General features: G+C 34.4%; 1 protein-coding gene across 10 annotated transcripts; it reads left to right on the top strand.

Annotated features, from left to right (window-relative positions):
• Positions 1-3645: 3645 nt before the first annotated feature.
• Positions 3646-42798, top strand: LOC142353617 (lysosomal dipeptide transporter MFSD1-like). Of its 10 annotated transcripts, none has more exons than XM_075405907.1 (7): positions 3646-3874; positions 4773-4998; positions 35940-36128; positions 36857-37093; positions 40472-40916; positions 41430-41770; positions 42227-42798. In XM_075405907.1, the coding sequence occupies exons 2-7, from the start codon at positions 4947-4949 to the stop codon at positions 42655-42657; spliced, it is 1695 nt and encodes a 564-aa protein (XP_075262022.1). In that variant the 5' UTR covers positions 3646-3874; positions 4773-4946; the 3' UTR covers positions 42658-42798. The 10 variants fall into 10 exon arrangements, with proteins under 10 accessions (XP_075262022.1, XP_075262021.1, XP_075262020.1 ...); XM_075405906.1 differs by having other exon boundaries at positions 4766-4998; XM_075405905.1 differs by lacking the exon at positions 3646-3874 and adding an exon at positions 4145-4232 and having other exon boundaries at positions 4639-4998.
• The last annotated feature ends 12206 nt before the right edge of the window (positions 42799-55004 follow it).

Below are 55004 nucleotides of genomic sequence, written 5' to 3'. Positions count from 1 at the left end.
TCTATATGGTTTTTAGAACATGAGCAAATTATACAAATATTTCCTTATATTGACTCAATTATAGACCTTAAAAAAGTGCCGAAGTTGTTATATTTTGTTACTGTTTCTTGTTTTCAATTATACCCTTTCATTATCTTTGAAAAGTGTATGCTGTGTCTCAGGAGAAAAAAAATGGGCTTTCAATACAATTTTCCAAGAAACATGTCTGAAGGCTTCCATGAATTTTTTCCAAGAAGTTTGCTCAGTTCATTGCTCATTTTATATCATTTTGTAAGGTTGAACTCTTCGAGACAAGTGTGAAAAGTGAGCGAAAAACTAATTAAGTTCAAAATTTAGCGTGATACGAAACTTGACATCTTTAAAAAAGTGGGATGCTTGAAAAAGTATCATATAATGAGTTCTTGCTTGATCGTCTTTCAAAACTAGTGATCGAGCCTAACTTTATTGTTGATTTTCTTTAACAGCAAATTTGATGTCTAAAAGTAAACTAAAGCAAGTGACTTGTATTCTACCAGAAAAGATATGGAAACTTTCCCTATTGAGAATAAATATAAACTAAGAAGTAGACAAAATGGGCAAAGAAAGAAAATACGTCCAAACTTTGTGTAAGCAATTAAATTCAGTCATGAAAGCATCTAGCGATAAACTAAGAACAACTGAAATTCATCGGCTTCGTTAAAAACCTTCATACAAAACCTTTGAGACCCGCCTGCATTCAGAAGGTCGTACTACAAAAAAGTGCAAATACAAGCAAAAATCAAAAACTCACTTCAATATTGCGAGGAAACGATGTCCATGCTTCTAAGATCGAAATCTGACAAAAAAAGAAAAATAATTAAATTTTTGAATTCTGTTAATTGCATTTTTTTCCAGCTTCATTTTTGTGATATGCAGATTGTCATTAATGTGCCATTAATGTGATTGTCGGAAAAGATAGCAAAAGAGAACGTCAAAACTTTCAAAATGTCAAAAAGAATTATTTAATTTTATGAAAGCTTGTATCAACGCCAGCAATTCATTATTTCACAAAAACAGCAATGGAGGCTACATTATGATTAAATTAAACAAGTGCGACTTCTGTGTTTGCTGAGACTAGGCTGAAAAGTTGCAGAAAAAAAGATGTTATTTGGCGAATCTCAAATTACCACTTTTTCTCAAAAGAACTTTTTTTTAAAACGCAAGGCAGAATAACAGTAAGCATTCAACACAAAACTAGTAAATAGTTCATTTTCATAAGGCTTAGTAGGCCAAATGTACATTCGATTAGTGAGACTAAGTCAAAAGACTATGAATTAAAATCGAAAAAAGGCAGCATTCAAAATTTCATGAACACTTTTATGCAAATGCTGTTGAACCCAAAAAACCATATGCTTTCCACTCTTTTTTTTTGCTCACTGGCCTCCCTTAGCACATAAAATTGGTTGTTCAATAAATGAGGTTTGAAGTGAAATCTTTCTGGTCTGTTTGAAAGCTTGTCTGACAAAAAGATTATCAAATGCAGGTCAATACTCAAGAATTATGTGAAAATTTTTGAAACGTTTTTTGTAGCCAAAGATGCCGTGAATTTAACTAAAAGAACACAATCTCACCTCACTGGAGCTTATTAGAACATAAAAAGACATCTTATAAATTGAATTTTAAAATTAAATATATATGCTTTTGGTTGGAATGATAAAAAGCAAAAAAAATCCAAAGGGACAGTCCCAAAATACACTCAGAATCCTTTGGTCATGGCAGGAAACAACGATGAGACCAAAACTGGACTTGCTATCGCTGCGTGGCTGTTAAAAAACTCATTTGCTCTTTAAACTTATGTAATGGTTTTTTTGGTGAACGAAAATCTTAATATATGGAAAATAAACTGTACACTTTTTGAAATTATCGGTTTAAATTGCGGAAAACCGCAAAAATTTTGTTCTCAGAAAAAATTCACAAGAACTGGAGGTGTAATTAGCCCATTTCTGAATAAAATAAGATTGTGCCGGCAGCATCGGTCAAACTGGACATGCTTTTTTACAAAAAAATGTGAAAAATGCTGATCTTTCAAAAATTTAGCTAAAAACTTCACCAAAACAATTGGTTCAAACTATTAATAAACTCTCTTTTATCTTTAATTGTAAAACTAATGACATTTTCGTTAAGAAATTAAATATATTTTAGCTAAAAATGATCAAAATTAATGCAAAAACTACGGAAAATGTGAACAGAACAACGGAAGTGAGCCTAAAGCATAAAATTTTGAACCGCTGTAACTTTTCGGAAAAAAAACAAAAAAAAAGTTCGACAAATCTTTTTAATTTGAAATTATACGTGTGACAAGCTTTCTTTTGATACCACTCAGAATCCTGTACGTTGGATGTATCGATCGGCGAAAATTGAGTGAACAAACAAACCCAGTTGAGTATACAGTTCCTTCACCCGCTAAAGTTGGTCGGAACAAAAAATTTCTGCTACTTGAATTTCGGTACTTTTAGTGCGAATTTATTCAAAACATTTTCTGAAGGTTGATTTTCTAAAATCCACTGAATTATCTCATTTTGAAAAACCTGCCAATTTTATTAATATTCATACGTTGAATAATTTTTTTCATTCAGAAGTTGGTGAATGAGATGGGTCGGAAGATTATGTGCATCATAACAAATTATTGAGCCTCCTTGTTTTTGTCTTGCGAGTCATTTTTCTAGTATATTGAATCACTATGTGAAACTGAATTCCGCCTTAACAAATAATATCTACAGCCGTAATTTGTTTATAGACCAAATATTTGAGCGCCATTTTTGTTATTTTTGAAATACTCCGTTTATTTTAATACGCCAGTTTACTGTCATTTTTCTGAAATATCTATTTTCAATTTTTTATTTTAATTGAAAACGACATTTGTGTGGTTTTTCAGAAATATTTAATTCGATTGAAAAAGCCATTTGTGTGATTTTTTTCAAAATTATTGAATTTCATTGAAAACAATTGTGTGATTTTTCAGAAATATTTAAATCCTTTTAAAACTCCATTCTTCTGTCAGAGAAAGTTATTGGCAACTGATAAAACTACAAACTCAAGGTGAACAAAGTGAACAAATTTTCATATATTGATTCTGTAATTTTGGTAATCTCTGTTCAGATGGTATGTCGCAGCTCTTACATGAATGACTGAATTTTCAGCAGTTGGCAAGTCTTTGAAGAGTGGCTAACGGCGAATAAGCAAACAGGCATGAAGTTTGCTATCTCTGCTTCGAAGGTTAATTTGTTGCGAAAAATCTTAGTCAAATACAAGACTCGAGTTTAAATTGCTGCTAGCATTATTAATCCTATGAAAGAATGTTAGCTATATTGAACAATTCTATGTAAGGAAACAGTTTGTTTTAGATTAATAAAGTGATTTAATAAGCTTAAAAAATTAAAATGGTGCGTTGGTAGTATTAAGCTTAATAATTTCGACCACTAAATCTGAAATGATCTTTTCACTTTGACATTTTATGATATTGATTCTATTTATCTTACTCGATACAAGATTTCACGCAAAATCTTAACATTTTGCATTCTTTCGTAGATTTTTAATTAAAGCTAAGTTAACGCAAGTTTTGAAACAATTTTACAAAATCTGCATTTTAAGCAATTCGGCCATTTTAGTGCATCAGTTAAAATTACAGTTTTAAATAATTTAGATTTTTATTGGATCACAAAATCTTTGAATTTTAAGCATAAAACGTAATCAGCTTATTCAATTTTTATTCTGTAGTTATCATTAGTACATCGCGTTTGAATTTATTCAAAGGTTCATATCTCTTCGTTTTCTGAACTATCGGTCACACCTGTTTGTTATACACCTTGTGATTGGCATTCCACTGTTTATAATTACTGACTATTTTCAATTTTTTGTACTTGCAAAACTAGTTCAAAATCCATTGATAATTTCAATCTGCTTAATTGAGAAAAATATCGATTATCAGCTGATGATTTATGTCGTAATTTAATCCATTCATCTCACGCTTTCTGTAAATAATGATTACACAAGTTGATATTGATAATTTTCAATTTTTAGATTGATTGTTCAATTTTTTTCAAGTTATAATTCTTGATGCTATTAATATAATTTTTGACTCTGCACGTGAATCAGTTCTTGTATCTTTTTTCAATAGCAATTTAGTTTTGTTCATAGCAATATTGTTCACTTATCAAATTGTGGTCCACTGATTAAGTGTATTAACTTCGGACTAAATTCGATAAGAATTTTTGGTGAGAATTTGTCGCTTGGTATGACAAATTGACTGTTTTATTCCCGACAACGTTTGGTATATATTCAACGGGGGGAATTTTTAGGAAAATGTATTTTAACACTCTTACATCCTTTTGGGCTGCACTAGGGGGCAGTATCAAATGAAAATGGGGCTCTGCCGGGGCGTAAAATTTTGTAGGAGTGGTCTGCAATGGGAGAACTTTTTAAGAATTCCTCACATTGCAGCCCTACTCTTGCATCTTTTTGCGCTAAAAAATTCGACCCTGACCTATTGACGGGAATTTGTTTCCTTAATCGGAGTAAACATATCAATCTATTTCATAATTCGAAACCTTTGAAATGGTTTAGTGCAAAATTGCCCGTTATTTTTCGTAACTCTTACGGAAACATTAAATTTTGTCACAGTGGGAAAAAGAATTCCAGATTGACTTTTGCTTAGTAAGTCTAAATTGTGAATGAATCGCAGCTAAAATGGTAAACTTACGCCTTCATAATCTGATATTGTTTAAATTTTGAACTAATTTTGGACCAGCTTATAGCTTACCTCGTCTGCTTTGACATTATTTATTAGCGAAGTTCTGTTCAGTGACCTGAAAATTCCTGGAAATTGGGTTAATATAATGAAAGTGAATCGCAATTTTGTTTGATATTATAACCCAAAAGAATACTAATTTACTATTCCTACGGGAGATCATAATATTGAAGAAACAAAGATGGCAATAATGTTGTCTCCAATTTCGACCCCAAATGGAACCCCAGCAAAACGTAAGTAAAAATAGTTCAATTGATTAAGGTTCATCACCAATCTTCATCAGAAGTACCCCAAAACTTAATTTGTTCAATCTGTTCAAAGTAATCAGATATGTCTATGTCGCGCTAAATATGGAACAATATGGAACAAAAATTGTAATAGTCTCTAGCCCCTCCCATTCCTCCTTGTGCTCCCGCCCAGCTTAGGGGGCGTAGAACTTTTACGCCACCTAGTATAAACACTATGTTTATTTACATAGTAGCCTGCTGTATAGCAACACATAATTTGTAAGTGGGGGGGGGACATAAGAATACTGGGGGGTCGGAACAGAATAGATCCAAACAGTCAACCACGTAAAGGATTGAGAGCCGCTGACTTCCAACTCTCAACATTTTTATATATCCAAAACGAGGTTTTAACGTGGCTCGTACTTTTGAGTATTGTTCACTAGCACCTCTAAGTGACCAATTTTCAGCCACCAATTTAGTCGTTGAGCTTTAGAGTATGAAAATTTTTTCGATCACGAATATTTGCATGAAACCAAAGAGGTAAACAATCTGCGATGACCGCATGGTAACATAAAAGTATTTAAAGCAGTGATGCACTTGATTAATGAAGTTTGATTATGGCACACATGTACCATGCTAGTTTTGCAAATAGTACATCATGATCGTTTATGTCTCTTGAGTTGATTTAATTGCTCTCAAACAAAGTTTGTAGCAATCATTAATGTCATGCTAAACTTTGAATGAGTTTTTCATTTAATTGCATTTGCGTCAGACTATTTAAATTTTTGAGCTATTTTTTCATGCTTGACTTCTTCATTTTTACATGTTCTAAATTGCTCTTATTCAGATTTTGAGCAGCTGAATTCAGTCGACGTCACAGTCCAAAAAACTGCGCCATATTTGTGTCTTTTTTGTAGACTATAAAAAGCTCAAATCACATGGTGGATTTGTAGCCGTTCATTTTAATACAGGTCGTTGGACTTCAGCTGCTTAATCCTAAAAAAACATAAGCTTGATAAAAATGAACATAGAGTCCTGTAAGTTCCTTTATAACAGCCTGTATGTTCCTTTATAATTTCTCTCCCCACCCCCACATTTCCACCCCCACATACATTTTCGTCCTCGAAAACCCTTTCAACTCCATGATTTCCATTTCCCCAACCTATTTCCATTGAAGCTCTTTATTTTTCTGGATTTAAATGGTAGCAAGAAATCAGAAGTGAAAAAATTTAAATGAAGAAATCAGAAGTGGTTGACATATAATTTCAATATTGTTTATAGTAAGGAATTTCCCGTTTTTGACCATAACTTGTGTACCTATCGCGAATTAAGATGTAAACATAGAGCTTGATTTGCTACCATGATCACGACTTTCAGAATTACAGATATTATTAAAAAGTTGTCTTGGTTTGCAAGACTTAGGCCGAAGAGCATAAACATTTCTGGCGTCTCCTAGGGTCAGAAATGGACCTTTGAAACTTGCTCGACTCAGACCGGGGAAATTTTGATTTTATATTGGGAAAACTTAGACATTTGACCCATTGTAAGCTCTGGTTTTGATAATTTCACATATTTTTTATTCAAAAACATCACAATCACGAAAGATCCAACTGATTTTTAATCTGTCCCCAGAAGTGAGACTGAGATGAGAGCTCTCCTGAGAAGGATGCTTGCGTGGGATGCCTAGCCACGACAGCTGGGTTTGCCTTACTTGGAGATTTGAATGACTCGAATGCTGGATTTTAATAGCCTTCTAGGTAACTTTGATCAATATAGTATGGTTCAATTCCGCATTAGTGTTGAAAGGAGTATGTTCTCCTCTAGGTGAAAGTTAAAGCACCACTATCACAAACACATTGCTTAGGATTAGTTGCAAGGCCTGGTATGCCCTTGCTAGATTAAAGTTTAGAGGAACGTGAAGTTATCCGCCCACCAGTTTCAATAGACACGCACATCAATCAAAAGTTAGCCACCACAGGTTAGGGTTCTTTCTGTTGCACTCGAAAAGCAAATAGGCAACCGGACAAACATCACAATTATCTAAGTTTGTACGAATTTCACTGATAAGTGATAGCGCAAAGCAAACATAGTCAAAAATCATTAAATAGAAGCATTAGCTAAACACAATAAGCAACAGCCTCATTTAAATAATAGGTTTAACATGAGAAAATCTAGAATAGGGCTGTAACAAAGAAACATAGTGAAATACCAGTGTAGTATAAACTTTGTAAGATAAAACAAGTCTTTTAACACAGTCAACATAACAAACAAGTCCAAAGCATCAACAGCAAAGAACAGCCTCAAGCAACAACTTCAGCTGAGTGATAGAGTGGAAGGCAGTAAAAGACCTCTTCGAACAACAAAGCAAAAGTAACGAAGGTCTAAGCATACTAGGTGAAACGATGGAACTCTTGAGGTTTCAGAAAGAGCAGTTAGACAGAAATTGTAGTAAACTCATAAAGTTACAGCTAACAAGTGGAGAGTTGAAAAAACTTGCTAATGAATCTGCCGAAAGAAACATAACCCTTCTGAGATGCAAACAGACAGCGAAAGCACACAAATTGAATGCAAGTGACACTGAATCTGCTTTTTACACATCGGCAGTGCCTTCACCTATTCTGCTGAGAAAAAAGTAGCCCTTACGCAATAGAGCTATGAAACATCATTATGCATTTCGCAAAAATCAGGAAACTAACACCGTTATCTCGTTCGACTCAGAAATACCCTATAGTTTCAAAACGCTCTGAACAATGAAGAGAAGGAAAGAGAGGAGAATTTATCTCAGGGGCATTAAGATCAGATGATGGCTGGCAAAAATCCAATCAATCGAGAGAAAGGAACCATGTTCGAGGACAGAGCCGACTTGAGAGTGAGGATAGCAGAGCAGGGCAATTCCAACAACCAGTTTCTTTTCATAACAATAGTCAACTTGATCCGACCATGAGACGTAGCTATACACCGCAAAATAATGAACAACCACTGAACAATTGTATCGGATGGACATTATAACAGCGACTATAAGAACAACCTATACAATGGCTTCACGATTTTCCCGAGTGCTCTATCAGACCGTATGCAAGAACAAGCACTGATTTTTCAGAACGCACTGGGTTTGCTTAAGATATCAATTGATAATTTCACAGGTGATCCTTTGAAATGACACCAGTGGTTCAGTTTCTTCAGAGCAACCATTCACAATGACAGTGGCCTCTCAGATGCCTAAAAATTGACCTACCTCCAGTACCTCCAACTAATAACCTACCTCCTACTCTGTAACTCATAAAGCAAAAGATTTCATATGTGTATACTCATACAATGGGAACTACTACCATGAAGCCATCGCTGAACTGACCAGAAAATTTGGCAAACCACGGCATATTAACACTGCATATCCGGATCGTTTGGAGAACTGGCCGAAACCCAGATTAGACGAACCAGACTCTTTTGTGAGCTTCTCCTCTCTCTCTCTCTCTATCTCTCTCTCTCTCTCTCTTGAAGGGAGTGGTACGAACCTTCAGGCTTCACTACTTTGCAGCTGATCTCAAGTTTTCAGCTGTCTTGAGAATAGTCATAGACAAACTGAACGCTACCATGATAATCAGATGGAATCAACACACAAGACGCAAAGCCTTGTTGCAACCTAACCTTGCCCACTTCGCTGATTCGATTGACTCCTACGCAGAGGCGTGCGAGGACATCTCCCCACAACAGAACCAGAGAACCAGAATGAACAATTCTCCTAGAGAAGAGGGCCAACGGATGTTTCATGTCAACTCTGCTCACAAAACCATAATCTTGGTCGATGTCCTGAATACTTGGAAAAGTCAGTGTATGACCGACAGGGTTGTGTGAGGAGGTTCAATCTCTGCCCTAACTGTCTAATAGCTCGCGAAAAGGGTCTCTGCCAATCAAAAACAAGGTGCCTCGTGGACAGATTCAATGGATTCTATCACCCAACCCTCCATAGGACAGATGCAAGGCAGCAGCAACAAAATACTAGTATACGTTATCATGTATCGCAGATCCAATGTTTTGTATTTACGCATATTTGCCAACATGGAACCCATATAGGAATGAACTTTTTTTCAACCTATTAGAGGGTGTTTCGGAAGAAAATTGTTCAGATGATAAATATTTGATTTTTAACGTAGTCGTTTCGAAGATATTCGTGTAAAGACGACTGGCTCCTGCAATATTTTACTTCCCCGAGGTGCTATATTACTGTTGTTTAGACTTGTACGTACTGGTGTACATGTGAAAACTGGGGTTTTGTACTTTTTACCGACATTAAGGAGAATGTAACATTTTTTTAATTACTGGTGAGGCTGCTGATGAAATACCGCGTGGTCTGTAACAAATTTATTGTCACTCGCAGTTTTTGCAAACTTTTGACCGGTTCTGAAAATCCTGGGCAGTTTCCTCTAATTTCAACTAATTTTGTTTATTTTCTATGTTAAGAAATCTTTTATCAGCTACAATCAACCTTGAATATTTTTTGGGTAGTTATCGCAATTTCAAATACACCAGTTCATCCTTTTTCTCCTGGAAACATATTTAGTAACCACTATCATATTTGAAGCATATTTGGGCATAAAATGACGATATAAGAGCCTTTAAGTTATGAGTCAGTTTGCAGATTTTGATAGCGCGGAGCCTGTGGTAACTTTGAATTACAGTTAACTGTCTGTAGCTTATTGTGATGTAGTCTTAAACAACCAAATTGATCTTACGACCTTGCTTGGTGACTCTTTAATACAGTACTCAAATTACTTGATAACTGATAAGAAACTGATTATCCAGATTTGTGAAGCCGACGAAATAAACAGTTATGAAAAACTTGCAGACAACATGAACATAAGTCAAATAATGAACAAGATATGAGCAATTTTGAACCTGAACTAAATTTAACGATGCGTCATCTGGAATAACTATTGAAGTAAATCATATCCTTTAAGCTTTTTGCACATATAAACTGTTGAACTTATATTTTGTGACCTCTTTTACAGGCGAATAAATATTTTTAAGAAAGCTCATTTGATTTGTGTTTTCAAGAGTCATGTTAGGACAATAGACCTTTCCGAATTCTTATCTTTGGAACCTCTTTGTTTGCACATGTTTTGCGGTTAAACTTGAAAATAATCTATTTAACAGAGATTTTTTGTTTCAAAAGATGAGACAAATTAGTTATCACAGTAAGGAGAAAATGTCGATTTTAATTAAAGAGTTTACTGTTTGAAGTCTTGAAGTCATTAACTAGGATTATAATGGGTGAGTGTGTATAGTACCTTAATTTGATTCCTTCTTTGAACGATAAAAACCAGAGTTGATAGGGAGGCAGGAACAATATAATCAAATGGGTTTTTTAATTTTTTGTTCGGACAATTTTGGCCGATCGATTTATTCATCGTAGAGTTGAGACTGGTATCATTAGAAAGTTTGTCCAGCGTAGAACATGGAACTAAAAAGACTTTTTTTGATTTTCGTTTTTTACAGGGAGCTATCGAGGTTTAAACTTTTGAGAAAATAGAGTGAATTCCGTTGATTTTTTTTACATTTTCCGGAATTTTTGACTTAAATTTCGCTAGTTTTGCTAAAAATTGTTATTTTTATTATAGAAAGTGTTGTTGATTTTATTTTTAAAGACAAACAAGAATTGTCGGCTATTTTTATTTAATTTTTTTGTCAAAAATTCTGGCTAAATATTTCAAAATTTAAGACTTTTTTATTAAAAACAGCAAAAAATAAATTTCGTCAGTCCACTTTGATTAAATTTGCAGGAAGTACACACCCAAAAATTTTTAGACTCAAAAGGGGGCTATTTCTACTTCAACTTCCGTTGCGAGTGCTCCATAATTACAACTTTGCCGTTTTTCGCTAACTTTACTCGTTGATTATCAACAACGCAGCATTTTAATTTTGATTTTCTAACATTAGCAGAGCTAGTTTTGGTCCAATCTTGGACTGTTACAATCCACAAACAATTCGGATTGTAATCAGTTGTTCTTGTTTTATAAAAAAAATTGATCTTTTCTATACTTTTTAAATAACAGAACAGCTAGCGATAGGTCCAATTCACTTCCTAATTAGCTCCAAACTTTTGTATCTAGTTTTTTGCTTGAAGGCTCATGGTCGTTTTGAACTTCAAAAATATTTGATTTTCAATCAAAGAATGGTTCATTGAAATTTGCCTACATTTTTCTCCGAACTTGAAGCTTAGTGTCAGCAATGAAAGAATGATGCTTCTTTCTAATGAATTCAAATTCAATGGTTATTGCCGTTTAACAAATTAAGTTATGATTTTCCGGCTTTGATGCTGCTATGTTTCACATTTTTTTTAATTTTCAGTCATTTGCCCATTTTTCACGTTTTCTAGTTTTGTCACATTATCAGGTTATTGACAGTTCATATATCACATTAATGGCGTTCAAAATCAAACACAATCGATAATATTAAATTCTTTAAAGATATAGTCTCTGGTTTTAACGGCTTCGACAATACTTTCTCGAAAAATTTGGTTGAATTTTTTAATTTTGTCTTTATCTGTCATTTTTGCTTTGTCTTTTTAGTCGTATGAAATTTCCCGTACAATGACCCAGTTCACTGGTTTCTGTGGTTTCTGATAGAAGAATAGATGGGCCATTATTCTGAAATCAGTAAATAGCTGATCGCTTTCATGACTTTAAAACAATTGCTTTCCTAAATAAAAAAAACACTTTTTAACTTTGCACTTTTGTTTCTTTTATTGTCTGTTTGTTACCTAGTCTCGTTAAACACAGGCCAAATATTAAATTATTGTTGTCAAAAGAAGGTGTCAAAGGGATTGGGTTCACAAAATCTAATGTTTTTAAAGAAATCGTTATGACATTACTGGCTGCGACATGGGTTTTTACAAAAACTAAATTATTTTTTTTTGTTTTTGTCATATTTTACGTTCCTTTAAAAGACGTAAGATATATTTTGGTTAGTAGCAGGTGGTCTCAAGGGCTTTTTTGGAAGAATAAACAAACTTATTCAATTATTTCATTTTGTAATTTATGGCTTTCATGTCTTTGTAAATAATTTTCTTTCAAAAAAAAACAAGTATTACTTAATTTTGGCTTTTTTTCGTTTTGTCTACTTGTTACATGGCTTCATTATTGAGAGGTCACATAATTTATTTTTAGTGTCAGAAAAGGTGCAATCGAACATATTTTGAGGGCCGAAGTATGGCTTTGTGGCCTTGAAAGCGTTTTCTGGCAAAAATTACCTGATTTTTTGTTTGTTGTCTGTTTGTTGTTCTTTTTATAACCGCATAAAAATTGAATACCGACAGTTCTTATTTACCATCTTTAGAAACACTTCGTAAACTTTTGGGATATTTTAGTTGATTTCTAATAGTTTTCTTTACTTTGAAATTAATTGTTTTTAAGAAAAGTCAATTTTTTCAAATTTACTGTTTTTGTTCTATCTGACGCTATTTTGACTTTGTTATTCACTTTTGTTTTTAAAACGGACATAAGTTTTTTGATGTAATTAATATTTGAAGTTGTTGTTTGATTTTGCTGTTCGTCTCGACTTGCTTTCCTAATATTGGCATATCTCATCAATCTAATGCATCTTTTTTTACTTCATTAAGTTATTTGCTTTGAAGGCTATCTTTTCGTTCAAACACCAATAATGATTGTTTGGGGTTTTTTTATCTGTTCCTCATTTGGTAGACAATTATGCCAAAATTGTGGACGAGCGGAGTCGGAACCTTATGTGCGATCGCACATTACGAGCTTCCTTGTCTCATTAATTTCCTCATTGACAGAATGTATTTTATTTCGTAAAAAATAATTCAGTGCTTAGCTTCGTTTAAAAAAGGCACTTGAAAACTGATCCAATTAAGATCTAAAAGTGTTTTTTATTTCATTTTGACTGTATTTTCTTCTCTACGCAACAATATGCACCAGAAAACAGAAAATGAACAATATATGACTATTATTAAAGCATTTTTTGCGTGGCATGTAAACTTGAGCGTAAAGTTTTTTTTACATTTTGTTTCTTTTTTTGAAGGTTTTTTGTCAAAAATTTTTCCTCAGAGGGAGTTCACTCATTTCGGAAGGAAAATTTTTGCACTTTTAAAAAAAATTTATCTGAAAATGTTTGGAATTTTGGGGGACTTTTTAATCGAGGCCACTGGCTACTGTCATATTTCAATTTGTTACGCCGACGTGCTATTACTGTTGTTTATGTTTAAAATTGTACTTTCCTGTGTACGTTTGCAAACGATAGTTATGTTCAATTTATGAAGTGCTGAGCCTGCGGTAACCTTATATTACAGTTACTGTCTTTTGAGTTTTTAACAAAAAATTTGATATTACGTTCCTGCTAGGTGACTCTTTAATACAAAACTAATATGACTTCATAACTGAAATGCAACCGATTGTTCATATTTTGCCTGCGGATTCAGTTTTTTAAATGATCAAGAATGAAGTCGGCTAAGTAGAGTGTTGTAAAGTAACTTGCAGGCAACTGCAGCCAAATTTATATTATGAACAAGATATGAGCACTTGTATACCGGAACAAAAATCAAGCATTGGCGTCGCAAGTACAATTGAGTTTAATTTTTTGTTATTCTTTTCTTTTTATAAGTTCACCTCTCAATTTTGATTATTTCGTTTTGTCCATCAGTTCTGTAAGTATCAACCGCCATAGTTAGAGAGGTAAATGAAAAAGAAAAGAGATAATACTAGCAATAAGTTGATTGCATCAATGCGGTCGTGTATTTTTGGATTATCTGTGCTCTTTCAAAATCGAAAGGAAAGGTTATATAAAGTTTTTGTTATTTTCTGTAAGTCTTATTATTTTCAAATTTTGTGTCTGTTATTTATTTTGGCATGGAAAATAAGTACATATCCTGTGAAATCAAATTTGATGCAACCGATAAGAAACGTATAAAAATGTGACCAATCTAACCAAGATCTAGTTATGGTACATGTCAAGTTAACATTACGGCAAACTCGATCTTGACGTATCTGTGCCTGGGTAATAAGAAACGAAACGATGGCAAGATAACGAAGAAAGAAGAACCATGATATGGCAAGACATACCAAGTTGTAAGAAGCAGAACAATCAAACAATATTTTGGCCTATGATGTGAACTGATTTTTTTTAAAAAAAAAAACGAAGTTTTTCTAGCTTTTAGAAATTTGTCACTTATCGTCACTTATCCAAACAGTTTTGTAATCATTTATGATCTTATGATCTTTTTTAGTCTTTCGCGGCAATGGCCATTCGTTTGGAAAAAATTATTTGATATATGTATTGGTCAGGCACTTGGCTTTTAGTTTTGATGACAATCATGCTGAGAATAATCAGATTTTTGAGGTCAGTAGAATGAGGCCAGTCAAAATTTTTGAGGTCAGTCAAACCATAGATCAGTAGAAGGTACTTAATCGTTTACAATAAGCAGCCAGCTTTGAACTTTACTTTTTTGGAGTCACATTGCGCGTTAATTACTCTTTTGGCATCAAATAAATGCGAATATGAAATTAGTTGTGGACTATGTTCCAAAAAGGTACGGAAGATATCAGTTTTGGTTTTAAGTGCTGAATTTTTTTCAACATTGAGGTGTCTTCATTCCTGCTGTGAATTATGTTTTGTACTGTGACAATAGTGTCATTTCACATGTCAAGTTAACATTGCTATACGCTCAATTTTGAAATATCAATGCAAATGTATCAAGAAACAAGATCATGGCAAGATAAAAATGAGAGAAGGACCATAGCATGGCAAGACATGCCAAGTTGCCAGAAAAAGTACAATCAAACAAGATTTTTTGGCATGTCTTATGAAGTTAAATTAGAAAAAAAATTAGCTTTTAGAAGTTTTTCTCTTAGCCTCAACTATTTAAATCATTTTTGGAATCATAGGAAAAAGTATTCGAAAAATATAACTAATCCAATGTCAAGAATTTCCAAGGTTGCGTAACAAAGAGGACGGGTATTTTGTGTTTGCACTTAAAGTTCCAGCTGGTCAAACACTAAAAAAATATTAAAATATTGAACTGCGAGCGCGTTTAAATTAGACTTTTAATCTTAAAAAATGTTTATAAAGTCTTTTGAGCTTGCTGCTATAGTGAAGTAAACAGTATATTTAATTTCTGAAAGATAGGTTTAGTCTTTTCTAAAAAGTAAGCAAGGTTATAAAAAAGTTGAAGACTGAAAATTTTTCCATATTTTTCCTGTTTTCTTTTTTAACGACTCACAAAATTTCACATACTAAAGACTAATGAGGCGGCAGGGATCTTAATTTTGAGAAAATACAGACAGCGATGAACAAAATATATCGTTCTAAACAGTTTTACCTATTTTATTTCTTTTCTCATTTTTTGCTGAAAACGAAAAAAATTTTTTCTGGCAGATCCAATTCAAAGCGCATGTCAAAGGAAGCAGAACTTCTGTGAAATAGTTATTCATTCCAAATAGAGAGTTTAACTAAGATGTGGATGTCTTTTCTCGGTTGTTTTGAATTTTTTTCGTTCACCTTCAAAAATACTCCTAAATTACCACAACACGATTTGAAGGTGACGGTTTTATTTTAACATATAACTTCTAAGCCGACGCACATGTTGCGTAAAAATCTAATTTGCACATGGGAAAATTTCGAAAAAATCTATTTTCATATTTTAGTTGAATAATTTACTTTTCAATCAATTAAAACAAAAATGAGTCCAAGTTCAGTTTTGTTATACTGTAACTGCGCAATGGAATCTTTCAAATGAATTTTTTTTATCCTCAAATACCAAATTCGTTTTTTGAATTTGCAAATCAACAATTTGCCCTATCTTTTCAAATATTGTAACGTCCAGTTAATATACACTTCAGATTTTTTATCTAATGTCTGATCTTACTTTTTAAATTATTTTTTATTTCGTGTTGGTTTGAAAAAAATCATATTTAAAATTTTCAGTCCGTTTTGTTGAATTTTCCTTATTAATTGAGATATTCCTATTTTAAAGCTATAAAAAAAGCACCTGCACGTTTAAAAATGTAGAAATTTTGCAGTGTTATAATTTAGATAACCAGACGTTACATAGCCGGAAATTCATTTTCATTGACATTCGTCAATTTATAAAGCGCAAGTTGTCTGTTTTAAGCAAGGTTACGTGCTGAAGTCATTTTGCAAATCTGACTAAACATTTCGAACCACTACGCAATTCTCTATAAACAAGAGATATTCAAATGTATCTTCGAACTAGCCTGCCTATTTCTTGCTAAAGCCTACTGAAAACTACCGGAACGAATAAAAATACACAAGAAGAATTAGGATTGTGCTTTCGCACATAATGTTCCTACCACTCAAATGATAATCTTGGTAACTTACCCTTAACGCTCGATGGCCATCTTAGTTAACTTCGAAAAAAATTGAATCATTTTACGTGGCGTTTTTTGTGATTGTCTGCATTAAACTTTTGTTAGCCTTTTTTTCCAAAACAATTGAAGCGGCTTGTTTAACAAGAACAGCAGCCACATGACATCTTCTCTTCACTAAAAAAGTAGATAAACTTCAATTGATTGCGGAAAACACATTTTGAAATTGCCATTTAAGCCGCGATTTCTCCCAAAATATATTACGCAATTGCTGATCGATCAAGCATTTGTTCAGTCTGCGCTCAAAGCATTGCCCTGATATCACCCTTATAGAACCTGTTTTGCCTAATAAAATTTCAGATAGAGTCAGTTTTGAAACAATGAATTCATTTTTGGTCTAAATTACTAAATTACAAAATTAGTAAACCATAACTAATTAGTTGACGCTGTTGCCAACAATAAATCAATTAAAATTTTTAATGAAACAATTTCTTCAGCTGAATAATACAATTTTTTGTACTTTTGTGTGGTTGTAACCTAAATACCTTTCACGCACTTTGAGCGTGTCCGCAATTCAAAACTGTGCACGCTTGTAATAAACCAAAAGTTTTCAGCCAAATATAAAATTTTCGATTATATATTATAATTTCTGAGGGAAATATTAAACTTTTGCATTTAGGTTTCTTCTGTTTTGCACCCTGTTGACAAAAAAAGTTAAATATGCAGGTACGTATCAAGAATTTGCGGAGACTTTTGAAATTCTCATTAGGAACCAACGAGTTTCTGAAGAAGACTTTCAGAACAACTAGTTTCAAAAACAGAACAACTAATATCATTACTTAAGATTAGTGCAGCAAAGAAACAGGACAAAAAAAGAACTACAAATTTGGACCATTTGTAAAAATTCATAAACTTTTCATAAATTAACGCATTATCTGGGGCATAGCAGCATATCAGTTAAGCAGCATCTAAGCTGCCCTCGAACAAATCAAAATGAACCCATTGAAAAGAAAAGTTAAAAAAAAGTTAACAAGAGTTATAAAAACAAAATAGCTCCAAAAAACTATTGCAATTGCAGTCATTAAAAATTTATAATGAAAAAACTTACACATATAGTTTTAAAATGTCACAAATGAGTCTTTGAGCCTAATTTTTCATAGAGAAAAAAAACAGTCACTTCGACAATCGATTTTGTTTTTCACGAGATTTTCAATAACACTACTTTTTCAAGGATAACGGTTGGCAAAAATTTGCCAAAGAAAACAGCAGGTATGTCATAGAGTTCCTAATCCCCTATTTATTTCCTTGGTTTTTGAATTAAATTAGCACCATTAAATTTGTTTTTCAGTAATTTTGTAAATTTATTGCACATTTTTTTATCGCGCAATTGTTTATCGCATATTTTTTCTTGAGCAGAAGCAGATCACTTTGAAAATCAGTCCATTGTTAATCCTGAGCCAATTAAAACACTAACTGTCTCTAGAAATGCTAGTAAAAAGTTTTCAAAAAGAAAAATTGTGAATTTTTTTTCAACTTTGGACGACATCTGAATTGATTACCTTTTCGTGTTTTCTGAAAAAAAAAAGTTGTTAGGCCGACATTACTTATGTCCCTAATTGGTTTTTGCATGTGACATAAAGTTTTCCAAATGTAAAGAAATGTCAATTTTACTGTTCTTTCTGTAGCTTTTTTAACATGCATAAGACGTCATTTAATGATCTGGAGTGTTACGCTCACATTAATGAAACTAGGTCTGTTTTGAGAAGAATGAAATTGCTTCAATATGTAATTTTTCTAGGCACGGTTTTACAATTTTGAGTTAAAGAAAATTAAATAAATTTTATTTTTTGTATAATTTGAGCACTTGCTATCTTTGGCTGTGATTTCGAGATAAAAAACTTTTTGATCTGTTAATCAATGCAATTTAGCATAAATATGGAGCAAATGTAGTGAATAATTTAAACAAGCTTTTCCGGTCATAGGTCATCTGATATGAAGAATGAACGCATATTTGCAGCTTGACAGCTCTTGTGTTTCATTTGTTCAATCTTAACACAGCAGCTGGTCACGCATTACTCAATTCGGTCATTTATTGCATATGTGTTTATAAACACAAGTGACACTGAAGTTCTTGCATTTAAAATTTTTTTGAAAAATTTAATTTAAAAAAAATTCAACATTTGACGTATATCGGGTCATTTTGACGTAGTAATCATTTATTCCGATGCCTCAATTTAATATTTTAATTGACAAAAGCTGGTTAAAAACATGGCTGCCGAAGTTAGTTGCATCATTAGCAATTAGGGGGGGGGGGGGAATTGAAATGGACGACACCGAATTTTTGTATTGAATGGACGACAATAATAATTAATATACGAGCAAAATCTCAATATGCGCTGATATTTTAGACCTAGTTGACGGGACGGTGTGATAACCGACCCGTTGTTTCCGGATTACATCCCACAGCGCATGAGAGGCATGGCCATGAACAGCGGTCCGCAATTGTCCGCATACTTTTTTCTTCCTTTCTCTTTTAAATTAGTCATTATGGATGCTTGTGACTAAATTATGGATAAAATAAACAAAATTTCAATTTTTAGCGAGGAATAACCTTGAGAATGCATGCATTTGTCGTCCATTTTAAACGTCGTCCAATTGAACGGCCCCAAAAATTGGGAACTGTTTCTATACGTCCCATAATTGATATTCGACATCTCTCCCCCCCCCCCCCCCATAATAGATATTTTTTCACCTTCATAATGGTATATTTAAATTCGGGAAGACAGTACCAAAATTTGGTATATTTCACATTCACACTCCGGAAATGAAAAACCAAATGAAAAAATCATGATAGGGGGTGGAACGGATCTTCTTTCTATCATAGCTCCCTCCCCTCTCTCTCATTTTGCACGCCCCCCCCCCCCCCCCCCTCTATACGCGTTTAAGCATACTAAAACATACACATATGAGCAATATTCATTTGATATATACTAACACAGCGAAGGCTTCAAACTAATGCATATTGGAGTTTTGCATAGCGAGCATGAATGAAAACTTCTGTTTTGCATGAATGAAAACTGATCACATTGATTTACTACTTATAACTGTTCTAAAAGTGCTTTCAACCTACTAGTCACTATAGGGTAATGATGAAATCTAAATAGGGCGTTGGTGTTGGGCTGCAAAACTATCAGTTGTTCGGGGCTGGGGTGGGGGTGGGGGGGGGGGGGGTCCTAGAGACTGGGGCGAAAAAGCGGTACTCGCCGGAAATATGACTAATTCGTAATTGAATATTTTAGTCAGAAACGGTATTGTTAGCAAACAAAACCCCACTAAACCTAAGATCACAAAACCAAGATTTTAGCACAAACTCACTGCAGCTGTTTCTTAACCACAAGGCTATACATTCCATTTCGAAAGCGGAATCTAAGTTAGTGACATCAAAATTAAGCCATGCCGATATATATATATAAGACAAAGAATATTATATAAGTTTATGTATATATATTAACACAATCCTTTGGCCATGCATACATCTTTTACTGTATATAGTTACATAATTGCTTACGTTACGTTTTGCTGTTATATGGTTTGCGAAGTTTTAAGATAACTGAGTTAACTTAAGTAATTTAATAAACGCTGGTATTTATTTTCGAGTCTCTGTTTGACGAACCGCCGAAAAAAATTGTGTTTATTTATATTTAAATCCAACAGTTACAGCTATATTCATTGAGCAACTATAATTAATTAATGGGCGTATTGAAAATTTCTATTGACAGATTGAGAAAAAAAACGTGTTGCCAAAAAAAATATTTGAAGGTTTGTGTCTAATTAATTTTGATGGATCTTTTCCGCCAAAATTTAGGCACCACCCCCCCGAATTTCAGCGAGCGATTTCGTAACCAATCAGAGACGACTAAACTTTCCGTGTGTGCTCATATTGTGTTAAACTGGATAGAATAAAGTGCGCCATGCTAGGGCAATTAGTCGAATTGGAATACAAAGCGAAAAGAATTTCCGACTGGCGGGTCGGTGGGCGCGCTTCGCGCGCGTCGCGGCTTCGCCGCGATAACCGACCAGCGATTTCCGGATTACATCCCACAGCGCGTGAGAGCCATGGCCATGAACAGCGGTCCGCAATTGCACTTAAACTGATATTCGGCTATCTAAACTGTAGGCCAACTAATATTGTGGTAAAGTATAGCACAAGAGGGGTGGCGATTCTCTACTAGGCACCAAAGGGGGGGGCAATTGTTGAAAAGATCCAAGCTTCCTTCTGAAAAGGGCGTTTATTTTAATAAGTGCGTGCAGGTACAATCCATCAAAAACCATATTTGCAACATTTTTCATGGAAATAGATTTTCTAGATACCATCGCAAAGCCCGTAACTCCAATAAAAGCAATAGGAACGCGTTTTTGACTGATATTTAAATTATATGCATTGTCTATTTACTCTGCACGTATTAATTTCAAACATCCGATCTATTAGTGTTTTCTTGATTTCTATTCACACGTTTTCATACGCAACAAATGCAAAAATTAAATTGTTCAAATTGCGTGATGGCCAATCAGATTAGAGCGCTCATTTATTATACAGCTTATAACATGTTCTATTGTGATGTTTTGTTTGGTTATGATTGTTTCATATCAATTCCCACCGGCCACTAAGGCATGGCCATGGGCGCTAGTGAAAATGGCAGACGTACCAAAATATAGAAAATTTACTGCTGGCCAATCACAATTGAGAAAATAGGAATACTGCTCTCCGATTGGCTGATTGCTCAACAAATTCTCCATGTTTCAAAATAGGAAATGCGTGTTAACGTAAAATTGCTCAGAAATCTGGATAAGTTGAAATAGAAAAATTATACTTTTTTTGGGGGAAACTGGTCTTATGTTGGATTGCGATAGATTCATATCAAGTCCCACGGGCTGCTGAGGCATGGTCATGGCCCGCGAGGCATGGCCAGATGGGATAAAAATTTATTATGTAGCATTAGGCTATGTCCAATAAAGGCTAATTGAACGCATAAAAGTACATTGTTTTAAATTTCTCGACCAATCACATTCCTTGAGATTTCTACATTTAGGTACGTCTATTTGCTATGACGTCACCATGGCCATGGCTCGGGAGGCATGGTCATAATGTGGTAATTATATTGCAGCTCGCAAATAATGCTGAATTTCAACCAATAAGAATAAAGTTTAATTTTCGATCTATTGTCCCAATTTTTTGGTTTTCGATCTGTTGTCCTTTTGACATAATGTCCGGTCACCTGTTTAAACATATATCAAAAAGGGAGCTCTAGCGGAAATGAATCATTTTGATTTAATTGCTTTAAATTTATTTTTCGCAGTCAATTCAATTGTTTTTCGGGGCATATTGGGTTTAGTCAAAAATAGCCGACGTTAAGAAGCGCCGACTCTGACCTGATTCAAAAAGAGCTGAAAACAGTCAGTTAAATTCAATTACATTAAAATGTTAGTTACTTATTTCGAAGGTTTTTGCTTGAGTAAAGTGGTGAACATGATATTAGCTGAAAGGAAAATTAGGGGATCAGAATATTAGGTGAAAAGGACACATAAAAAATCAGACTTGAGAACGCACGAATTTTATTGCGAGAATTTTATTTTTTGGCCGCGATAGGGTTTTTATCAAATGACAACGTCCGCTGAGGCATGACCCTTAAAATTGGCGTGAATACCAGCCAAAAGTAAAATTAGTCGAATGGAATATTAGCCGAAAGAGAAACGTTAACCAATCAGATTTGAGTTCTAATCGAATTAAATTGGTCTCTATCAGAAGATCTTTTCTATTATCCTTTTTATCCTAAAAATATTTTTGTTCCCCAATTGATTTCTCGAAGATAAAAATGGTATTTTTTCAAGAAATTTCTGACGCTTTTACATTCATTGACCTTTCTTTACTTTTTCTGTTTTAAATGCTAGTTCCCTCATTTAACCAAATTTTGTTATTTCATTACTTTGCCAATCCGACAACTTAAGTGTTGTCCGCGTTAGCGAAAACGAGTCACGACGTTTTTTCATTACTTACCGCGTAGAAGAAATATGGTTAAACTGTCGACAACAGCGACAATAAACGTTGCGGATAATCCTTACAAAAGTCCGTCACTGATCTCAAAATATTACTCTTTTGTGTCAACAATATCCGCAAATTGTGAGCAGGGCCATCTTCATCAATATCGGCAATTTTAATCATGTTTTTTCTGTTTGCTTTTTATGTTTTGCTCTAAATTTGGTTTGTGGCCATAGATTATTTTATGAATTACAAAACCAAGGACGAAAACTTGTCAGCTTTGTCCACAATTTTCATATTTAGATCAAAGCGTACCCAGAATGAGCCGCAATTAACAAACCACTACTTTTTCGTTATTTTAGCTAAGATGACAGTGAAATGGACTCAAAGGCTATTATTTTAATGGCGCCAAGCAATAATCAAAGCATAAAAAAACTAAGCATTATTATTATTGCGTCGGATTAATTTAATACAAAATCTTCATTGCTGTATCATTCAATTTGTTTATTGATTAATTTAAGAAAAAACCCTCTGCTGTTGCTTTAAAGTTGGTTTCCTGATTATTTTAATAAATATACCTCAGTACTGTTTCACGTTATAGATAAAATTTGTCTAATGAGTGTTTTAAAAGAAATGCCTCTGTTTTCTCTTTTCATTGGAAACAGATTGCTAAAATGATAAAGCGAATTTAAATTTAAAAGAAATCAAACCAATCTCTACTGCGATAAAGTCTGTTGAAGTTTTCTTTGCTGTAATAAAGCATCTAAATTGAAACACGCAAATTCGCAATAATTGTCATTGGGGCAATGCTTGATAATTGTTGACCTTATTGTTATTTTTAGCTGTTTTAAACCATAATTTTGAAATCCGAAAATATTTATCCTTCTAATGTAATTTCCTCATCTTTTGCATTTAAAAACTCCCGACTCTTTAGGGAGGATTTTTTTTTCTATTCATTTAAGGGTTCAAAATGCAACAGACCTAGTTTAATATCAATTGACCTGGTGTTATTTATTATCGCGTTCGTGATACTAATATTCGACAGAGTATAAAGATTTCAAGTGAGATCAACAAATCGGGGTGATAGGCCGACCAAACGAAAATTTTAATAAATAAAATAAAGTGAACATGTTCGTGTATGCAGTTCGGGTATGCATTTTAATACTTTTTGACCCCATAAATAATTGATCTTGTTTTGGAATAAGCAATAATGCTAGCGAGTGTGATGCAAGCTTAACAGAACGCGACAAACTGATTCATTGTCATTGCTTGAATTTGCGATAGTTATGAATATTGAATATTGACTAATTGAGAGGCGGCATTGGAAAGCGAATTTTGGCAGATAGATCGAATTTCAATCAATTTTTTTGTGACAGATAATTTTTTTTTTCGAATCTATGCAAATATTTTTTTTTCACTATTGGATAAATTTCTGCATAAATTAATATCAAATGTATGATGTCAGAAGATCCCCCAGCCATTGAAATTGTAAATTAGAGCTTCCATCTTAAGTTTGATATTCACGAGTTTCTTTTCCTCTTTTCTGAAAAAATGTTGTCCTTTATGATAAAAAATCTTCAGCAAAAAAGTGACAGATTGAAACATAACGGACATTACCGAGCCTCCGTGTCGTAATCTAGGCCAGTTTTTTCTGGATTTCGGACCTCTCTTGTAACCTTAGTGGATGACTCAGCTTAAAAGCGTTTGAGTTACGAACTATGTCTTAAAGATTAGTAATTGATTTTTTTACTGTCACGGGTTGAATTCGATCTAATAAATTAGACTGTTTTGCCGTATTTGTAAGTAACTAATTTTATGATATCTCATTATTGCGATACCTTAATTTTGCTTCGATTTTGAATAGTGTCTTTTTTTCAAATTTTGCGATTTTTATTGATAAAAATAATTCTCACTTAAAAAAAAGAACAAAATAAGTTCTTCTGCCTTCCAATTATGATCTTCATTTATTAAATGAAAATTCTCTGTGTCAACATTGAAACTACCGTTAGGAGTAATACGTCTATATGATAGATTTTTGGTGATAATTTCTAGTTACAAAAAAGTTGGTGACAATCCCTGTTTTTAATACGTTGGATCACAGTAATTAGAAATATCATATTGTAGGTTGTGGTAGCATGACCTCAATAAGTTCAAGAAAATTATTCACGAACGGGTTCTGAAGAAGAAAACGGCAGATCTCGTGAACATCTCAGCTGTGAAAGTCAAAATATCACCAAAATGAGTTCATGCGACTGAGTAATCGTTTTCCTTTAATCGTGAAGTTGGTCACGGAAGTGTATGTTTAATTTGAACAGAGAACTTCAAATGAAAACTTGCTGGTTATCTTATCACCGTTAGATGCTTTGAATAATTGTTCAGAACTTGCGATAAAACTCTGTTGATTTAAACAGCCATTAATTTCAAACAGGAATTGACCATTGTGTCAAAATATTTCGCTTTGCGTAGGTTGGATAAATAAAGAGTTATTTGATGTTCTGCTAATTAAGATAGTTTAAATTCTCCTGCTAATTAAGATTGAATAAATTGATATTCTTCAAATAAGTGGTGTGTGTGTGGATACACAAAATTCAATTCGCCCATTTAAGTTGACGATGTTTGATACCATTTTAACTTTGGCACCGTTTTAAATTTGATAACGTTTCAGTTGGAACCTAGTTTGATTGTTAGCGTTCCTTTGATGTCAGTTATTTGCTATTTATTAGAACGTGTGTGAACAAATACCAGATGTGACATCATTTAGTAAACAATTTGTTGACTTTGACAATCCTATTGTAATATGTGAGTTGTTTTAAGTTACCACCGAAAAGCCAAAGTTAGTTTGACATTCCGCGAAAGAGCAAGAAGGTTTCTTAGTTTGCGAATTCTTGAATTACAAATCTTGCAAATTTAACGTCTTGTTACATTGTTTTGGTTGTTCAGCAAAAATTGAAAACTTCAACAAAATACGAAAATGGATTTCAGATATCGAGAAATACAAGACGAAGTTCCAGGTATGAACTAACAGTGTATCAGAGATTTGTGACTTGGTGCAATAAATTTTTTCCAGATAATTTGGAACCATGTTCACTAAAGCTATGTAGCATTTAGTCATTAAAAAAGTGCATAATAGTAAATGCAGGTTTGCGTAAAGCTGAAAACCTGCATTACTAGAACTCGACTTATGAAAAGACTTTAAACGTATAATTTAGGAGTGTTCAACAAGACCATTTTTCACACCACCTTATAGTCGAGTGCGGTTTCCTCAAGTCTGGGACTCGACTCGTGAAGTGCACAATCTTTTTTTTTAAAAATCTGCCCATCCTCTCTCGTCTTTTCTTAGCTTTAAACCAACCCTTTTCTGCTTGTCTTGCGCGAGCCTCAACCTGTCTCTTTGTGAACTTTTTATTACTTTCGCACATTTTGCAGATATTTATTTGAGTGTGTGTGTGTGTGTGTGTGTGTGTGTGTGGCGCGCGCGGGGAGTATATATATATATATATATATATATATATATATATATATATATATATATATATATATGTGTGTGTGTGTGTGTGTGTGTGTGTGTGTGTGTGTGTTTTGTGTACGCTTATTTGCTTGCGATTTTTAGGGTCTCTTACTAGCCCTATTCTGGAATCTAAGCACCACGAAAAATTAATTGTTGAATAACTCGTCCCGAAAATTTTCTATTTCTGGTGCTCTAAAACTAGAGATCATGAAATTTTTTATAAAGCTAATAACATTTTTTTAATTATATCTATATGATAAGTCGCACAAAATTTCTCTGCAGACATTGATTTCAAACCTCCGCCATGTTAATATTCTCAAAATGCACATTCAATAGTACGCATCCAAATACGCATTTATCTGTTTACACTACAAGCATACTTTAGCATAAATATTCCCTGGATTTTTTATTAAAAAATTGTATATTCGTCAACTGTGTTTCTATTTTCAAAACGGAAGTGGTGTTATGTCTCGATTTGATAAGTTTTGGTAACTCAAACTGAGCATTTATTAGCATTGCTTAATTACGCTTGCCCTCGTTTTAATCACTCAAGAAAGATTTTTTTGAATAATTCAGTTTAATGCTAAAAAGATAATCGCTACATATACAGTATGACTACGAACCAATTTTTCAACGTATTTTTGATGATTTTTTTTATTTTCTCTGAAACTGATTTGTGACTTTTCTGAAATTTAGCTAAATGACCAAATTTCTATCAAATAAACTGACCAGCCGTTCAGGCAAGCCTGTTGCGACATTCGACTGGCTTATAATCCGTAGATGTACTTTATTTTTTACTCTTTCTACACTCTGTATTCAAAAAGAATGTCCTTTATAATTTTAATTTGTTGCATAATTGTTTTTGTTTTTAAGCTTTCTGCGCTGGCCCATCATTTTTATAAAAAGTTGTTCATCTCAAAAAAAATTCTATTACCTTGGCTTTATTTTTTAAATAGATGGCTTTGGTTATTGATAGTAAATTTTTATCCGTGAGGATTAGTTAACGTAAAAATGTTGACTTCTAAATGCATTAAATGAATTTTCTATAATTTTGAAAATTCTGTCTAGTATAATGTTTTGATCTTGTCTGCTGTATGTCCAACGTATGCTGCTCGTTTTTAATACTTTTTTTGCCTTGAAGTAATTAAATGCTCTATAAAAATTTTTTGGAAGATTGAACACCACCGTTGCTCTCACACAACAAACGTTCTTATGTACCCAGTCATGTTAACCTGCTAAAGCGTATACTCTTTTACCAAAACAAACATCTTGCAGTCGGTTGATAGCAATTCGAGAGAAGACAGTTGTTTATGGTTCACCTTTTGAAAAAATGGCAGAATAAAACTGCTAAAGTGTTAAAGTAACTAAAAATTTAATTTAATTCCTGGGTGTGGACATATCATTTTGGGTAATTCTAAATACTTCAGAACACCTGAATCCAGATCTTTTCTGCTAGCGCCCGCCAGCCCTATATAGCCGCAAATTTGCACCCCCAAAATCTAAGCCTTCGCGAATTGTAAGATCGATATTTGCATTTCATTGAAACAAGAGTTTCTAGGTAGATTGAAGGCACTTTTAGAATAGTTTCCTAGAAAAATCACGCCTTTATTGTAGCCGATAATGCCAAAAATGATCTAATGCAGAAATTTTTTTTGATGCTTACGTTATATGCAACAAATTTTGGCGGAATACGTAATATTTCAAAACCAAAGCTGTGCTAGCTTTTAGTAAATGCATTTTATTCATATATGTTCACGTATAAGATTCTTCAGCTTTAACAATATGCTTTCAAATTTATAAATGGGGTGCCTTACTCACCGTGGGGGGAGGTGCTAGCAGAAAAGATCCCTGAAACCATTGTGGAAGTTTTTGACTTACAAGTGAAGGCAATTTGTTTCATCATTATTCTGAAGTCGTCCTTCATAATTTCTCTAATACTCTGAAAACGTGCTTTTAGGAAAATTTTGTTGTAAGTATTGTCGTTTAAGGTTTTGGTTGAAAGTTTCTTTGTTAAATTCAGAAAGAATCATACCGTATGTTTTATTTTTTTTCCAAATTCAACGACTGAATCTGAGGAGCAACGACTCGATTAAACAGGAGCAGACAAATAACATCAATTTAAAACTACTTGAAAAATTACTGGCAATTGGGCTCATTGCACCTAGAAGCCCCAAAAAATATTTAGGCATGGAATTTTTTCGTTAATTTTTTAAAAGTGGTTTGAAATGCCATTATGATATTAAATGTCTAATTTTTTTTCACAAGACCTGCGAAAACAAATTATAGCTTCCAACTCAACCGTTAATTTTGGCGGTTTTGTCATACGGACTGGATATTTTTAAAAATATCCATTACCGTATTTAGTTTAAATCTATTTTCAAGGGCAGTAATTTAGTTAAATTTATCTTCATCTTAATTTCATTCACTAAATTTGATTCAATATCCATTTTGTTCATATTCTAGACAGGAAACTATCTATTCACAATGAAAACAAATGTCGGCTTCCTTTCTTATCGCGTGATCACCTTATGACCACTTTAACTTCCTTTTTGATTTAATTTGTACATTTAATTTCATTGTCTCATTTGTGTAGCTTAAAGTCAGTTGCAATTTAAAATTAGCAATTTGCTTTTCAAGGGCTATCTCAGAAATTCAACTAGTCCTTCGCACCGCGAATCGCCAATTCTGAAAGTAAATTTCAAAATCTAACTTAGAAAAGTTGCAATCCCGACGCAATTGCCTAATTTGACTAAGTGAGAGTCAAACGCGACACAATCGGTTCAAAATAAGCTTCAGCAATACAACATGGCGCAGTCAGCAACTGACTCACGAAAATATTTCGGGGTGGCCACTAAACTCATTACAACGATTATTAACCCATTGCACTTTGTTTGCGTTAATAACTACACAGAGAAAAATTGACTTAACGAACACTTTTCAGTTTTTAGATTTGGTGGCTTAGTAATTGTTAGGCTATATGAGCACAAAGATAAACTGCTGACAGAAATATATGCAGTGCTGTACATTAAACACCAGTGGTAATAAACTGCCACAATTTCCGCGAATTACTTCAGCTGAACCATTTATGGTATGAAAAAATGGCAATTTCTCCTTTGTCGTCATAAGGAAAAGCGCAAAGATATCAATTGCGCGCAATGAAAAACGTGATTTAACATTTAGCTTTTAATGTGACGTCATACCTTTTGTGGAGGATAAATTGTTCCCTTTTGAACACTTCATCATTTAGTCCGCATTTTATTTTTTATTCACAGAAGGTTTTTATAGCAGCAGTGAAAATGTTTCTTAAATTGTTAAATTGCTAAAAGAATTGTCATTTTTATTAGTAGTTTTTATTTAGTTCCTGTTGTCAATTTATATACTGACCAATTTTCTGAAAAGTGGGCATTATTACATATGAACGTTTTTCGATAACTTTTAACTGTCACGTGCTTAAGAACTTCAAATTGCCTCGTTCGTTTTTCCTGTTAAAATGTCAATGACCTATCTGTCTCCCTGTTAACTGGGAATAAACCCAAGTTGCTATTTTTAGCTCCAATTGAAACCTAAAGTTAACTGAATAATTTCTGTCGTATATGTTTTAACTCAGTTTAACTTCCTGATTTTGCAGCTGTTAACGTGCAAACAAAACTAACTATTGCTTTGTGTGAAACTTTACGGAAAATATTTTACGAAAACGATTCGATTATTTCTATAAACCTTACGTAAGACTACAGATCTTTAAAATTTCGCTGTGTTCCCGTTAATTTAGTTATGAGCTTGCTAGGACTAGAGTTACAGTTATAACTTGAATTGAAACCGGTTTGAAAATGACTTTCAAAGATGCATATTGTTCTTATCCCGCGGATTTTGAGCCCTTGTTGCCTAACTACGAAAAACAGTATTTCAAGATCAAAGGTGAGGTTCGTTTTAATTTTTAGTTTTTGTTTATTGTTTTCTGTGAATTTGTTATAATTTTTTAAATTACTGCAAAAAGGGATAATATAGCTGGCTGTCAATACCATAAATAATAGTTTTTTTCAAGACTTCACTGTTTCTGAGCAGCAATTTTATCGTTTATGTTACATTAATGTATAAGTAGTAATTTTAGTCTTTTTGGTTTTTGACGGTATTTGTCATTTTTCCCGTTTTTCCTATGAATGCTTATTCATAAAACAAAGCAGTCTAACTGATTGAAAAAAGAGTTAATTGAAGCGATTTCAGTTTTGCATTAAATTGTCAACTGACAAATAGTCGAAACGTTTAATCGGGTCTTCCCCATTATAGCCCCACCACGAAATTATACCCCCCCCCCCATTATGGTGTACTTATCATGATTGGAGGGGGGGGGGGGGGCTATAGGTTATATGACCACTAAGCTGGGGGGGGGGGCTATAACGGGAAAGACCCGTTAAATCTATAGGTCTAAAATAGTTTAAGATTAACCCCAAGTAGCGATTGGGCACCTTAGGACACTGATTCACCTTCAATAGAATCTGAGCGGTTTTATGTTAGATCTAAAAGTACAAAGTGTGTTGCAACTTCAAAGGCAGAAAGAATTCACCACTTTTGACCAAAGTATCAAAAGACGCCTTTTACTTGAAGGTTTTGAAGCGAGATTTAGTTATTGAAAACGGAAAAAAAACATGTGAGTACAGGTGACAATCAGAGTTTTCTTCCGCTAAATACGTAATTTATGCATTACTCGAAAAATGATACAGTTTTTACGAAATTTTATTTCACCGGAGAAGGTGTTGAAAACATGAAACATCAACCGATTTACATACGTCAGTTAAATTGCTCTGGAACGACAGGCGAGACCATTTAAATCAGACGGGGTCGTAGCTTAAATAAACTTTTGTGGGTGTAAGAAATTCCCGGTTAAGGAGGGTTGAAACCCGCAACCTCCCGAGTATGAAACTGAAACTTCAACCCCTCGGCTGTTGGGGACCTTGCAAAATACTATCGTAAAACTGCATTTGTTTAAAAAAAATCAACCGTGAAAAGTTCACTCGAGCAGTGAAATCGAAGGAATGTTTTAGAGCAGGAGAACAAAAACGGTCAAGCAAAAATTTTGCATAAAAAACATTGCCGGTAGAACACCAAAACCAACTTGAACAACCGCAAAATATAACCTCTAATTTAAGTTTATTTGAGACATCAAAAAGAAAGAGAACCAAAATAACAAAAAAGTGCCTAATAAAACTATGGAAAGCATTTTTAAAAAGGCAGAAAGAATGTTTCTTTTTAGGAGTGGGGGATCAGGGGTGGCAGTCTGTGATATGTAGATTTTTGTTTATAGAGGAGTCGATAGTCGGGAAGAGTTAGGCAGGTGGGGGGGGGGGATTTGAGCATGTGTGGAATGATGTGGAGGTAGACTAGGGTTAGGTAGGTAGGCCTAGGGGATAGGTTGAGGAGATATTTTTTGAGGGAGTGTCTATAGTTTGGATGGAGAGGAGAGACTGGTATCGGAAAAAAAATTCTCTAAACGACCTTTCGACCTTGACTAGCTACTCTTAAAATCCAATTTGCTGAAAAAAGGTTAATCTTGTAAAACAGAAGTCAGTGTTCGAAAGTAAATGTCAAAGTCCAGGTCAAGAATAAACATGCTTCAGCTAAAAAAAATCATTAGAATTCGATTACATCTCTTGTCAAGGAATTCAAATCAAATTAATTTGAGAAACCATTAAAGCTAACATCGAACTCCAACGAAGAAGAAAGAAATCTGGGTGGAAGAAATCGATGATTTTCAAGTGACTATTTTTTTATAAAGCTAATCATAGCTTTTGTCAAATGCAAAATTTAGTTGTCAAGAAACTAATACAAGAGTTTCCAGTGATGTTTTTCAAAATTTTCAGCTGAATACTTTTTTATGTTGTTATTAAAAGTTTTTTATTCTTGAAAATTGCCTAAAATCTTTTGTGTTGACTTTATTTATAATCATAATTTGTTCTTAAAAATTCCATGCACAGCTGCAAAATCGATGCAATATTTAGAGATAAAGAAACTAAAGTAGTTTGAGCAGATGTAGAAAAAAAGTAAGCTCTTGTAATAATATCGTTGAATCATCCAGATATTTTTTGTTGATAACTATTTCAGCATGAAGAACAGTTATTTAGATAGAGTGAAATAGATGTTAAAATTCAGTTGACCACATCAAAATTTTCCCCTCATGATAGCTACCTATGATTATGCATGTCATGCGCTATCTAATCTGCTACATTTATATAATCTGAAAAAAGAAAGGCACTTTTATTGGCGGAGTGTGTATACCAAACATCCAACGCTGAAATAAATTGAGGCTCATCATTTTTAGTACTGAAACTTGGACATTCTTTTCATTAATATCTTTTGGAGGGCTCTCTTGGCATTTTTTCCTACGACGTGCCCATAAATAATTTGTTGCCTTGATATGGCTCATAATTATATGAAATATTTAAACGACTCTTGAAGAGATCAGCAGAATGAATTGGTATCTGATTTTTTGATAAATTTTGATCAGCTGATATTTTTATTTTGACGCCAATCAGAAAAAAACTAGATAATTTTACACTTCAGTCTTATCAGTAAACTTTTTTTCAAATTTATACACTTTTTTTGATTAAAATTTTCTCAGTGAACCGCAATTTTGAGTCGGTTTGTTCGATTTTGAAACACTCGGGCCTCAAGAACTTAGAAGATGCTATTTATATCAAGATATTTTGCCGTGATCAAACAAAAAATTACCTGAAGGTAAACAATAAATAAAATGTTACCCATGCAAAAGGGGCAATAATAACTTCCTATGAAAAGGATAAAAACATAAATGCAACAAAAGGCTCACTTGTTCTGTGCGTAGCACATAATGTTCCCACATCCGCATTCGCAAGCATAAGATGTGTCATATCAATATATCTGAAATAATATTGCAGAAACATTTGTTTTAGCATCAAACAATATTTTTATCAAGCTGCTACGAGAAAAGATCCAAGGAACGAAAAAGCCTGAGTAACACTCAATTACGTGAGAATGATAAGTATCACTTAAGTTCTTGATTTAATCCTTAAGTTTTGTCGAAAGAGTTTTCCTCAAAAGTGTTTTTACTAAACTGAAACCATTTATGTTTCGTTTTTTAATCGTTGATTTTGATTTATTAATCTTTGTCGATTGCACATTGGGAAAATAAAGCTTTTTTCTTAAACAATTCTAAAGTCAAACATGGTTTCAAAGTTAACTATTTTTATAGTTGTTTCTTCACATTTGTCTCAGGAAGAGGGTTTTGTTCAAACCATTGGCAAATGAGGCTCTAGAAGTGAAAAAAATGTTTGTGAAAAATTAATGTTTTCTTTTTTTAACCTGAAAGCCTTAAACGAACCCGTAAAGCGTCAATAAATCAGGGGAATAATGTCACGTGTGTTCAGTGAAAACCTTCTTTTTTCAACTTTTTCATAGCCTTGCGATTTTTTTCCAGAAGTTGACAGTACTGGAAGATAAAACAATGGTGTTTGCATTTTTTGTCATAAATAATTCAGTTCTGTGGCCTACTTTATCAACGATACAAATATATCTAAACTTCCTGGAAACGTCTTTCCTAGCAACGTTTCTTACGTTTTTAACTTCTACTTGTATATTTTTGGTAGAGAACAGGAGCAAAAAAGCTGGTAAAGGTCAAATTGAATGAACGAAATTATATAAAAATAGAGGCAAAATCACGTAAAAACAACAAATCCGTTTGAGATATATTGAGGAACATAGAAGGAAAAGAATAAAATGTAGTTCAAGTTAAAAACAACAATGAAATTTCAAATTCGATTTTATGGTTGATTACTACCAATTTGTTTTGATAAAAGTGCAGCAAATTAGTTACACAGCTGAGAAAAAGGTCTAACGAAAAATACTGTTTCTAACCTCTTCCGTATCAAATTAATCTCAAAACAATCTATATCACGGATTGAACTAAGCACCCGAATGAAGTACAGACCATATACTATTGAAAATTGTTCAACAAAAAATGAGTCCCCAAAATGAGGGGAATAGCAGGTTCGATTTTTGTTTCCAAATAGGTGGTGTCACGCTTATTGAACAACAATAAAATTCTGAATTCTTTCAAAAAAATGAAATAAGAAACTTAGAAACAATGAAAGCGCATGCGACAGCAAAAAAAATTACATTGTGCCAGCAAAGAAATGAGGTTCAAATTATGATGAGCTCATCTACCTTCTTTAAATCTTTCGCTATGAGAAGCGAAGCCAAAAAAAGTTACATTTTTTGAAAAAATACTATCAAATCTGATATAATCCTAAAGCTACATAAAAGATGCATGAAAAAGAAAACAAAATGCAACATTAGAGAGAAAATTAGGCATGTCGTTTATTTAGGTTTTGTACAGAAAGCCAAAATGTCCATCTGCAGTGAACTAAAAAATTCCTTTTTTTCCAATTGTGCCTGTAAATCTTTTCTCCTGAAGAAACAACATAGTAATAGCTAGAATGCATAAAGAGACGGACCAGCTGACCAGTTGCAACTGATTTTGGTCAAAATGTTAGCATTAAATGTTCAACTGTCCATAGCAAGAGGAAGAAAAAAACAGGTCAGGACAAAGCTGAAAAGTTCTGCTCATTTTAAAAAGATGGATTTTCTGATAGTAAAATCCACGGGCGCAAATGAAATCATTAAATAGATTAAAACTGTTTTTTGCTAAACTGGTCGTCATAGTCACTGACGATCAGGCAGATCACGAAAAAGAACTTTTAACGGGAGAACTAGGCCTGAACAATTTTTTTCCGAAATTTTTTCAAAACAATTATTTTCAATGTCATTATCAGATCACAAAAAGTGATTCTCTTAAATCATGTAAAGCGCTCATAGAAGTTAAAGGTTAAATTTTATAAAAATTTAAGAATAAACCAAAACAAAATTTCGCCTAAATCTTGCTCCTCTCTCACTTCAGAAGTAGTTATTCGCAACCTCAGGCTAATTTGTTTTTTCTCTACGTCTGTTTTGATCCCAGCGGAATCTCAATTTTGTTTTCTGTCTCAGTGTGAGAGATAATTGAAAAAATATTATCAAAAAAAAATTTCTTGTGGCTTCTCAATCAAATCTCAGCGTAGCCCACAAAAATACACGCTGCAGAATCTGTCATCGTTTGTCGTTGTTTGGTCAACTGTATTTGTGGGTCGAGTGCATGTTATCACTAGAATATATAGCCTTTCATATGTTTTGGTTCGATATTAAATATATTGACAGTTTTCTGATTTTTTCAAAAAAATTTCAACAATTAGTCAACAATTAACAGATTTCAAAAGCTTGGAATAAAACGTTAGGTGAATAGGGGTTACCAATTCATAAAATTGGCTAAGCATTGGCTGAAAATTTGTCTCATTTTTTTCTGAAAAAGGATTTGTTTTATGTTTGTTCTAGATGAAGATTTGGACAAAGGAAGTGGATAACACTTTTTCTAAGATACCGTCTAAAAGACCGGTTGTTGCCTGAATTGGTTGAATTTTATCATAGCCGAATTTGGTTGAAAATCAGGCTGAATTGCCTTAAATTTTGGGTCAAAATTGTCGCCAAAACTTTTCAACAAAAGCAAACTGTAGATGCGGAGAGCTTTAACTTGATACCACATATAATAGTCTGGTATGCTGTCAAAGAAGTCCAAAATTGTCTGAACAAAGAAGTGGGCCTATCATAAATTTCTCCCATTTTTTTAAAATGTGGAACTAAAAGTGAGACTTTTACATCGATCTTGATGCAAATTTTTATTCCGTTGAAAATTGTTTTGTAAACTTATTTTATGATGCCCCTTATATATTCCTCTTAAGATTTTTTTCGGTGTGGTTCCTTTGCTTCAATGTAACTTTAATAAAAACTTTTGAGAAAACAAATTTTTGCTGATTTCGTTCTCAATATAGCATGTAACGAAAATCAAATTCAGTTACTTGTCTTCTTGAGAATTAAGTCCATTAATGACTTAGTAGTCCGCTCCAACATCGCCAATAGCACGTCACTAAGGGTAGAATAATAAAAAAAAGAAAAGTCTTCTCTACAAATAAAATGTTAAATTTCGCTACATTGCTTTCTGTTTCAGATGTCACCCGTAAGGAAAACGTGTTACGGTGTCTTAACCCTGGAAAGAGCTACTATCGATTTGTGGTGCTGTTCTTCTGTTGTTTAATGTCCTTTGGAAACTACTACTGCTTCGACATGCCAAGTGTCCTTCAGAATGATTTCCAGGCACCCAGACACTGTCCGCCTAATGTCACAAACTGCACAGAAGGTGACTGAAGTTAATCTTTAATAATCTTCAAGTAATATTTTAAATGATTATGTCAAAAAAGAAAAAAACAAAACTTGAAAGGGGAGAGCGCGGTGAGCGCGGTTGAGGACAAGCATGTCAGGTTACAAGTGAAATGAGGCGAAGCGGTGAAGGGGGGTGGCGGGGGGGGGGGTTAAGTGGGAGGGGGATTAATTTCTAAGAACCGCAGTTCACACCATTAGATTGTCTCTTAAACAGTTTTGGTGAATCGCATTTTTAGAGACTAGTGAGCAGTAAGGCTCTAAGAGAACTCACTGCCCTCCGGTCTCGGTTTATCCCGTTTCTGAGGACTAGAAGTCAAATGGGTCAGACGAAAAATCGGTCAAGCGAAAAATCGCATAAAAGAAGACCAACAGGACTAATATAATTGCTACAATATTCGTTTGAGAGAAATTGATAAACACATATATCGGCAAATTTTAGAACGTGTTGAAAAAAGCACTCCAATATAAATCGAATCTTTTACATTGCCAACTTCCCAATGAGACCCAAACTAGCCGTTTTATCGCTGTTCGTCTTCGAGGAACAGCAAATTGTGCCTTATTTTACTTTTGAATTAAGATATTGATACAAAAATTATCAAAAATGACACTAAAATTGAACATGAGACACAATCGCACAAAAGACGAGCAGGACTATTATAATTGCTACAAACTGAGAGCTCTTAGAAACATCAGGATATTATTCAGGTCTAGGTATGAGTGCTCAGCAATACAATCTTCTCTACGCCATCTACTCGTGGACGAATGCAGTTGTGGTTCTATTCTCTGGTTTCTTCATAGACAGAGTTGGAAATATGATAGGTGCTCTCGTCTTCACTTTCTTCTGTTTCCTCGGAGCTTCAGTCTTTGCATTCGGATCCACGATTGAGAACTCGACTCTGATGATGGTCTGCATGCTGGGAGGGAGATTACTCTTTGGAGCAGGTATGGTCAATAAATAAAAAAAGAACTATTCTGTTCCCCCCCCCCCCCCCCAGTGTTTTTTATGGGCCCCAGTTACAAATTTTATGTTGTCATATAGCACGTTACTATGTAAGAAAATAGCACGTACGCCTGGGGGTCAAAAAAGATTTATGCTCACTAAGCTGGGGGGGGGGGACAGATTTAAGTTCAAAAGGATTAGAAAAGATAAAGACTTTTAAGCTAATCTTTTTCTGACTGTGATCAGAAACAAGCTTAATTTTCATTTTTAGGCAAGTTCGTTATTTGAGATTTCAACAAAGGTTTTAGTGTTCGCAGTATACGAATCGTAACATCTTCTCAGACAGTAATTGTCTAAATTGTAATTTTTAGGGAACCCCCCCCCCCCCTCCCGCGCGCTTCTGAGTCTGTTGCTATTTTTGCACCCTTATGATAGCATGAGTTATTTCAAACGGCTAGTTATTAGCGATTATGTTTTTAGGTTGTTACATTTATCATTTTTTGGTTTTAAAAAAATTGCAACAATTTCTTCCCACGTGCTCGTGAAGACAATTTCTGTTCACGTGGGTTAAGGAATTAATTTGATGACGTAACATCACCCGTAAGTACTTTGGTATTTTTGTATGCGCCCTAGTCGCTTTGTGATAACGTCGTGGCCACTTTGAAGAACAGCTGAAAACGTATTTCAATATTTGCTCAAGGTTTGTCAAGAAATTGAACCTTGAAGAACTACAGAAAATCAATAATAAGCTACTTATGTTTACCAAGCTTTGCTAATCCGCTTCATTTGGCAATTTTGACTTAAAGAACTTTAGAGTGTTAGAATTTAGCCCCAAAAGCATCTGAAGTTCAAATATTTGGCGCAAATATCTACAATATGACAGTTTCAATAACACGCAAGGAGATTAGTAAATAGTGGGCAGGTTTTAAGGCGTATGAAGTTTTAAACCAACTATTTAGTAACAGAGAAAAGTATGTTCAACTTCTGATGAAATCTGAATTATTTCGGGGTTGGGAAAACACACCCATGAAAACCCTCCCCCACCCCCAAGCAATTTTAGGTAGGAAAAAAGTACTGAGAAAATTTTCATCCACAGAAATAAACCCGAATTTAACCTTTTGAACCGCTAAATTGACGCATTTGACCATGGCTCCTGCCCTGTGGCCATGACTCAGTGACCCGTGGGACTTGATATTAAACTATCCCAACCCAACAATTTATAACGACCGAAATTCAATGGAGGTTTACTTCCGCGTGCCTTTATTTCCTTCAGGCTCGGTTTTTTTCCTTCGGGTTTTGGCACTTAATGATCTAAAGTAAAACACCCGAAAAGTGAACAGATATCTGTAGTTTGAAGTTTCATTTTAGAAATTTCATAAATCTAAACAAACAGAAATATGGGATCTTTTCCCATATTTCTAGCCACCCCCCCCCCCCCGCCTTATATAGCCGTTAAATTTTGCACCCCCCAAAATCGGAAGTTTTCGCGAATTGTAAGAGTGATATTTGCATTTCATTGAAACAAGAGTGTCTAGGTAGATTGAAGGCACTTTTAGAGTAGTTTCCTTTAGAAGTTTTAAAAAATCAAGCCCTTTTTGTAGCCGATAACACCAAAAATGGTCTAATACAGAAATTTTTTTTGATGCTTACGTTATATGCAACAAATTTTGGTTGAATACGTAAAACTTTCAAACCATAGCTGTGCTAGCTTTTAGTAAATGCATATTGCTCACATATGTTCACGTATAAGATTACTTAGCTTTAACAATATGTTTACACATTTATAAATGGGGGGTGCCTAACTAAGCGCGGGGGGGGGGCGCTAGCAGAAAAGATCCGAAATATGTATTTTTGGATCTCTTGGTAAAAAAAATCTCAATAACTGACAACAATTCGCATTGTCTAACAAATGGGAGTGTTCACTTAAAACTTATGTATATTATATTATAAGAAATCTGTAAAAATGAATTATAGATTTTAAATTTCTGATGAAAAAAGTCAATTATTTGAGAATGTTTTTCATTATTGTCGGAAGCTGTGAGCTCACAGCTTCCTTTATTATAGTCCAATCGCTTGTAATATTTGAGAAACGAAAAGCCGTTTTGATTTCCTTTTTTTAAATCCGAAAAAGAAATTTTTTGAAGTTTTGACCGAAACGAAAAGTGAGTTAAACTGATGTGGGGAACAAAGACAAAGTTATCGTCAACAGGAGAAGCGTTTTGATTTATCAAAACTTTTACTTTCGATGTCTCCTTAGGACGGTGTAGTTCTTAAGTTAACTTTAGCCGTTTGTCCGTTTTATTGGTCATTTGCTGCATTTTGTTTGTTTTTAGTAACTCTCAAAAAAAATGAAGCAATTATTTGAGGTTTAGTGTATTAGGCGATCTCTCGTTTTGTCAATTTCGGACAATGTATGAAGCCACTAGGAAAAAATTTTGAACTAAAGTTTTGTGGACAACAGGCGAATAGCAATTAAAACACTTTATAGCGGTGCTCCATAGTCCACTTGAGGCTATAAAGTACTCAAAAGTGCCCAATAATTGTCTTTACATAAAAATGAGTAAACAAATCTCATGTTGAATGTGTCATTTTTGCCAAGGAGGAAAGAGAAGAGTGAAGAAGATAATAAACATTCCGTTGGTTTATCCCAAATAATTTACAGTTATGGGGCGTAGGAAAACTCGAGAAAAATGCTGCAATAGACATGGAAATAAAATTAAATGCTATATATGCTCAATATTAAAAAAGTAAGTTTTTATCATGTAGACGTCGATTAGGGACACTTGAGTACTTCAGAGCGTCAGGTGCTTTTTTAAGTACAACTTATAATTGTTTTAATTGGTACTCGCTTAATGTCCACTTTACCTTTACAAAAAATGTTTTCTCCTAATGAAGTTTTCCCTAAATATCCCTTTTCTCAAATATTTTAGTCATGTTGTTGTACTGCTTTAAGTAGGTGACGTCAGTTGTCCCACTCTTTGGTAATGAGTTTCTAGTTTTATTGCATAATTACTTAAATCGCGAATGGCGGGACTTGCCGCTTTCTTTTATTAACTTTCAACACTAATATTATGAAAAACACCGTTCAAGGTTAATAAAGGACGCTTGTATAATGAAAACTGGATCATAAAGCTTCGCGGTTGAAATAATCATTTTGACTTTAATGGAACAAATTTGATTGTAAAAATTGCCTTACAGATCCTATCGACATTTCCGTCAAATCAGTTCTACATCTAACTGTAGCTATCCAAATGGTGCGCCCAAGGAATCCTATTTCGCAATTTTTCTAGAATCTGATGCCTTTGTTTTTTCTATATATATATATATATATATATATATATATATATATATATATATATATATATATATTTTATTTTTAGGAGATGGCTCAGTGACCATAGTGCAATATCGTCTGTGCTCGATGTGGTTCAAAAACAAGGAGTTAGCCTTCGCTTTCAGCATGAAACTAGTCGTGTCACGTCTGGGAAGCACTCTGAACTTCCTTCTAACCAATAAGATAGTCTCACTTATTGGAGTTTGGAAAACCCTAGTAGTTGGAGCTGGTCTTTGCGGGCTAGGGTTCCTATCGGCGTTTGTAGTCGGGTTCTTAGACATACAAGGCATGAAAATACGTCATAAGAGGAATTTCTCGATTAGCAGTGAGCACGTGAACGAAAGCAGCACTGGAGGGGGCGTGGTCCAGTTACGAGATGTGAAGAGATTGAACAGACTGTATTGGTTCATTGTGTCGTCAATTGTGTTCTTCTACTGCACGTTGTTTCCATTCGTGGCTGATTCGGCCATGTTCGTGGGTGATAAATACGGGTTAGTTGCAAATATTATTCATTCAGTTTTCTTCAAAAACTTTTTGGTCCTTAAATAAAGTCATTTTCAAGTCTTTTCTACCCTAGGCGAGACCGGATGGCTATATTGCAAGATTCTTGATAGTTCTTTATAAATTAGTGAGCTCTGGGTTAGTGATGAGATATTTGACAACGATATTTGTGCTGTAACATTTTTGTGTCCCAAACCAAGACTTCGTTTTTCTATTATTAATAGAATTGTTCCTTCGTGATCCATTAAATTGAAATTTTTTAAACCAATTCATATTTGAGCTTGGTTAGCTAGGTATTTTTCTATGAACTCAATTAAAACCAAACCGTTTCTGCAACCCCCCCCCCCCCCGCCCTCCCCTACAGTTATGGAACACGTGACATAACATAGTAAATCATTATTTAAAAATATTGCATGTGCTTTTGTGGGGTGCAAACAATATGCACCCACTCAGCGGGGGGCACAAACAGAAATGATCAGAATGTTAATTTTTGATTGTTTCAGCTACGACAACGACAAATCCTCACTAATCGCGGGTTCCCTCTATGACGTCAGCCTAGTCGTCATGCCCATAATTGGCGGTGTAGTTGACTACTTTGGCTTTCGGGGACTCATTTCCTCAACAGCACAATTTGCAACAATACCTATATTCTTTTTGTTCACATTCGACAATTCAATTCACCCACTTCCTGTATTTATATGGTACGGGGTCACTTATTCCCTCACAGCCTCTGTGTTGTGGTCCTGTATTCCCCTAGTCGTGGACCCTGCCATAGTGGGCACTGCAATGGGACTGGCGTCATTTGTTCAGATGCTAGGAATTGGGTGCTCTAACATGGTAGTCGGTAAGTTTCAGGTTCATAAAGGTTCAAAAAGAAAACTGTCGGTCGTGATAATAACAAATGTCAAATTAATGTTCCAATATTTCTTTATAAATGGCGGAATATCTAGGCCGGCTTTTCTCCGTAGCAAATTGAAAACTTTTTTTTACGAATCATAGAATAATAAAAAAAAATGTCGACAATTTAAAGCTCAACTACAAGGTAGATTGTATTGACGTAACTTTTCTTTTTCTGCATCAACGTGCATCCACAATTGATCACACTTTTACCAGTTCGACTTGTCGACTTTTAGAAATGAGGGGGGGGGGGTATATTTCGTTCTGTGTGTGTGTGGGGGGGGGGGGGGGGAGGAGGGTAAAATTGATAATAATTCTCTACAGAATAAAATATTTGCTCAATTGAAACTTTATTTTACTGTATCTGTGGATTCTATTCCAAAAAAGTGAAATTATTTTTCAGGAGCATTTTTGGACCATGGGCCTGACGAGAAAGAATCGATGTCTCAATGGAAAAATGTCATGATCTACTTTCTGTGTACAACTATAATGTGCACTATTTGTAGCATCACATTCTGTTCATACGACTTGATATTCGGAACTCGGATCCTGAACCGAGGCAAAAGATACCAGTCAATCCAGTATACCAAAAACATCACAATAAATGCCGACCACAGTGATCTTCGCCGGTCATCGGGCGAGAGTGATGCCGAACACAACCAAGAAATATCGGACCAATCACATAAAAAATTACACGATTCAAATAGCCGACCAAATTCAACAATCTCAACTTCGAGTCAGTCGCAAAAGGAGTTAATGACTCACAGTCAAAGCAGCCAGAATTCGTCATCGTCTTCGGAAATCAATTATGACGATTTGGAGGCCAGTGCTTAACAAGACAGTCTAGAATCTTACCTCAAAAATCACAAAACCAATGATGTTTTTGAGCTTCTTCAAAGTGTATTACTTGCCGCTGCTCCTAACTTTGTTGAACTTCCAATAGATGTTATTGTAAATATAGTTTTGTCTAATCTACACTTTTTTGGCCGCTTATTTCGTAAAAATTTAGTGATATACATTAGAATACTGCTTTTTCAGAGGTCATTTTTTAAGCAGATTGAACTAAGTCAACAATTGGGCACCGAGTGAAAACATTAATAACGAACGTCGAAAGCAGTAGTCTAATGTGCGTAATATACAAGTTGTACGTTTTTTGCATGCGTTGATATAGCTGAAGAAAAGTATTCATTGATACCAAGGATTACTGTCAACAATATTAACTATTATTGGAAATTTGACAAAATATCCATTATTATTTGACATCTAATGTAATAGATAGCTCTATTATAGAATTTTTGATGTCATTTCGTGTAGGAATGTTCAGTTTTTTCGTAGTACTGCTGTAACAACGGACGCAAAAAATACCCGCATATTTAAAATAATGAATGTTAAAGTATCAATTTTAATAAATGAAAAAATGAGTGAATTGATATAAAGCACACAATACATCTTGAATAAAACTTCAAAAACATCCTACAAAAAAATTAAATTCGATGAACAAGGAAAATGAAAAAGTCTCTTCGACTTATCGAATCATTACCATGAAAACTAAAAAAAAAACAAAAGAGTCAATTGACCGTGAAAATTTAGGAAAACAAATTAATATGATTTCGGTTATTTGTTAAAGTATGAATCAGTCGTAGTTTTGAAACAGCGATTCTGTTCGCTGTTTTTCATGCAAAATGATTACAAATTACAGCTGTGAATGATCACTCCTTGTTTAATAGCAAAGAACGACTCACGCACTGGGATTCGGTGGACCAGCTGAGATCCTGGTCAAATTTGAGCAAAGCCCTTAGTAGTGCTTCGAATCAGCTTTTTTGGTCAACCAAAATCGTTTTGATTTAGTTCACAAATATTAAGAGTCATTTCAAAAACAAATATCTCGAAACCCTACAGCAGAAGTTAATTTTTAATCTAGTGGAAATATTAAAAACCACCTTTTGCTGAAATAAATTGGCTGTCACCGTATTCAGTTCGATAAATATTGTTTAATCTGTCCAATAAGTTGCGTTATTGTTGAAGAATTGGTAATTATTTTAAAATGGTTTTTTATACTTCGTTTTCAAAAAAAGTTGTGTTACCCCTTTTGTGTTAGACGGATCAGAGAGAACAAACTAATGTAAATTGTGCACAAAGAAGCTTCACAAAACTTGACAAGAGGCTCAATTTGTTCAACATATACTTGGAGAGAGACAAGAAGACTTGAGGAGCAAGAAAAGAACATGAGACTGGGTCAAAGGAAATGCCCAACTTCGAGAGGTCAAAACCAAATGTTGTAATGTTTAGCACCCTAGGCTTGCAATTAAGAGATGCTGGTTCAAATCCAGTATTGTTACAGCTTCACAGTAGTTGCGCCTGCTTATACTCTCAAAAACATTATGCAAAAACATTTTGAAAGGTTATCGTGGCCGCGCGTCTTTTTGAGTCCATGCAAATTTATCAATCTGTTGTTTTGAATGTTTTGTTGCTATGAGATTTTGTTTCACAACCTGTAAGGTCACTTCTTTTTTGCGTTGCCGGTCTCGCCTCACTCGAAAAAGATAGAGCGAGAGAAAAAGAAAACGAGGGTTAACATATTTTGTAGCTCATTATTTTCAGACTGAATGATGTGATAACGTAGTACAGAATATTGCAAGTTTTAACTCTGATGTGGTAGGTATTTTATTCGCTTGATCTTAATTACCACACTAGAGCTAAACCTATTCTATTGTAGCGACCTTAATTACGTGCTAGAATAAGTCTCAGTATATGCTCACAATGTTCTTTGCTGATTTCCAAATCTATGTGTTATTTGCTAGAAAATAAAATTGATTAGATACAAAGATTAATTAGTGAAAAGACAGAAAGGATAGAGCACAATTAGGGGGTAAATCTTACTCGAAAATATGGTGGGATATATAATCTTAATCAATAAATTGAATCCATCTTACTGCTGGATGTGAACATTACTCTAACTCTATTTTTGCTATAAAATTGGCAGACTTACAATCGCTGCTGATATTTCCCTCTTAGTTGAGGAGTAGATATTTCGCTCTTAGAACAGAGAGAGGAAGAGAGAGAGAAAATTTTTTGGTGAAATTCAAGCGGCTTAAGTTGCGCTGGCTGAGTTGGAGAACTGATTTCCTTCAGCAGCAAGCTCTAGGCTCGTGCGTGTTTATACATGATTCAACACGACTAAAAAATCACAAGACTTATGACTAGCTCCGAATCAATTCCTAGGTCATTCGTGGAGCCGACTATTACTCGTCTTTAGTCATATATTCGTTTCAGGCTTGCTGCTGAAGAACGGCCTGGATAGCTTCAGTATCCTTCACTTAGTACGCGTATTAATAGCGGCAGTGAATCAGCCGGTATGGCCTGCTCCATAGTGTATTAAATAATACACAGCAGTATTTGGCTATGAATAATGTATTCATTCACTCAACGCAATTTACGCAGCATAGCTCTCTCTTAATATTCCGTCAGTTTAGACTAAGTCTAAAGTGTTCACAAAGTCGACGGTTAAATAATTATACTCTCTGTAGTATCGGTAATTGCGGCGGCAATTATCCAATTAGCAATACTACAGCTCACCCCGGTTTAAAGAAGAGAAAAATTGTGCTCTATCGTACAAAGTTTACATTAAGAGTATTAAGGAAACAATAATAGTTTTTACAAAAAGTTGCTAATTAAAAAGCAACATTTTAAAATGAAAACACGTTAAAAGTTTACAACTTTGATATACAGATGAGGGTTACTAGGTATAAAATTTTAAACAAATTTGCAGTTTACATATTAGTTTACAAATAGAGACTGGATAGCAAATACACCAGTTATGAGACTAATAAGATTTAAGAACCGGTTGGTGATTAAGAGTAGAAATACTAGAATATATGCTCGTTGGAGAAGTTTACAAAAGTTAAGACTATTAAGATCAATGGACAGCAATGATACTTGTGCGACAAAATTAGTAGCCTTTAAATGGAAAATTTCATGAGACACATAAACAAAGTAATAGTGAAAGAGTTGGTTGGTTACAAGTACAGCAAAGACGAAAATGAGTCTTCAAATATTAATGTGAAAGGAAGTTTACAAAATCAGAAATCAATGTTAATTGTTCTTTATAAATTTTAGCGCTTTCAATTCTTTTGCAAGGCTTTGATTGGCTTCAATGAGCTCATTTGACTTCTTGATTAGAGTCTTCAGCTGGGTATCTCTAATTTCCAAGGTTTTCGAGCAAACAACCAACTTTTTTCTCATTAATTCTTTCTCGTTGTTGGTTGTTTTTGCGGAAATTTGGAGAGTGCTCAGTTGGCTCTGAAGGTCTGCCAGTGCATTCTCCGACTCCCACAGTTGTCTCCGGAATGTGGAGTTCTCAACCACTAAATCTGTAGTGGAAATTGTTTCGGCCATATTTGCGGTGTTTTCTGGGAAGGCTGTAAGGTTTGAAAAAGGGACGTGAATCCTACAGCCTAGCGTCTTGTGAGCTACTTCATAAGACCTTTCGTTGGCATTTCTGGAGCGAAGTCTCCACAGGTTCATTGCTGGTACCAACGAAAAGTCAGGGATCACCGGTAGGGTGTCGGTGGGAACAGTGATCGTCTGGCCGGTAACTTTATTTTTAATCACTGTTTCCTCTGACAGACACCATTGGTTACAGTCCATTGTGAGGGAATAATCCAACGACTTAACGAATTTCGGATTATTGTCTAACGGATGCATCTCTCTCATCCGTTGGTGCTCCAGCCTCTCTTCCTTCAAAGGAAAATCTCTTCCCTTGGGCAGTCCGTCGTCTATGGAACTGTGAATAGGCTGAAGAGGTGCTTGATGAGAGTTGCTTTTATGTCCAACTGTGGTTTGTTGATGTTGATGGGGCTCATGCTGTTGTCGGTATTGTTGTTGATGTTGGTGTTGATGTTGTTGTTTATGTTGTTGTTGTTGTTTGTTGAAATGACCACGTTGACGCGGATGGATTGCTCTAGGCTTCTTTGCTAGAGGTGGAAGATCACTCATCCAGTTTGTGATGGGGTCATACTGCTCCACTGGCAGTGTGGGGGTTGTGATTTGGTAGGATCTTTTCGACATCTTGTCAAACATAAATAAAAATACATTTACAAAGAAAGGTTAAAACGAAATTTAGCTGTGCTGAAAAGAAAACAATCGTACTTTCTAACGTACCAACAAAATCATACTCTTAGAGTACAGGAATACAATCACACATTACGTGCAGAATCAATTTTTGCGAAGCTCCCACCGGGGTGGAAAGAAGGAAAAGAAAAAATTGAAGGAATTGAAATGTGGAAAACAATCTCCGTTTTGAAAATCGGATTATCCTATTAACCAAAAAATTATTTGTTTAAAGCTTTGAATCAGATTGTGTCAGATTTAACTGACTAAATCGGGTTTCGGACCTCGTGGCTTCCCTCCGTGCGACGACCCGCGCAGCTGGGTTTTTCTTTGTGTTGCAGTATATACCTGCTAGTGATGAAGGGTCGTTAGATGAGGAGGAGGAGGAGGACTTCTATGAGGAGGCCAACAGAGAGGGTGATGACGAAGGAGAGAAGAATAAGAATTGGGAAATGAATGGGTTGCATTGTTTAGGAATTTTCCGACCAAACGTCGTGGGGGTTGATCTTCTTCAAACAAATGGGGCAATTTTGTTTCTCTTGGGCACAGGGATTACACACAAAATGTCCAAGGTTCTGTTGACATTTTATGTGCGGGTGAGTGGAGGAGGTGACACATTTCTTTATTTGGTTGCAGCAAAAACATCGATAATAAAAACTAAGGGATATCGTATAAATGTGGCGGAGGCAAAGGGGGCAGTTTGGTTGGGAGGAGTGTTTTAGTAAGTTAGTTCTGCAATCAGTGCAAACAAGGTGAGGGGGTTGGTCTCCGTCGGAAGGGGGCAATTTTTTCCAGCATGAAGTAATTCTTAAACAAATGGGACATTCATCACGATATTCGACAATGGGGGGGCGTGATGAGTTCTGGAGGGGAAAAACTATTCGAAAGGATAAACAATTTCCCATTTCAAAAATCTCGAGATGGATAAATAGTTTCGTTATTGAAGTTGTTTGGGGGATTTAATTGATCTAATTTCAATAAGAGCGATTTTTCGATTTTCAAAAAGAAATTCCAATGGGGTGAAAGAGGGGTTAGGACTTTCGTTAAACTTTGTTGGGTATCAATATTAACATAATAAATTATTAAGGAAGGGGAGGTATAGTTGTCAGTCTCTATAAAGGAACGTTTAATGTCAGTTATTCTGACTAAATGCTGGTTTAGGTGAAAGATCATAATTAAATTAATTTATTGGTTTCTGTTGAGATATTTCTAGCACATTTGGATTCGTTTTCGAGTAGGTAAAGGAAATAGTTCCAGTAAACTGAAGTGGGGTAGACTGAGAGGGTTGATTTTTTCTGGGTTGTGACGTTCTTCAGGTTTACTAAAATAAATGCTTGAAGGGAAGGTTCAGTTTCGAAGGTTTTCACGAAACTACAAATTTCGACTAATTCTTGGTTTAAAAGGAAAAACATGATTTAAAATAAGCCAAGAGGGTACTTAATTGTTAATTCTGCGTTTGAATAAAAAGGTTAGAATAGGGCTATTTCGAGTATCTGGGGGTGACTAATTTTTAAATTTATATAGTGATTTAAAATACTGTGGGGTTGTCGAATGTAAATTATGAAGGAGTTATGGGTGGTGGATAATCCAAGGATAATATATTTTATGTTATTTAATTTAAGGGTAAGGGATCTATTCTGTATGTTAATCATTACCAGTTGGAGATATCAATGGGGATCTGATCTAAATTTTGCTCTGAAAGCATCAAAAAAAGTTCCAATAGGGGGAAAAAGCTGGTATTGTTATCGAACCTTCGTCCCAAGAGTCTACAAAATCAAACAAAACTTCTAGAGTGGGGGTTACTTGATAGGGAAAATGGATAGTAAAAGATCGATTAATCTGATGAGGTCTTACTAAACTGCCTTGATAGTAAAAGTACATTCCAAAATGATAATTTCGTGCTGATAGTTTCCGAAGTGTTTGCAATGTACTTGTGAATACGTTTGAATCTCTGAAACGTTCAAGAAATAAGGCAAAATTTGTTAAAACGTATAAAATAGACAATAAATTAATCAGTTCCCGAAGGGACTACTGAGGATCGGGGTGCCTCATTTTATAGAAGAAAGTGGATGTTGCTTCCTAAATCGAGTAGACCATATTCACAATCAAGTATAAATTCCTTAGGAGTATAAAATTTTTCGTGGTCTGAATAAATTAGTATGTCTACTAAGTCAGAAAATTTTGGTGCGCTAACTTTTAAATGCACTAAATTTTCATAAGCAGGTGTAAAAGAGTAATATATATGTCCATAAAATTCGTGAAACTTAATAAATAAACCTTTATGGTACTCGGATACAAAAAGATCATTAAAGTTTTGCATCTCAATTCATAATGCTGAAACAGTTAAGTTAGACTAATAAGAGTTGATTAAGTGTGATAAATTAAGTATAAAAAGACAAATTGGATGACTGAATTATGGGGGAGCAATTGCATTTACTTCTTGCTCAGTAGGAACTTTAGGGTAAAGATGTGGTATTTCTGGCATAAGAGGTGATGCCACTTCAGGGGCAGTCAGTGGTGACAATTCAATTTGACTGTTGTCGTGATAGATGTTATTATCTGGTGTATGCTTGAGGTATCGACTTCTGTTTGGTTCATTGTTTGTATTGTTATCAGAGTTTTCATCATCTTTAGGAGTTTGATAAATTGATGTGACAATGGAAAGTAGAAACGAATTGTACGAGGCTCCTAGTAGTGTTTTCCAAAAACCAATAGTGTTTTTCGACAGTTTTGGTATCTCGAAAGCTCTTAAAATAAAAATTACGACATCGATCAAGAAATTGATCAACATGAAACATGCAAATAAAATTCCGGCTCTTTCTATGTAATAGCCAATTTCTCCAAAAGTACTCTTAAAGTGATCAAGGAAAAATGATGGTGACAACATTGAATCTAAGTATAGTCGATTATTTAGAACTGCGGCGCGATAGATATCGCGTTGACTACTGTCTACGTGTGCATTTTGAAGCACTGTTCGAGAAATCTTTTTCAAAACTGAATTAGAAGCTGATTTATGCAAAATTATTCTCCAAAAATCTTTCAACTGGTTTACAGTGTAGATACCTGCACGACGAGAATCATAATCAGGGATTTTTTGAATATAACCAATTTGTTGTGGAGCAAAAACAGCGGGCGGTTTAAAAGGAACTGGCGCCGGCATCAACTGATACCAAGAATTATTATTATCTAAATCAAGTTGAAACAAATTTTTGAAAGTATCTGTACAGTCTATTTCATTTGCAAATGGAAATGTTTGGCGCGTAATAGGATTAACAAACATAGTTTTTCCGTCATAAAAGATCGGAATACGGTCGTAACAGCGATCAAGTAATTTAGGCGGTGAAATTTTCTTTGGACACGGATATAGAAAACCTATAACACCTTCAATTTCTAAAAACATTGAACGATTTCCGGTTAACATGTATCCGGCCAATCTATTGTTTTCGTAAGACAATGCATTGATCATTTGGATTTGAGTGCGTCTGAGCTCGCACATATTTTGTAAAATAAGGAAGCCAGACTGTTCCAAATCACGATAGACCTTATACATCATGAAATTATTTTCATACGCATATGAGCATCATAATCGATAGTGTCTTTTCCAACGTTTTCAAGAATTTTTTTATGATTTCCAAAATGTTGGCTACCAACTAGCTCGTTTTTAGGTGTCTCGTAAAAACCGTTCACCCTTATTTTGTTGTCGGTGCCGACTTGCATTTTGTAATAATTAACACTATTTTTCGAAATTACGGTTTTTCCCGTATTCATATCAAATCCGCCTGTGAAGGAAACAAATAAATCATCAAAGTTTGTAATAAACAAAGGAGTAGGCTTTCCACAAATATAAGTTCTTTCATTATTTATCCTCAGTTTTATGTCTCGCGTGTGGTCTATTTTCATGTTGTTTTGCAAACGATAAACATCATTTTGCATGTCGTGCGTACTTATGATGTAGTATTGTGGTGGATCTGGTTCGTTTGTGAACTTTATCATTTTTGCGACTTGAGTGAAAAGTTTTGTAACAATGCAATTTTCTGGCACATCCCATGAGTAAGCGAAGGGGTCTAGTGATGTTGTTTCACAACCTCCTTCCTTTAGTTCGCATGGAAGTTTTAATCCTAATGGGGTAAAAACTGATTTTGTTTCCTGATCAACTTCGAGTTCAACTCTTTGCATTTGTGTTTCAAAGGAATAAAGTTTTACTACTCCTGACGCAGAGCAATCTGTGTTATCTCCTAAGTGGTCGTCCTCATTTAGACCACCGTGTGTGTATTGGTGTTTTAAAACTTCATTTGAAATGTCTAACTTATAAGTTCTATCGTACTCTGTTATTGCAATTTTTCCTGTTTTGTTTGCACGTCTGCATTCTTCTGGCGTTACTATGACGTCAGTTGTAAGAGAAATTTGGTCATATGCTAAGGAAGAGTGCGATAAAAATCCACAGTGCCATCTTAAAGCTTGCGATTTTACTCGACACATCACTGCCTCTACTTTTGTTCTGTATGATCTTTGATACAGTGTCACCGTTGCAGGTGCAACTTTAATATTTTCCGGTTTAATGTTGCATTGAGCTACTTGATTTAAAGCATACATTTTGCTTTCTTTCATTTTTGAACAGTCATAATGAACAACTTTTAACGTAGGGGAGATGTCATCCAACTCATTTCTAACTGAGGGTCTACAAAAAGATACAACAGTAAATACAAACAAAACAGTTAAATATTTATAAAGGAAGTTATTGTTTTTCATAATAACTTTATTTTATTAGTGATTGACTGAGTTTTTGGTTTTTTTTATGTCAGAAAGCTAAGAGTAAGGCTGGAAGAAGTAAGAGAAAAGGGTCTCGGAAGTTAATTTTCCGATGATTTGAACCTTTAAAGTAAATATATAAGGTAAGATTTAAGTAAATCCCGCTTGATAGCGAGTAGTAAGTTTTTTCAATCGTCCCGAAATTCGACGATCGATTCGAGATGAACGTTGATCATCCGAGGGAGTTGGGTTTGCTTCGGGTGATTGTACACGGGTTTGGGTTCTAACAGGGCTGACTCTAATGTCAGGTGGATCTGCAAAACGAATACGTGTTTCGGGATATGGGGTAGAACTTCTATTTCTACTACAACTACGGTTATCAGGTGTTTGTGTGTTATCTACAAACGTAGTTGAAAAACCTTCTTGAAATCCCGAATCAGGTTTTGTTATTGTGGTATTGTTATCTTCAAATGTTTTTTCATGATTATTTTCATTTTGTATGTTATCCGAATTACTTGTAAAATTGTCTACTGGGAAAAATTCAGTTTCAGTATAGGGTTGTTGAAAGGAAAATTTATCCACTGGCTTATTAAGTTTTTCAACTTGTTTATTCATTAAATTTTTGTAGAATGGTTGGAAGTTTTCATTCCTTAAACCATAGTCAACAACTAATTCTGAAATTGCGTTTTCGATTGGGAAGTACTCAATTAGATGGTTTCTATGGGCAACTTTTTTGACAGTTTTGTTTGAAACAAGTTCTATTTCGTAATTTACATTTGTCAATTTTTTTGTTACTTCATACGGTCCTGATCTTAGTTCATGTAACTTTTTGGATTTTCCGTCCTCGAATGAGTGGTTTTCCATTAACACTAGTTGTCCTACGTCTAAAGGCTTACCTAGTTTATGTTTGTTTCTGTTTTGATGTGCTTTGGAGTTAACTTCTAGGCTTCTGTTGTATGCAGTTTTGTAAATTTGTTTGAATTGATTTTCACGAGCAAGCAATGAACTACTTAGTTTTGGTTTTAGTAGTTTATCTATTTGATCGTTGTTGCTACTTTGTTCTGAATGCTTGTGGAGTGGTAAATCTTTGCAAAATTCTGAATTACAAGTTAAATCGGAAGACCTTAATAATCCTAATTTTAGAGAAAGGGGAATTTGGGGCTTTTGGCCAAAAACGGTTTCGTAGGGTGTTAATCCTGTACTAGTGTTTGCTGTTGTGTTATGAGCAAACGCGAACTTTGGTGCTAAGTCACTCCAATTACGATTAGCTTGTTCAAAAAAGATTCGGAAATGTGTGCCAAGATGTTTGTTTTGGATCTCATCTTTTCCGTTGGTCCAGGGAGAGTATGCTGTTCTAGGAGCATGCGTAATTCCAAGTTCATGAGTCCAACTTGTGAACTCCTCGTTCATAAAGGCTGATCCTTTATCATACACAAGTTTTTGTGGTATACCAAAAGTAAGGAAAAATTTCTCAAGTGCTGATATTGTTTCACTTGCTGATGTTGATGGAACTGGGTAAACTTGGATGTAACGAGAAAAGGAATCAATTACTACTAAGCAATTATTTATTTCCGTTCGATGGTGGATTTATTGGACCTTTGTGATCTATATGTACCGTGTGGAAGGGGAAAGGTACAGTTTCTGTCCATTTTTCAATTGGTGCTTCGTTTAAGTCTTTGCGTTTTTGTTTATTTTTTTGACAGTCTAAACAATTCGCTATTAAGTGAGAAACCCATTTATATAAACCTGGCCAATAGAAAAAGCGTTTTATGCTTGACAATGTTTTATCTTTTCCAGAGTGTCCAGAAAGCGAATCTTGGTGAGCTAATTCAAAAATTTTTAAGAAGAGGGATAATGGTGCGCATATTTTGATGTTTTGAATATTTGGGTCTTCAGTTGGTTGTTTAATACATAAAATGTTTCCAATTAGGCAAAGATTTTCGAAATTATTAAGTACGTTTTCATGGCTTTTGATTGTCGGAATTTTACATTTTTCTCATCTTTGTTTCCTGATTCAAAAAGTTGTCTTACAGTCTGTATAACTGGGTCTTTGAATTGTTCCTGGCTTATTGCTGTTATGTTCAAGTCAATATCTTTAGCAAAACTAGATAATTTCTCAATGAGTTCTTTTCCATCTGAAATTTCGTTATTTTCACAAATTGGTTTTGCTAGTCGAACACTTGCTATTCTATCAAAGTTTGCTTTGCTTGCTTCAATCTCTTGCTCAAGACTCATGTCATCTATTTCTAAATCTGACAATTCAACAGAATTTAGCAAAGGGTCGTCTTCTGTTGTAGAAATTTTTTCAAATTGCTCTTTTTCTTTTTCTAAATTATCATCAAATTCTAAAGACAAGTCAGAGTAGTAGTTTTCACTGTCGTCTTGTTCGCTTAGGATTGGCTCTTTTAGTGGGAATTTTCCACGATAGTGATTTATTGCATTTCCTTTCAAGAAGGATTCTGATATGTCCGAGGTTGAACAAATTCGATCACTGGGTTTATAGTTTGTCTGAAAAAGTTGTTCATTTTCAAAATTCAATTTTTGAACACCTTGAAAAGTTTGCTTTAGAATGGGGTAGCAATCGTTTTTCTGTTCTTTTTCATTGTCATGCAACACGAAGTATTTTTCTTCGTTGCCTGACTCGTCATAAAATTTAATGTCTTTCGGGATTTTTTTGTGCTTCAGTTGATACTTGTCTAACTCTTTTATCGAGACGTTTCTACTAAGAATGTCTGGAAAGGCTAGGTTTTTGCCTTCTGTCCAGATTATTTTCAAGTTTTGGAATTGTGAAATGACAAGTTGATAGCGGAAAAATCGATGAGATAATTTTCCTCTACGTCCCCAAAGATACAGTAGGGGCTTGTGGTCTGTGTAGAGGTACACTGGATGTGGGGAACCTATTATGTAATGCTCATATGTTTGTAGAGCAGAAATTACACCGCAAAGTTCTCTGGCTGTTGTACTCATTTTTTGCTCATCTTTTGTGTAAATTCGAGAATTAAACAAAACTATCCGTTTTCCGGTAGGAAATTCTTGGACTAAAATTGAACCAACACCAATTGATGATGCATCTACATGAACATGGAAGGGGTATCTGGTGTCAGGAATTGCTAAGACTGTATCTTCACTTATACGATCCTTAATTTCTCTGAACACCTTTTCGTGTTCATCTGTCCATTGAAATGTGGTTTCAGTTTTTATGAGATCGTAAAATGGCTTACTGTCTACATGCAGATTTTTTATGTACATGCTGTAAAATCCTAAACAACCTAGGACTCGCATTACATCTCGCTTATTCTCAGGTGTCTTTAAGGCTTTCAGAT

The sequence above is a fragment of the Convolutriloba macropyga genome, chromosome 14, assembly GCF_964194025.1.
Source record: "Convolutriloba macropyga chromosome 14, txConMacr16.3, whole genome shotgun sequence".
Lineage (NCBI taxonomy): Eukaryota > Metazoa > Xenacoelomorpha > Acoela > Convolutidae > Convolutriloba > Convolutriloba macropyga.
The sequence above is the reverse complement of the archived record's forward strand: the minus strand, read 5'-3'. Positions and strand labels throughout refer to the sequence as shown.

Excerpts from the sequence above, each read along its gene's own strand:
- LOC142353617 (XM_075405902.1), top strand. The coding sequence starts at position 29,714 with ATGCATATTGTTCTTATCCCGCGGATTTTGAGCCCTTGTTGCCTAACT. Across the intron at positions 29,789-32,796 it reads ACAGTATTTCAAGATCAAAG|CATCAAACAATATTTTTATC; the intron begins GTGAGGTTCGTT and ends CATTTGTTTTAG. Across the intron at positions 36,129-36,856 it reads TGTCACAAACTGCACAGAAG|GTCTAGGTATGAGTGCTCAG; the intron begins GTGACTGAAGTT and ends GATATTATTCAG.